Source organism: Ruditapes philippinarum, unplaced genomic scaffold (genome assembly GCF_026571515.1).
Source record: "Ruditapes philippinarum isolate M1 unplaced genomic scaffold, ASM2657151v2 ctg4512_1_1_1_1, whole genome shotgun sequence".
Classification (NCBI taxonomy): domain Eukaryota; kingdom Metazoa; phylum Mollusca; class Bivalvia; order Venerida; family Veneridae; genus Ruditapes; species Ruditapes philippinarum.
Genome location: NW_026856155.1, coordinates 37,017 through 109,105, shown reverse-complemented (window position 1 = coordinate 109,105; position 72,089 = coordinate 37,017). Strand labels below are relative to the sequence as shown.

At 31.1% G+C, this 72,089-nt stretch overlaps 2 protein-coding genes and 4 long non-coding RNA genes across 6 annotated transcripts in view; 1 reads left to right on the top strand and 5 right to left on the bottom strand.

The window, feature by feature from the left end:
- Nucleotides 1-12,508, top strand: part of LOC132745612 (uncharacterized) — a 14,504-nt gene extending 1,996 nt beyond the window's left edge. The window contains exons 3-6 of the mRNA XM_060734564.1: nt 389-694; nt 11,005-11,145; nt 11,491-11,566; nt 11,817-12,508. Of these exons, the coding sequence (XP_060590547.1) occupies nt 389-694; nt 11,005-11,145; nt 11,491-11,566; nt 11,817-12,369 (1,076 nt within the window). The 3' untranslated portion in view covers nt 12,370-12,508. The remainder of the gene's footprint in view (nt 1-388; nt 695-11,004; nt 11,146-11,490; nt 11,567-11,816) is intronic.
- A 7,312-nt stretch (nt 12,509-19,820) lies between these two features.
- Nucleotides 19,821-26,840, bottom strand: LOC132745615 (uncharacterized). Its single transcript, XR_009627875.1, has 3 exons — nt 26,758-26,840; nt 26,397-26,609; nt 19,821-20,290 (listed from the first exon to the last, which is right to left on the bottom strand). It is a non-coding gene; the product is annotated as an uncharacterized LOC132745615 (long non-coding RNA).
- Nucleotides 26,841-27,203: 363 nt separating this feature from the next.
- LOC132745614 (uncharacterized) lies at nt 27,204-30,032 on the bottom strand. Its single transcript, XM_060734566.1, has 3 exons — nt 29,907-30,032; nt 28,457-28,498; nt 27,204-27,993 (listed from the first exon to the last, which is right to left on the bottom strand). The coding sequence occupies exons 1-3, from the start codon at nt 29,995-29,997 to the stop codon at nt 27,653-27,655; spliced, it is 474 nt and encodes a 157-aa protein (XP_060590549.1). The 5' UTR covers nt 29,998-30,032; the 3' UTR covers nt 27,204-27,652.
- A 1,315-nt stretch (nt 30,033-31,347) lies between these two features.
- Nucleotides 31,348-38,616, bottom strand: LOC132745610 (uncharacterized). The gene is made up of 2 exons (XR_009627873.1): nt 38,587-38,616; nt 31,348-33,045 (listed from the first exon to the last, which is right to left on the bottom strand). It is a non-coding gene; the product is annotated as an uncharacterized LOC132745610 (long non-coding RNA).
- A 2,744-nt stretch (nt 38,617-41,360) lies between these two features.
- On the bottom strand, nt 41,361-45,000 carry LOC132745607 (uncharacterized). The gene is made up of 3 exons (XR_009627870.1): nt 44,871-45,000; nt 44,543-44,587; nt 41,361-41,530 (listed from the first exon to the last, which is right to left on the bottom strand). It is a non-coding gene; the product is annotated as an uncharacterized LOC132745607 (long non-coding RNA).
- A 14,091-nt stretch (nt 45,001-59,091) lies between these two features.
- Nucleotides 59,092-64,166, bottom strand: LOC132745606 (uncharacterized). Its single transcript, XR_009627869.1, has 4 exons — nt 63,778-64,166; nt 63,123-63,200; nt 60,648-60,689; nt 59,092-59,256 (listed from the first exon to the last, which is right to left on the bottom strand). It is a non-coding gene; the product is annotated as an uncharacterized LOC132745606 (long non-coding RNA).
- Between the last annotated feature and the right edge of the window lie 7,923 nt (nt 64,167-72,089).

The window sequence follows — 72,089 nt, the reverse complement described above, 5'->3', positions numbered from 1 at the left end:
TTATGTAAACTGTATAAAAGGGATAACTTTTTTGTCAGTAACAATAACATTCCCAATGTAGGGTAATCTACCAAATATCATAGTCCTGAGGCCAGCAGATTAGGCTAAACACCATAAACGTTTGATCGTTGTTGTTTATGATTATTATAATTGGTGTTTTAAAAATATATTAGGATTCGTGTTAAGTCTTTGGGAACTTTTTGATCCTGAAATATCTTTAATAATATATTTAGAGTTATAGAATGACATCTTAATATAGCAGAGAAACAATAATTAGATTGACAACTAGAATAAAAACTCTTCTTTTTTGACATTTATCGTAACACTTTCTCCTAACAACAACAATCGATTATAATTTCTTAAACGCTTCTTGTTTTGTTACGTCTAGTTGTAAAAATATGCAGCAACGACAATTTGACGTCAAATGAACTTGCCTACATAACAACAACAAGAGTTCCGACGTTTCAGCAGACACTTTGTGAGTGTTCTATAACTTCAAGCACTTCAGAGGTCGATATTTTATTCTCTTTTGTTGATGATATGGTTCCTCAAAGCTTAAGCTTTAAAGTCAACAATAATGAAATAGAGTCAGGAGGGGAACATACATTCACAACAAAGGATCGAAGTTTTATGCTTTCTGTCCATACAAATGATAATTACACATATGAAGGTGCTTGCTTAATGGTTTCCTCAGGTATGATGATAACGTCAGGTAATTTCTACATATATTTTAACTATATAAACCAGTTGTGTGCGAGCCTGGTGTATGAATGATTTACTGACGATTGAAAGTCTTTACACGACAAAATCATTCCTATCAGGATCCTTTCTGTCTGATTGCATTATGTGAACCATTCCATATTTTTACCAGTTTTTGTATTCATGTCAACTCATGTTTACTTACGTCACATATTAAAACCTGACTGAAGAATAATAATAATCTATTAATGACAAGTGATATTAATAAAACATTTAGTTTTCTTAATTTTCTTAATCGTAGGATTAATCAAAAATAATTCTGATTAGGAAAGACTTAATAAGTCACTGAGAAGATTAGATTTACTTACATTCCTATGTGTTATAAATTGTTTCAACTTAAAGTGTATCGCCTTCCAGAAGTAAAAACCAGGGACAAAACTTAAATTTAAATGAAATTAGGTCATTTTGTTTCATTAAATGAAAGAAATGAAAGCTCGAATGTCGAGGGATCACTTTGTTTCATATTTTTATACTTCACAACAGCAGGTGTCAAGTGCTGTGTGGCAGCTGTAAAATGTTGCCCCGTAGTTCACTTCAGTGTTGTTATATTTTTCTGGTCCTTTCGGGCTCATTGATGCCAGCACTATTCAGTATTGAGAATTGAGTACCGCTCATTATGCTTCATGTACAGACTCAATCAGACCGAGTGTTCAATTCTCTTGTATTTTTGTTGTGATTAATGCTTCCGATGGATCACATTGTTACCAGAAATGCACATGTATCGGTTGAACAAAATAACTTTAGCGTCGTGGTAAATGATAGAATGCAACCTTAATTACAATTACAATGCCAAATCTTACAACATACTCACAGAATATAAAGTAAAAAATAACTTACATTTATCATGTCAACAAGCACGCAGAAAAAAATGCAATGGTTCGTGTGATGTTGTGGTTAGCATACTGAACCGACAATCCAAGGACTGCGTGGTTCGAGTCATTGTTGCAATTTTTCGTGTTTTTTTTTCTGTTTATATATTATAACTAACATTTAAAATACCTATTTCAGATACATATTTCAATGTTCTATGTGACCGTACATTGCCTCATACTACAACAGCAATGACATCATCATCGTTAGATCCTGACTCAAGTTCAAGTGTGAGTACAAACAAGTATAAGGAAAAATCAACAGACGAGGACAACAACCATATACTAAGTGTGTATTAAGATAATAATAAAAGAAACGTGAGATTAATAAACAAATTAATAAATTGTAGCACATATTTTTTCTATAAAAGATAAAAAAAATATCTTAAACTTAAAACATGTTTTAAAAGAATTTCTTTTTGTTGTTCATATTTTCATATTTTCTGTAATAAAAAAAACCCCTACAAATATATAAAATGAACAAGATACAATACGTGTCTGATAATTTTGTTTTAAACAGTATTAAAAAAAATAATAAATTTTTAACAATTTGTTGTTGCATTGCTTCTATATTTAAATTATGTTTATAAGAATCGACTTATTATTGCACTGTAGCCCTGATTGTGTTACCGGTACTTGGTGGCAGTGTCATTGTCATCTTGGTAATCATTTTCGTGATTTGTATGAAAAGGTTCGTTTTAATTTTTTTTTCTTTGTGCCTTTTTGTTCTGCGATAAATGACTGAGATACCTAACTATTTGAAACACATAGTGTGATTTGCGAAATAATGTTCAAAACGACATGTGCCTTGCAGTATTGCTTGGTAGCAACAGTAGCTTATTCTAGTGATTAATAGTACTGCATATTTGTTGCTGATCATAGCATTGTTTTAGCACTGTTATTGTTTTACAAACTATTTGTAGTTACATTTATTTTGCAAACTTGTTAATTATACAGTTATTTGTATAAACGTACTATGAGTAGTAACAGTATCAAATGTGTTTCTGATTAAGATGTTTTTTAAAAATACATGTTAGTATATAAATAACACATGGGTTTGTGGGCAACAGTAAAAATATCATCCCGAGGAAAATACTGTTACCCGAGGCGTAGCCGAGGGTAACAGTATTTTTACGAGGGATGATATTTTTACTGTTACTCCCAAACCCAGTGTGTTATTTTATTTTATTACCCGGAACAAAAATACTGTGATGATCTGAAAGTGTCAACTAAATCTAACTTAACAAAATAAACCAAGAGTAACAATAACTAAACTGTCCTTACCTTTTAAGTTTTAAGTGTACTTTAGGCCTACTTGAGAAGTTTTCTTTTTTCTTTTATTCTTTAAGCAAGTGATGATATCTACAAATCATAAAACATACAATAAGCTAGGTTTTATTTAGAAAACAAAACATTAACCCATTTAACGGTAATGATCTGTTGAAATCTGATCCTTTTTGTTTCCAGAATACTCTTAACATGGTTTTGACAAAAACAGCGATGATATCCTATGTCTGTCCACCATATCTGTAACGTTTCACTGATTAAAAATTGTTAAATAATCCTTTGTTGCAATGCTTAAAAACGTCTGCATGTTCCAGTTTGACACAAAAATTATTTACATTGCAATTACTTCGTTGAAAACGGATGTTCAATTTTTGACTATTCAACAAAAAGATATTTTATACGCGAAAAGCACACCAGGTGCGAACAACTAAAATTTTATGAGAGTCATAGTTACTCCAGAGAAGAAATTGATGTCCTATCGGGATTTAACGTCGAAAATAAGAATGAATCGAGAAAAAAATGGCGGCCATTTTATTTTATTTTATTTAGAAAATAGACCACGTGACCAGATTTTATACTGTTAAAAAAATACTGTTACCTATGTAACAGTACAAAATTCTTAGTCACGTGTGTACACTTGCATTAACAGTAAAAAATAACTCCCAGAGGCCTACGGGAAATTAGCATTAATGAAAAAAGTGAGGGTAAAATAAACAATTTGTACATGTGTTGCTAATAATAAAGTTACATGGCATCCATAACAATACATTATTTTTATTCATGATTTCCTATTAAAATAAGAGTTGCAAAGATGGTATCCATTGTCTGGTATATTTCAGGCATCGGGCGATTGAAAAGACAAGAGACCAAGCAATCAATCAAATAAAGTCACAATGTCGGGTTTAGTACCAAACATAGAGCAACGTGAATGTTGATACTAACACTTACGAAATACCTGACCAAAATGTTTATTGAGGTCTCGACAGACAAGGAAATGAATTACCGGCTGACACGTACCAACATCTTTATACAGAAACAAACAATTCACATGGCAAAAGGTAAGTACACAAAATTTTAAATAGCAATAACAAATTTGCAATGTCGAATGTCATAAATAAATAATAAGTAATTATCAATATAATAAATTTTGAATAAAGAATAAAATACATAATCGATGCACACAATGCAGTTTTATTTATGTCTTCCAAGCTTAATATATTAAGTGTTATATTTTCTGTCCCTTGACATACTATGATTAATTAGACTCGATATAGATTTATAACGGATTAAATAGTTAATCAAGAATTGAATATCATTTTGATAAAATGTTTTGAAAACTCTCAAAATGGTTAACATTTAGTGATAAATGTAATTGTTGCCTTATCTACGGGGAAAACAATTAATGTCATTTGCAACACCATTCTTATAAAACTAAAGTATGTGTCTGCAATATACAATGTAAATCGCACATATAACGTACGTTCAATACAACACGAAGGTGGTTATTATTACAATTCATTTCCATAATTTATTTTACTTCTTTTTAGTCAATATCTAAACCTTAATAACCAACAGTCGGACACAAACAATTTGGAAAACGAGTTTGAGAATACGTCTGGAAAAGGTAGTTTTAGTGACGGCATACACAATAAGAATTCGTCACATGAATATGAAAGATATAAAGCTAACGCAACTGATCAGATGTACGAAACACTACAAACAGACGAATGAACTTGGTCTAGACTAACTTTGCCGAATGATTAAGGAACACACACGAGTGACGTTAAGGGCATTAGCTCCCTTTAACCATGAAATTGAGGTTACATGTGACTTAAATGAATGATTTAACTTGCGAAGCTTATATAAATATGTTTTAGGATTAATAGAGTGTATTTTACGTGTACATATATTTAGAGTTTTGTTAGATAATTTCACCACATGCACACCTGTAATAATATGATAAATTCAAATCTGACCAATATTAAATTGTTTGGATTAGGTAAGAGTTCTTTTTTAAAAAAACAAATATTCAGATAAAAAGCATAACAATGTAAAACTATTGAGTTGTAAATAAAAAGAGGATACAGGAAAATAGTTGATGAAGACATCCTCTGATTTCCAAGTTAGCAGAAACACAACTATATGAACTAACATTTAAGACTGTGGACATACTAAATAAATCTTAGTCCTAACTATATACAGGTGTTCTGACTGTGTATACACAGTTAATTTCAAAGTATTTTAAGGATAAGCAATTTATGTTTTAATGCTTAGTGTAATTATATACCATTGCCAATTCATATTGATGGTGTAATTCAAAGAACCATTGAAACACAGTTTAATAGTAACCATGGTAACGTGATAATATATAAAACTGTTTTGACCATTTTCAAGCATTGTTGTTCATTTAAATATTTAAAATGGAACAAATTTTGATTAACTATGAACAAATTTTAAATAAAATCATAAAGAAAGCTATTATTCACAGAAATTACACCGTCAGCATGCAACTGATATTTATAAATATATAATGAAAAACTTGAAAATGTTTATTCTTGTGAATTGTGTGTTTATACTTTTGACTGACATAAAACTATAATATGTTTGTATCTGATTTTAAAAGATTTTAACGTTTTTGCACGTTAGACATAGTGCTCTCATACATATATATGTTTGAGCTAATTCTGAGACAGAGGCAAATTTGACCATTAGTGAACCTAGCCCTTTATATTTTACCTTCATTTAGAATATACGTATTTAGATATTGTAAAATGTCATGCTGCTAAATCTAGCATCAAGATTACTATTATTGTAATGGACATAAAATTGTGATATTTTATGTCATATTTAGCCCAAGAGATGTTGTACATTATATAATGTATATATGTTTCATTATCTATGTGTGTCTTTGAAATAAAATGAAAAGAAGCAACAAGATTTTTGCTATTTTTAAAGCCGATCCCTGCTAGAGATTGTTCTGATTTTGTTGTCTACTTTACCTTGCTAAGACATTAGTTGACTGATCTTGTATTTTCACATGGCTAGAACGATAGTTTGTCTATTATCTTTTCTCCATAATTATGTATCTTTAAATTGAAATTTTATATAAAAAAAAAAATCTATGAAAGGTAATGAGATTATTAGACTATGTTTGTTAAATGGGCCCATTTACATATTCTCTTATTTTACTCCTTGTTTGTTATTGCTCTATTGGAATCGTTTTTCACCGCTTAACTTAGAGAGATTTTTTTTCTCTTTTCTTCTTTCCTCTCCATCACCCTCCATACTGAATCTTTACCATGTTTCCTTATGTCAAATGGCCTATCATGTTATATTTCACTTATATATTCCAGGACTTTGTTTTATAGTTTATGTCACACTTTCTATGAAGAATGTGGACTTTGTTCGTGCAACTGAATACCACACTTTGTTTTTGATACGCTGTTTGTTATTTTATCCAACTTTATGTCACACTTTCTTTTACAATTATGTTTAACGATACTTTCGATAACCGTTAATTTAACTTTTAAAAGCTGTCAGACATATTAAGTCCTTAAAATGTGTTGTTTTCACTGCAACATAAATAAACTGCATACCCATGGAAGAGCAAATCGAAAAAATATATCCTTAATATTAATCTTTTGCCATTATTTTATTACACAAAAGGCTTATTTAAGATACATGTAGAAATTAATAAAAGATGGTTGTTAATTTAATTTTGCCATGTTAGATAAAATCTTGATTTCATCTTAGTTGTTTCCTTTAAAACACAGACCCTAATTAGAAAAAATAATATTGAGTCAATTATTTTAAAACTGCTATGCTTGTATAAGCACACCAGTGAGACACATAAATTTGCGCTGATAGGAGCACTTGTAGAATCAAAACGACATTCAGATAAATTAAATATTCTGGGAAAGAAAGAATACTCGGTAGCAATAAAATGAAAAATCTAGTTTGATTTAAACCTTATTTGTTCATGATGAAACATGTACTTTTGCTTAACTTATATTTTATCAATAAAAATTTATGCTTAGTCAAGCTGGGTGGGGTGAGAGGTAAACTTAACGATTTTTCTTTTTACCTATATAATAAGTGGCATTTCTATGTATGATGCATAAATATTTTTTGACTACGTGTAGTTATACGTACAACGGCTAACTCGAATGTTAGGCATCGGTATTTTTTTTATATTTTTACGGGAATTATTGATTTGTTATCGAGGAAAGTCGGTAAGACGAACTCGGCATAAAAATACAAACAATAATTAACGAACACGATATATATCAATAGAATATAAAATTATTGACACATTCAGTATTGCAGTTACCCGATGTAAATGTAAAAATAGAAATAAACACATTACATGAAAAGGTAGGATGTGGTTATATACAAAAATCGCTCAACCATATAACTATTTAAACGTCGATTCAATTTGTTTTATGTATGTCGTATTGGACACAAATTTATGTGAGGTATTTTGAAATGGTTAACTAGTTGTTTAAGAAAAAAGCTATATTATTTGTTGAAACAAGGATATCAATGATGATTTTATTCTTTTTCCTCCTTATGATATGTTGTATAGATGGTAAGTAAACTCAGGTTATTTATGTCATAGGCGAATTAAACAATAAAAATGGGTAATTTATAAAGCTAATCGATTCAAACCTTCACTGATTAATGTTAAGATGAACTATTTTGGGAAATCTTTTTACAACATTGCATCATACTGACTTGTTTTCTCATAATACTAAAACATGAAATTGCAGTTAAGTAACTGATATTGAATATGGTAATACTATCTATGTTAAAAGCTAATGGAACTATTATTACACTAAGATATTTATTTCAGATTCAAACGGTCTATCACGACTTTGTGGCAATGAATATAAACCAGGTACGTTCGCGATAAATGCCCATTCATATAAACATTAAGATATATACATATATATTCATAAGCTAATATTTACTTTTCTTTGAAAATAATGAGCTACCATGTACTATCTCTTAAATCTCGTAGTAAATCGAGTGTGTTTCAAGTTTTGTAAGCAGTACGTTATTAAAAGACGCATACGTGTATGTTAAGATACATAGGGCCCGATATCGAGATAATGCACCCGTTTACGCTTGCTTTATAATACTTTAAAGATGTACACACTTCTAATGCATCAATTACGACAGATATAAAACAAGATAACAACTTGAAAAATGTGCTTTTTTTCTCGAAAAGTCCGTCATAAATATATAAATGTAACGCGAATATTGGATATCGACAGTATTAGCTATAGATAGCAGAGAGATAATGTATTAAAGTGTGCATGTGTTATCAATACATGTCCCCTCCCAATCCACACGTTTGGATTCTTTGTATTAAGATCAATGTTGCACTTCAAATTTTGTGTCTGTTGAATATCTTTTGAACCTTCGACAAAAATGTTAATAATAATGAGCAATGCCATTCAAAAGGATTTTGAAGTGTATACTAAGGTGAGAATACTATGTTAATCATTGTTTATGACTTGTAAATTATAGAAAGTGATAATATTCTGTCAGTACCTATATTACAATTCCATACTATGCATATTAATCTACCATATATCACAGACCTGAGGCAGCAGATCATGCCCAACACAGAGAAAGTATTGTTTGTTGTTGTTTATGATCATTGGTGTCAAAATGTTTGTTTCCTTTCGCGGAATAAAACAACAATTGCAACACGGAAATAAATAAATAAAAATGCAAAATAAATACACTACTAATTTCTATTAGAAATACGTATACTGCTGGATAAATTTACATTCAAAAGTATGATATCTAATCTAATATTTCTTATACGTGTCTTATTTTGTTACATCTAGCTGTAGAAATATGCACCAATGGCAATTTGATGTCACAAAAACTTGTCTACATAACAACTAGAGTTCCGAAATTTCAGCAGACACTTTGTAAGTGTTCGATTACTTCAACTTCTTCAGACGTCGATATTTCATTCTCTTTCGTTGATGGCATTGTTCCTCAAAGCTTAAGCTTTGGAGTCAACGATAATGTCTTAAAGTCAGGACAGCAACACACGTTCACAATGGAGGATCGAAGTTTAACGCTTTCTGTCCTTACAAATGATAATTACACATATGAAGGTGCTTGCTTAATCGTTTTCTCAGGTATGAAGATAACGTCAGGTAACTTCTACATAGTATTTAACTGTATAAATAAGTTATGTGTTGCACAAGGTGTCTGGTTTATAAATGATTTTGAATGAAATTGGAATCCCATTATTAAAAATAAATGTACGAGTCCTAATAATGCTCTTTTTTTACCTAAAACATGTCATTAAGTCAGTATTATCTGCAATCATATTAATCATTTCAGCGCATTTTAGTTGCAAACTTTTATGTTGCAAACTTATGCGTCAATATTGTTACTTATGAAGGCGTCCTCAGAACTAGCACATGATAAAATAATTATTCCTAATATTTAAAATTTTATAAAATGTTGCATTTTACTGTTTCCGTGGGGTAGCAGCAAACGCTTTTTATCTTAGAAGCTCTTAGTTTTTCGTTTTCATTTCGTTACTACTGTATGCTATACTTCTTGCAACTTCAGTTAAGCTATGTTGATAACTTCCCGTTATTATATTTCATAATGTTTTTTTTTATTAATTAATGAACACGTACTTTATAAACAAAGATCAGATGCATAGCGACATTCAGATAATGCAACACCCCGCCCCCTTCCCCCTATAAATCCAGTTTAGTTTAATAATATTTTATTGCATATTTTGTACATGATTAATTCACACAATCTAACATCAATATCTTAAGCATGAATATAATGTACATACAAAAGGGTTGGACCAAAAGTTATACCAACATTATCTAGGGTCCTCCCCTGAAGGTCTATCTTGTTGGCTTAATGGTAACATAGTAAGTAAATGTGGTTTTTAGAAATTCTGAGATATTTGTTTATATGATAAGCGATATTAATTTCATGTATTTTAACTGGTAGAAAAGAATCGCTTAACCTGAAAACAAAGAAAATTACAAAATGACTTAGTGAGGTAAAATGGAAAAAAAAATATATGCCATTAACTAAATCCAGTCACACTGGACTATCGCAAAGACACTTATTGGGTCACCGAACAAAAAGCAGGAGAGGACACAAAGGCCGTGACATGGAGTGGTCAAGCCAATAAAAGGATAACAATTGACAACAAGATAAAGAAACCCTTAAAAATGTCAAAGTCATAAACAATAATAAAGGCAAGAGAAATAGCAAAATTGTATAAAATTGCCAAGGAAATATCTGTGACTAATAAATATGAGTGAGCATCTTCGAATCTTTTTGCAGTTTTGACTAAAAAAATATAAATAAGTTTGCAAAGTACAAGTTTGCAACTAAAATGCGCTTGAACATATTAAAACTTTATTGGAACATGCAAATTAAATTTTTTACACAGTTTTGACAGAAAAATATTTGTTCTTGTTCTGTGACTTTCAAAACTTAAAGATGTGAATAAATTAGCAGAATATCCGACTAGAATCGTCACCTATCGAATCGCAAAATTTGTACATGACCAGATTTTTTTTTCAATAACTTCGTCAAATCAGAAACTAGGAAGCTGAAACCTTAAACTAAATGTGTCATAAACATTTTTTCAAAATAACATACAATATGATAAACAAGATCAACAAGGAAAGGCGGCGTTCAATGAACCCAACCCCCAAACGACCTAGCAACAAGAACCAGTGGCAAGGAACCCAGACGGACCCCAAACAAAAACGGGACAGGGCACAAGGCAGAGCACGGACAGGCTAATCACTAAAATGATAAATATTATAACCCACCTCCCTTGAGAAAATACGTCCGAGTGTTGTAAATATTCATGTCTCGGTAGCCATTTTGTCAAGTTTGCAACCATTTTTCTCGCTTGATCTAAGTGTGCAACCACTTCACATCCTGCCCCTTGACATTATATCTTTACTATGTACTCTATTTTCCTCATCAAGAACACAAGAGTTATTATGAAATGTGTTTTTTCCCTGATACCATATTTCTTACACAATGCCAATATCCAAAACTATATTTTCAGATACTCTTTTCAACGTTATATGCGAACCAACGCAAAATAAATCATCAACGTCAATAACAACGTCAACGTCATACCCTAATTCAAGTGTTGGAAAGGACAAATATATCAATTCAACTGACAAAGACAAAGATAACATCATTAGTATGTATTCAGCGATAAGAGAGAAGATTAGCATTCAAAGTGTCTGGTTTATTTGCTTATTCATATTTTACTAACACGCATAATCCTGTAAACAGCAATATTGCTGAAAGTATATCGATACAACTATTAATGATGATACAACATTCTTTGCGATCGCGTATTAACAAAGGCACGTTCACTGACTGCAATAGCATCAATAAACATTTATATATTTTGAACTCGAATACATTATTCTCTTTAATGTAATAAAGAAACTTTCAGATTTCATCAGCACCAATGAAGTTACCACTGCTTTATCTTAACGTACATGCAATATTATCATAAAAGCAATGATTTGTATTTCAGTACCAGTTGTGGCGGCCTCTATTGCTGCTTTAGTCTGCAGGGCAGTTGTTATACTTATTGTTATAATTTGCAGAAGGTTAGTTCGATACTTGTTCATATAATTTTCATATATTGTATTCCTCATATAGCTATGATATTCACATTTTGTGGAACAAAATAAGATTGAATTTTTTAGAGATGATCAGAAGTTATGGAGGCCGTTTTGTGATATAGTTTTCATTTCATTGTATCTGTTGAATAAGGTAACTCGAGTGTGTGAAAAAAGTGTTAAATTCTTACGATAAAGTTGTTGTTTTTTTTCAAGATTTAAAATTCCTCTTTTCCAGAAGATCTACTAAAAGAAATAAACTGCCAAAAATAGCCAACCAAGGTGTCACAAAGAAACATAATGACGATGAAGATGACGATTATTACATGACAGAAAATCCAATGTACCAAACAGCAGATACAAAAAGGAATATAGATAATTCAGATAATGAGTATCATTATGCAGAATCTGCTAAACATAAAAAACAGATAAATACTGCCGATTTAAAATGTAACTCTGATTTAAAACAGTTTATCAACAAAGGAAACAATCACGACCATTCAACACGTGTGTCATCTGGCCAGAAAAGAAATCCAACTGTAAAAGCCAAACCAGCGGACGCTAGGCAAAACAATAATAATTCAGCAGTCAATGACAACACGTATGATACAACTAATGCGGCTACTGTTCAACCATTCCAAGGATTTAATGAATATCATCATTTAAGTAACGCAGGAACAGTTAAAGTAGCGGTTGTTGATGTATACAGTACAATTGGTAATGCAAGCAAGTTTCCTGGTCACGAAGTCGAGGAAGACGTTTCCCATTATCATGTCGCAAATGCGCGATAATACTGACATATTCTTTTTACAATCCGACATATTTGTTTTTAATATATTTGTATATTTAGTAAAGATTATTTAGAGCTCTGTCTCTTATCTACATTCCCACTTTAATGTTTACTGAATTTTAAAACATATATGTAGATATTAAAAACGCAAATTATACCCTTTATCTACATGAAACTTGAAAATTCGATTACGCGCTTACCTCTACGTATGTTCAATGGTGTTTTACAATATCTAAAAGGCATTAGTATTAGTAAATAAAATTACTCACCATTATACATTAACATCATGTAATGAAAGGTATAAAAACAATATATTTATTTACCATTCAGTAATTATATACAAAATCTCCTATCCACAGTTCAAAATGCTACAGTTTATAGATCACAGTATATATCTGACAATAAAAAAGGAAAAGAAGAACTTAAATACGTACGTTTCAATGTTTCTTAAACATTTGTACAGATTTGATTTGTCTTTGGTCTCTAGGTAGTTTATTTCACAATTTGGCCTATTATCTGAAAAAGTCTTATTTCTATTAAATGGCAATACATAACATCCAACAGTTGACTGCGAGGTTCTTAAACAGCCTTCTGTGGTTTGGGGTGTCAGCAGATTGGGTAAGTTGGTACATTTCCTACAGAGCAATTGTTCATATTCCCTAGGATATTGTTATTTACGAATTCTAATGAGAAGCCAGTGTAAATCGAAAAAGTGCTTGTTTGGAGCTATCAAATTTTGATATTGATTACTCTTTTTTTAATAATTTTATTTCATTTGTAAAATTCTGCAATGTATTCTATTTTTAAATGTGGTGTCATTTTCCTTCCTGTTTTCAAATAATTGTCTATGCCCACTGACACTGGCGCTGACAGAATTAAACGATAGAAAATGATATGTTTTAATTTGTATCAAAATCCGCAGATGTATTCCTAAGATAGTGATCATAAAACATTAACTTGCCATTCAATGTCAATAGCATAATTACGGTTCAAAATTGTAAAAAATGAAAAATTAAACTGTCTTAGGTAACCTTATCTGTTATCATAAATATACGATATAGAATTAATTGACGGTATTACAGTAAGTTTTAAACATCATTCCTTTGATTGTAAAGACCACTGACAACATCGACGTTTCCGATTTCAGTGTACTCACTGTCAGTAGCGTCTCAAAACATTTCAGTCAACTATATTATTTTCGCCAGTTTGCTGGAACACCAAATGTTGGGTAAAATCATTTGGTAAGTCTGGATTATCATTATATGCTTCCATACTTTGCTGTTCATCATTCGGTGCACGTTTTTGTACCAGCGAATATAGAGGGGACTCATTTTTGTCCATTATGGGTTCAGTCATGTTATACAAAGGATTCTCTGTCATATAGTAATCATTATCACCTCCGTCGTTTCTTGCAGATGCTTCATTCTCTCCCTGTGATAGTTTTGGTGTCCTCACTTTTTTCGTCTGTTTATTGGCTCCCCTGTATATAATAAATGATAAATTCAAATACCTAGTCGACATTACAATGAAATTTCAACTTTTTTTAAAGATCTACTACGCACATTTATCCGGTAAAATGCCTTCATTACAGATATTTGTTGGTATATTGGCATTTCATTTTACTGAATTAGTCTATTTTGAATAAGAGATTGAACAAACCATGTTTAGGAAGCGGCTTTCCCTATAACTGGACCAGTAAATTAAGTACTTTATTTTTTCTTTAACATGTCATTTATTTTTATAATACTATACATGTATGTATTCGGTTTAAATATATTTATTTAAGCCCGATTGCAAAACAAGTTCTTGCAACTTATACGTATTTCTCACTTTTAAGTCCGCTTCCTGGATCCAACCAGTACCGCTGTCATATGAAGAAACATGGTCGTGACCCGATTATGGCTCGAAACCATGATCTCTGAGTTTAGAGGCAGATACTAATCATATTGAGTTTATCTGGAGTTTGTATAAATTAACACGTAATGTATAATCTCTTGTGTTTACAAAAAAATATGTTTATTTTACCTTAAAAAGATATTATGTAGCATTTTTCAGTATTTTCAAATATCAAATTAAGCATCATACATCTTTAAATAAAGACAGTTTTTCTTCCTGATTAAAGTTTAAAGGATTTTTTTCTGGTTCTTCGGGATCACTGATGCCAACATTATTAAGTGTTGAGATTTCAGCACCGCTCAAGCCGGTGCTAGGGAGTGAGGGATGTTGCACTTTTCTTTATCCCTCATGTACAGTCTCAGTCAAACCGAGTCTGCAATTTTCATGTAATTTTGTTGTGATTTATGCTCCAGAGGGATCACTTTGTTTCCAGATTTTTTTACTAAAATGCATGACATAGAAAAAGTATATTCTGAACAAAATAGCATCATAAATCATCTTATTTGATGTAAAATTAATTTTTTTTTCTTTGTCATATTGTTTTGCATTCTTTTGAACAATTGTGCATTCTTTGTGCACCTCTAAAACTTTCAAACACGGATATTAGTATATATCAAAACAGGGACAACAAACTCTTGAAATAAACAAAATCAACCTTTTGTAGCAAATTATAAGAATTGCAACAAGTTCCACAATAACACAAACAATCCCGCCAGTAGCGATACCTAAAATATATTGAAATATTAGTTATATCAATGTGTTTCCAAAACCAGCTCATTTTCTTCAGTAAGGGTTGAGTTAGCACTTTCTGTTTTGTTTAAGATGATGTCTTGAAATTTGAAATAAACGTTTTTACTTTCCCACGAATATCTCAAGTAAAAAAGTGAAACGTTGCTATTCAATAATGCTGGTGTTACATTGCATTTACATTTATTTCTCTGACGTGGCGGTACATCGGAAGTTTCTATGAAAACTTGAGTAACCATAGTTACTTCCGAGTGTTTGCAGATACGAACAGCTGAAATAATATGCATGGTATAATGAGACACACGATTAAAAGAAATAGAAAATATACAAAAGTAAAAAGATAAAGAAAACAAACAACGACTTATGTGTGTTCATGCTTCAAGTATAATTTGTTCAAATTTGGAACAAACATTAATTCTAAAATAAATCACTAAGCTCTAGTACATTTGATTATTCCCTCATCCTTAGTACAATTGTAATTTTATAACTAAATGATGATGAAGATGTTAAAATGTATTTTATGTCATAACATGATTAGAATTATGTAAAGTTAAGTCGCGTTACGTGTTCCCCTTCATGCATTTCATTGAATGTTCATGTTGAATTTATATAAGAAAAAGTCAGCGGATCTGTCTTGTAATTTTACAGGTCAGAATATTTTTTTTTTTAATTAGTAAATATTTAATATGGGGCCGTAGAATAAAATTTAATTCTTGTTGAATACATTACCTGGAGTTCTTCTACCGCATTGACTCACGTCACCATTTGTTTCTGTTTGATAGATAATACAATCATATATCATGAACGAACAGTTGCCACGTGATTTAAGCTAGGGACATAAATCTTAATCACCAAAATTGAGATAACTTGCTAATCTATGTAGATTCCAAAATAAGAAAATGATTGTTCTTGTGACCAACGTAAAAACTTCATATCAGGAAATAAACTTTTGTTTTTAGTTGTCAACAGTTACTAATACAGAATGGGGAAAAAAGAGATAAGTGGATGCTTTCTTAAAAATAAGGAAGTTCATGCATAAGGTTTTATCAAGGAGGATAAAATGTTAGATATAAAATTTTACCAGATGGTCAGCTCATAGAATAATGCATCAAGAATAAGGAAATTAAAATATGAACATGTTTTATATCATTGCACCCTCGTATGTGTTCATTTAAATATTGTAGAAAATAAAGTGATCAACATTGATTCTGATAATAAGATATTTTATAAAAATTAAATAAAAATAAACATATTTTTTAGTTTATTTTTCTATTGTTGTTTAGTTAATTCGTTAGTTAGTTAGTTATTTCATTAGTTAGTTAGTCAGTTTGTTAGTTAGTTAGTTAGTTAGTTTGTTTGTTTGTTTGTTATGTTTTAAAAAGACTTGTCCAGCTTCCGTTTTTGGAACTGTCCAAGTAAAGGGATATCAAGATACAGGTTAATCACTTTTGATTTCAGCAGAGTAAGGGTTAGCTCGTTTTTGGAACACTATGTTATGCTCTTCAAATATTGGAGGAAATAAAAGAATATACATATTGCAGTCAGAGCGATTCTGCCTATTTATGTCATCATATCTTCACACGTTAAAGCTTGGCGTTATAAACTGATGTCACCAACGTGGCAATTAATACAACAATTGTGAAAAGAAATAAAAATTGAGAGAGATAACTTGCTCATAACTTTACATTGGCAAAAGTGCCAAATGAATTCGAACATTACTATAAAAATTGTAAGAAAATTGCATTATTTTAGACAGAAAAGATAATAAAAGTGGAGGAAATAAAAATGCCTAAAATAATTAGGGGTGTAGTAGCCAACCTCATACACTTGTAACAAATACTACAGATAGATTCACTGCCGTTAAAAACATTCAAGGATCAAATACTATCTTATCAAATTAGAGATACAATTGATAATTTTGAGAAAGGTGCGGTAATAAAAAAATTACAATACTTCAATAATAGAAATATCTGGTAAAATAAACAAACATTGAAAAAGGTAAACCACTATTTGAAACCAATACACCAGCGTTTTTGTCACTTGCATGTTTAAACGTTTCTGTTTTACAATAATCACACATCTACTGCTCATTGCATTAACATTAACAATTTTAAACTTGTACAGTGTGATAATGTAATAACTATTTCATCCAATCATGTAAACAATTCATGTTAATTGCGTAAAAGTTCAAAAGATGATACATAAAACTTCTTTGTAAGCTGGGTAAAGTATATCATAGGAGACTAACAGAAAAAGAACAAGCAACATTATTGTCATATTATACTTGCTAGTATGAAAAATATTCTTAAAACTTTATTGCCTTAGTATAAGATTATTTTTCTATAGATAACAAAGTCGGGCGTTATCATAAGCGCTAGAATATTAATGCGGATTAAAGTGAAACTTGATGTTAAGCAAGACTGTTTTTAGAAGGTTAGCACGACTACTTATACCATCACTAACTCACTTGAAAATCGTTTTTATCCTTGTATGAAATAGCTATGACGCCGGTGTCAGGAATTATAGTAACACCTTAACATAATGACCTGCGATCATTATTTTTAAGAATGGTGATTTCCTGGACATAATATTATGACTTAAGTTTAATAAGGGATGTAGGTCACGCGAAATATATTTTATTTCAAATATGAAATAAAAGTTGTCACTGTATCATCTTTATTAATAAATGGGGATTATTTTTATTTCTTATTTAGCGGAAGTTCTATTTCATAACATGTGTCATTATTAAATAGAATGGAATCATTTCCCAAAAGAGTTATGACCGGGGTTAATATTTACATGTTTCTGTGAGGGACTCATTATTTTTCAACAACACTTAGTATTTATTAGGAAATGGATAACTTTTTCACAGTATAATGACCGGCATGTATGTTTTAAAAAAGTTCAGTTTTGACTATATGATTAAAAATTCACATGTGGGTCTGATTCCCGGGCCGGCCAACTTAAATTAATAATCAGTCTTTCGGACGACACTTTTAATCGAAATCCCGTGTATAAGTGCTCAAACACTTGGGATGTTAAAAAAACAGGAGAAACTTGTATCTTGCAGTATCCTCAAAATCTAAAATGACTAATACTCTTATGCAGGACTAGAGATAAATAAACTCAAATAAACACACACATTTATGGGCAGTAAAATTTAATTGATTTCCCTGAACTGGAGTAGCTATGTATGGACAAGAAAACGATATACATAGAATATATACAAGATCTTTTCTAAGTATTTATAAAATGTCTTTTCAACATTTTCATTAGAAATACTTGATTGAAAATTCATGGATTATACATGCATATCAAAACATAACAGTTTTGAGTCGGTAAAATAATCTCTTTTTGATATTTCTTGCAAGAGAAAATTACTGTTTTTTACCTGATTTTTATGGCATTTTGAAGAAACATTTGAACACTTGTTTTACTTTTCATTCTGTCAACAGAATTACTAAAAGCATTTGGTGTTTCTAATTATTAAATATATCACCTTGTCACTTGAGTGATTATTTTTTATGTACAAATGTTTAATACAATATTATACCAATGATGGTTTAATCTTTCTATAACTTATTCAAATAAAATTCCTGAAACTATGTTGATGCCATCGTTTGGTCTATCCAGCTAGCTTACGGAACGTTGGCGGTTCTACTCAGGTGCCCGTTTGTGCCTGAAATAATGTACTGAGAGGCATCTGAGATCCTTTTTCACCAATAAAGCTGGAAAGTCGCGATATGATCTCTACATTGAGACTTTATTTGATTGATTGTTTGGTCTCTGTTCTTCAACCGCCCGATGCCTGAAATATACAAGATACTTGATCCATCATTACAACTCTTATTTTAATAGGAAATCATGATAAAATTAATGCATTGTAATGTTATGGATGGGATGTAACTTTATTATAAGCAACACATGTGCAATTGTGAACATATTCTAGAGCATCAAAAATATTTACAAGTTTCGAATTGGCCGCATTCTTTTTCAGTCTTTTCTTTTGTCAAAAATAGATCGGGTACATAAAATAGAAGATATATGATGATCTTAGTCAGTTCCTCTTGTAGATAATATGAATGTTTCAAAACTTTATCATTGAAATGTTACATTACATGGTCATCCGCTTTTTGAAAAATCGCAAAACTGAAAATTTTGTATCTTCTAATCGTTTAGGGATGATAGCTTGACACCAAGAACACATTGATTTATGAAGAACTGTTATAAATCTTAGATATCACAATCGCATTCTTATAAATCTAACAACTCGTACTGCAAAAACTGTGAATTCAATAACACTGTTTAAGTAATTTAATTTAATAATTTACGCATTATCGATCATAAAGAATTTGTACTGAAACCTTTACCTCATACTTATTATCCAAATGATTCTTATTCGTATTTTAAGCATTGGTCTGGAATTAAACAATTTTTGACCTTATTATCTTTCATAACCAGCCGTAAAAGTTGTTTTCTTATACATGATGATAACTGAAACCACTTTAAATTCTAAGCTATTCATGATGAAAATTTTATTATAATAAGTTAATTTATAAATACTATGATTAAAAAGAGTGTCAGTCGGTTGAATGAATGAAAATATCTTAGCTCTACATTACAAAAATACATAGAATTTTTGTTTGAACGAAATAAAAACTTTAAAATTTTGTATAGATCTACAAGTACTTTTCTTTGTCATAAATTATTTGTATTTTTCTTTGTCATTGTTTAATCATTAGGCCGTAATGAAAAAAAAGTATACATGTTTCCTTTTGGTGTATGTAATTTTCTCTAGATAAGGATATTATCATTATAAATCCAACTTCATCATATCAATTTATTATAGATGTTTCATAGGTGTTCATGGAATCTATCAGATTATTTAAGGTGTTGCTAAATACTTCTTACAAAACTCTTGATAACACCTTTTAAAACACATTTAGCTTACACATATGTATCTTAGCCCTATTGTTTCACAAGTTCTAGCGTTCATTTAAGTCACGCGTAATTCCGATGTCTGGTTTAAAGATTGCTTATGTCGATATGAAAAAAATAACTCATGTTCCTAAATCTTAGGTAACGCCGTTCTTAATATGTGTCAGTTGTCTTTTTGTAGCGTTTCGTGCATCTGATCAGTTGCGTTAGTTTTATAACTTTCATATTCATTTGACGAGTTTTCACGAGACAAGCCGTCACAAATACTATCAGGCGTATTGTTATGCTCTTTTTCCAAACTGTTTGTGTCCGACTGTCGGTGACTAAAGTTTTGAGTTTTTCTGTAAAGAAATAAAAAGAATTACCGAAATAATTATAATAAACACCATAAGGACCCGTCACCTATTTTTAAGACGGAACGTTATTCTTGCGATATACTTTGAATATGACATACCTATACCGTAACACATAATTGATTTAACCATAGGAGAAAAAGCAATATTTGAATTTACCATTAAGATAATGGTGTTGTTACAAAAAAATAAGCATTGGGGAATTTTCAAAATAGCTGCTTACATTTGATCAGAATAAAATACAAATTGAAACGAAGAAAAATTATTCCATTGTTGATTCATTTGTTACTCCGCTGTGTTATAATTAATTGTTTTTTGCTAAAATTACAGGAGAAATCTCACGTGCCTTTTGGCACAGCCAAAGTACATTCACGTGATTCAGGGGACGGAAAATATACCACTTTGTAATCTCTATTGTATGCAACGATTATGTTTTATTCTTTCTTAAGGATTACGGACCCTAATGGGCACTTTCAAGAATAACAAAGAAACATTTCTTTTTCAAATATATAATATTTAAGCATGTTATTGCAGGATTTTTAACATCTTTTACCATCTACAACTCTAGATATTTGTGTTTCAATATGGTCACCCTCAATTTCGGAAAGTGGAGAAAATAAATGAAGACCTAACAGTAAAATAACAAGGTCTAATTTTTCAAAGCTATAATTTTTTAGACTATCTAATATGTGTTTTACTAGTGTACTTCCATCATTCTATGAAATAATAATACAGAAAACTAAAATATCTTTCATATTTTTTTTTTTCAGTATCAAAATGGTTTCAAAACGGTGCTCGGACATGCATTTTTGTTTAAAAATTTAATCCAAATACCAATTTTTAACATTTTTTTAAAAAAATTTATTTATATTCAAAAAAATAGAATAGATTAATAATTATCTACATTTATTTTAGGAAACAAATCACCAATTTTTAAGAGATTTTACCACTGGCTAATTTCATTGTTTTATAGCTATTCGAACAAAACATGTGTCAATTTTCAAATAGTCCGAAATTGTCGAAATATTCATATCTGATACAAAAAATGTACATTTATAATTTCAAACTTTCTTTTGAAGTAAGAACTTACATAACAAGTTACCTGATAGTTGTCAGAACTATCAGTTAAATTAAAACACCGTTAGAATAGATTTTAATATGTGTTATTCATATTTATAAAAGGTAGTTCTCAACCTCAGCAACAGGGAAAATAAAGATAAGACCTAAGCCACAAAAAGAGGTCTTCTACCATTCTCGACTATTTTCACTCAAAGACAATCAAAATATGAGTTTTCCTTGTGTTTTATGGAGTGATACATTAACAATATGAATAAATAATGTTAAAACTAAAAGTGTGTTTATATTTTAACTACTTCTCAGCTAATCATGCACACTTCGATCAGTGCAACGGAAATTGCATTTTCCATAAAAATTGAACACGCATTTTGTAATTTTTTCCATTCTTAAAAATCTGTTAAAAGTTCAATCTCACATAGAAAAAACATTGAGTCATCTTTACGCATTTTGAAGAAATTAATCAATAATTACTAGAGACTTTTTCTACTATGGCAATTTCATTTAATAGCTTACTCAAACAAAATAGATTTAGGTTTTTAATTTTTTTTTTTTAAATATTCATCCCTGAAAGAATCTTCTGTATCATAGATTTTGAACTACTTTTTGCAGAAAGAAATTTAGCAAGATTTTCTGTTAAGAGTTTTCTGTAACTATTAATGAACATGTAAAAACACAATGACACCGGCTTAATCCAGGAATATATAAAAAAATGACATTTGGTTACCGATTTTCCATAATGCCAAATAAAAACCAAAAATTATCAATGTCTGTTATCATGACCAAAATGCTAGAAACAAATGAAAGTTACAAATATCACTGAATATAAAATGTTACAATAGAAAAATAGAATAAGTACATAAAATTACTATTTTATGATATATGACTGGTTATATGACCTTAATTGTTGGTACATTAAATACTAACCAAAGCTGCTTCAAGTTATATTAGCAACTTTTCAAAAGTTTTTACAACAAAATTGTAATAATGAAGAATATTGTTTTTATGTGTCAAAAATTATATTCATTACAAATCTTTTGATAATGATTTTTAAAACAACAGTACAATAATTAACAAAATACTGTATTACAGAATTACTCACCTCATTATTTCCTTAAAATGTTCAACAAGTTTTGGTATAACACTTTAAGACTCTTTTAGTGTAGTTACACGTGGCTGGCCTTCAGAGTTCTTACATGTAAGTTATATGCAATCCTGTCCTAAGATATATTTTCTCAACTATTCAAATTTAGACCTACTGGCATATTTTCAGCTGTGGCCAATTTACAAATGCCACAAGCAACAATACCTTGTAAAATGTACCAGATTTTTTTGCCTTTTCTTGGGCTGATAAAAAGGTTAAAGTAAACAGCCCTTGGAGCAAAAGTCAATTTCCATAGGTCTTGTACAGATATCAATGAGCAGCTTGAGAAAGTATTTTAAACAAAGCTGTACATCATTTTGCGGCATTATGTGCTTATATGCTATATTGTAATAGTCACGAGCAAGGTAAATTCCTGCTTATATGAAGGTCTTCCCTGGGTTGGCATAAGGCTGAAATAAGGCACAGGAGTCAAAAACCTTCTACATGTGGGGGCAGTTACAATAACATTACTGTATTTTATCAAGCACTGTATAAGACAGTCCAAGCACCATTGATGTCAACTTAATCAACAACAGTCCCGTTATGTCAATAAAATGTCACATTGACTGTTTATTCCTGTCGCTTGCTGGGCACTGTTGAATGGCATCTTGGGCTGTAATATAACAGAATGTTTGTCCTATGCCACTGTTCAACCTTGGGCAGCAATCTGCGTTATGTGGGGCATTTGGCCAACACGACTGAAATTTAATTACTTCAATTTAACTGAACAGGATATTCTATTTACACATCTAATTCCTTTTTTCTTTTCATATACAATTCGCTCATACTTTGAAATCAAAATGAAAATAAATAAGAGCAAAAATTATTTAACACTTATTATTACATGTGCTAAAGAATTCTACTTCACGTAACTTCCTGTAGTCTCTTAAATCAGTGCATATCATGTTGATCGGGTCTGATAGAGGTGCTATGGGTTTTCAAAGTCACCAGTGGAACAGCATCAGGTATCCCTCTCTACATCAATTCTCCTCCTTTCTTTCAATACCTGAAATCATTATATTAATTTTTACAATTATGATTTATAATTACAATACTCAATTAACATCATGATCTAACTTTTTTTTTAAACATTTAATAGTTTATCTGCATATGTATGTCATGAACTAAAAGTCTTTTAGTACCTGACTGATAGATGGCGCCTCTAGTTGCTTATAGCACTTTCATCGGAGGTTTTGACGTCTTAAAATCTAAGAAACGACCATTTTTACTGATTGTTGATAAAATCTCCACAAGATCCAATTTTTCACATGGGATTTACAGCTATGCATAAATTAAATCTACCTTGAAATCACTTCCTAGCTACCTATAAGATCCTGATATATTCAAACTCCATAAAATTCATAAGCACAGCATGTTTGAAGTGCTTACACACATGTTTATACTGTGCACTGGATGCGTGACATAGCAATTGCAAATTGACGTGCTAAAATAGTTTACACAACTTGATCAGAATTTACAAACTGAGGCTGTCATAATTAATTTTAAGTAGATTGTATGGAGGTTCTAACTGTACCTCTTTACCCTAGAGCAATTATATGTTATTAAATATACTATGATATGAAATTAGGAAGATCATTTAATAATAACTATTTATTCATTAACGAATCAACAAACCAGCATTAATGGCTTTCATGGAAATTGATTACTCACATTCATCAGAGCTTTTACTTTCGCCATTCAACTGAATCTTCAAATACATGTTTGAGAACAGACGCTATTTATTTTGAAAATTAATCATTTATATTTATATTCAATATTACCAGTATGTAACATTGTAATTAAATCCAAGTTACATTTTATTATTAGTTTTTACCTTACCAGTAAACATATTACAAACCTCTAATCATAAATTATTTTTTAGCAAGTTTGGTAATTAACTATGGGCCATTAGATTTAAATTTTGTACTTTTGTTTATCATTTCAGTGATTTTATTTTGCTTTAGACTGTTTTCTTTTGTAGCTGATACTTGAGACTGAAAGCAGAGTTATTTATTTCAGCATTTTGGAAACTGACTCATCCCAGGAATTATTGATTAATGAATACAAAGAATCACTGTCTTTTTATGGCTAAACTTTAAGCACCATAACAGTGAAGAAAGCCCTTGATTCAAAGATTTTAGATTGTTTTATATTATACAGATTTTTTATTGCAACTTTCAATTTGGGAATGTTAATTTTTTCATGTGAGAAGACAGGCATGGTCATATTATATATTACAGCTTTATGCAGTTCAATAGAGACTGTTCAACTTGATGTTGTTACAAAAACATACAATTGGTACAAGCATGTTGTGAAATTATAACTGTATATTGTATTAATAACACTTAACTCACTGTATTTCTATACTGAAGAATTATGAAGCAGCTGTTTTAAGTTGATTTAAGATGCCACACACTCGGATAGCTCTCCATGCCCTGCGTTCCATTTTTTTCGCTTTTAGTGGACAATGTTGGGTAAGCTGAGGGTGGACAGCATATTGTTAACCTTATGTTGGACCTCCAATACTGTCTATCATAGCTGAAAATGAGTGAAACTTATCATTTTTTTCTATAATATATTAACATTCTTTCAAGACGTGACCCAAAACAACTAAATTCAACATAGAAAAGCTATTTGATAGGGGTCACATATTTTACAATGTACATGTAAGAATAATGTAAGCTCCTGGATTCAACTGTACGCATTGGTCAACATGGCAAAAACTTTGTGGTTTACTAAAATGAATATGATAATATTCAAACTTTCATCATTTAAACTTATAATTATCCCACACAAGTCAGACTCATATAACATGGAACAGATATGTGGAATAGATAATTATTATAAATATAGATCTACATGTATATAATATATATTCCAATATTAACACAAATAAAAAAGGTAAAGAGGGCCTAGTTGACCAAAGCAGAGTTTATACAAGGCTGATATGATTTGAGGACTAGTTAATTTTAGGTCCAAGCTGACCTGATTGAGCACTTTAACAATACACCCGACACAGTTTCTGCCTGCAAAAGATGCAAGCTATCTAGGTTAATACATTTTCTCCTTTATATAATAATAAAATAAACATTGAACATTTGATAAAATTGACTTTAAATGCATAAAATGTTCTTATAAGACAACTATGTTTATGATCACATGAAACAAAATATGTGTAAGCTTTATACCTGTACCAAGCTTGGTATTTACTGCAAAACAAGGCATGCCTGATTTTCCTGATTTTCCCCTGTGCCTGTGGGTTTTCCCATACGGAACAAAGTTAATAAAACCGCAATTTAAATTTTCGCACTGCACATACAGATATCCACCAAGTCCCTTCTTAATTTCCTTTTGTACACTGTATAACGTCAGTGGAACCGGTCCTAACCTGCACGATTTGCAAAACTTCAAATAAATTTTTTCAACAAGAACACCTAGTTCAATGATTCGCCGCCCGATTTTCCACTGTTGCGTAAGATTCTGGTCACTAAACACTTCAGCAGAATTACCACTTTGCACAGAATTGTCCGTTACATAATTATGTTTAATTAAAATCCTTTCAAACTTCTTAATTTTAACGTTATTTGTTTTTTGACGTACCGGCCACGATAGTTTCGCAAGGGAGCGGCCATATTGCTTCCTGTGAAAACTGACGTCACAGTCGCTTAAAATAGGTTATACGATAAGTGGCGACAAAAGGCGAGGGTAGCTTCGGGCCTTCTACGACGTTTCACGATTTTACCCGATATTTACCGATTTATTAGGGTCCGTAATCCTTAATTCAAAAGAAATTATATCAATATTTATCGATGTGTTATATATATGACACTCAACATTTACAAAACATTTATTGCTATCAAATGAGAGTGTTTTTACCTTTAGCAATCTGGATTATTGGTTTCTGTATACAGATGTTGGTACATTTCACTCGATGGAGCATTGCCTTGCCTATCTAGACCTTCATAAACGTTTTGGTCAGGTATTTCGTAAGTATTAGTATCACACTCGCTTTTTTCTGTGTTAGGTTCTAAGTCAGACATTGCGACTTCATTTGATTGATTCTTTCTTTTTTCTTTCACAGACCGATGCCTGAAATATATCAAACACTAGATTCAGATCCATTAATATAACATATAACCCATACAGTTGACTAGGTTACTGAATGAACAAACAAACGTTATATACACATGTATATTATATACTTGTATATCACATTTTCAGTAATAGAAGTTCTAACCTTTTTAAGAAAAAAATCACAATACTCAGGACTACCATGACAATAGCTATGACACCAGCAAGGGCCAAGCCAATGGTCACTCCTGAAAGAAAGAAAAAAACATATTTTGACTAACTTGAAAGGTATGGTTACAATCATCGATAAAATTTTGAAATCAACGAACGAAACTTTTTTTTTTAAAAATCTTAAGGGTATTCATGTAGCACAAATTGTGACATATATAAACTTATCAGACTATAGTTTTCAAAATATTTTATAATGAATATTTTGTAGTTTATTTTCATACTTTTCCCATCATATTTTTATCAAATCATCTACGCATATAAAATTCATTTTAAACTTTATACTATTCTATCCTTTAGTAAGAATTTAAATTCATCCGCCGTTGTTGACAAGATTTATTAATAAGGCCTAATAAGGTTTCTCTCCATACCTGGATGTATATCAATGTATGTCAGATCTTTACAGGACACAGAACCCATTCAAAGTTTGTCAAAATCTTACTAAAATAATTCATGCTTTTCTTTATGCCTACCAACTATGTTAGTGTCCGAATCTGTACCGTAAGATGTTGATGTTGGATAATCAGAAGATATATTGAATCTTCTTTCTTCTTCGTCTGTATGATAATATGAAAGATGAAATAAATATTTTGTGTAGTTAGTAATATGATGCCTAATTTCACGCTTAACAAAAGCTGTCAATAAATCCTAGAATTGTAATTATTTCAATACATCTAGAAGTAAACATTCATAAAATTTTGTGCTTAGGAGATATTCTATAGGTTTACAACCAGAGTGTTAAATTCGATAGGCAACTTTCTAGAGAGAAATGCAGGTCTGTGGTATAACAAAAGTGCACACCGTTTAATATTAATATGTTGTTGGTTTTTTTTTCATATGACACGACTGAGCCGAAACAGTTTACCTGTAGATATAATAAGACAAACACCCTTCATGTTAAAATCAGATCCTGTTTCAAAAACCAGCTCATTTTCTTTAGTAAAAGTTGAGTTAGCACGTTCTTCTGTTTTGTTCAACACGATGTCGTGTAATTTGAAATAAATTTTTTCAATTTCCGGCGAATATTTACGGAACTTTAATGAAACGCTGCTGTTCAAAAATGCTGGTATTACATTACATTTACATATATTTCTCTGACGTGGCGGTACATCGGCAGTTTCTATGAAAACATGAGTAACCATAGTTACTTCCGAGTGTTTGCAGATACGAACAGCTGAAATAATACATGTAATATGCATGGTATTATGAGACACACGATTAAAAGAAATAGAAAATATACAAAAGTAAAATGATTAAGAAAAGAAACGACGACTTATGTGTGTCCATGCTTCAAATATAATTTGTTCAAATTTGGAACAAACATTATTCTAAAATAAATTACTAAGCTGTAGTTCATTTGATTATTCCCTTATCCTTAGTACGATTGTAATTTTATAACTTATAATGATGAAGATGTTAAAATGTATTTTATGTAATAACATGATAAATATTATGTAAAGTTAAATTGCGTAACGTGTTCTCCTTCGTGTATTGCATTGAATGTCATTGTTGAATTTATATAAGAAAAAGTCAGCGGATCTGTCTTGCAATTTTACATGTTAGATTGTCATTTTTAAATTAGTAAATATTTAATATGGGGCCGTAGAAGAAAAATTAATTCTTGTTGAATACATTACCTGGAGTTCTTTCACCACATTGACCCATGTCACCATTTGTTTCTGTTTGATAGATAATACAACCATATATAATAAACGAAAAGTTGCCACGTGATTAAAGCTAGGGATATCAATCTTAATCACGAAAAATTAGATAATTTGCTATTCTATGTGAATTCCAAAAAAGGAAAATGATTGTTCTTGTGACCAACGTACAAACTTCATATAAAATATCACTGTTTACTTTCCAAGGAATAAACTTTTTTTTCACTTGTCAACTAATACAGAATGGGGAAAAAGAGATAAGTGGATGCTATCTTAAAAGTAAGGAAGTGCATGCATGAGGTTTTATCAAGAAGGATAAAATGTTGGAATATAATTTTACCAGATAGTCAGCTCATAGATTAATGCACCACCAATAAGGAAATTAAAATATGAACATGCTTTTTATTATTGCACCCTCGCATGTGTTCATTTAAATATTGTAGAAAATTAAGTGATCAACATTGATTCTAATAATAGGATATTTTATACCAAATAAATAAAAAATAAATATATTTTTTTGTTTATTTTTCTTTTGTTTTTTTTTTAATTAGTTAGTTAGTTAGTTTGTTTGTTTGTTATGTTTTAAAAAGACTTGTCCAGATCCCGTTTTTGGAACTGTCCAATTAAAGGGATATCAAGGTACAGGATAATCACTTTCTTTCGATTTCAGCAGAATAAGGGTTAGCTTGTTTTTGGAACACTATATATCAATTACATTTTAATCAAATGAACGGAACTGCCTACTGATATCATAAACGCCATTACCAACATGTCTGAATATATAATTCCTCGACAGAAAGCTTCAGGCAGACACCTTATCTACTACAAAAAAGACATGACAGGACAGTTTTAGTACCTATTAAATATATATCATTACCTTATAACTGAAAGTCAGCAAAATTGTCTGCAAAACATATTAGGAGATGATTTAAAAATTAAGTAAACGGGGGACAAAAACTCTTAGTTTGAACCACATGGCTATTTTTTAAACTTACCTTACTTAAAGAAATGAAAATGCAAAATTTTCTTTTAGAACTGTATGAAATAAAAAAGCATTTATCACTGTGCACATACAGATAAAATGAATTTTAAAAATTATCGGAATAGTGAATCCGAACATTACTGTTTATGATTGTAAGAAAATTGCATAATTTTAGACAGAACAGATAATGAAAGTTGAGGAAATAAAAATTCCTAAAATAATTAGGGGTGTAGTAGCCAACCTAGGTTTATTTGGTCATCTCATACACTTGTAACAAATACTACAGATAGATTCACTGCCGTTAAAAACATTCAAGGATCAAATATGATCTTATAAATATGATCTTATTAAATTACGAGATATAATTGATAACTTGGAGACAGGTTAGGTAATAAAAAAATTACAATACTTCAATAATATAAATATCTGGTAAAATAAACATACCTTGAAAAAGGTAAACCACTATATGAAACAAATACACCAGCGTTTTAGTCACTTGCATATTTATCCGTTTCTGTTTTACAATATCACACATCTACTGCTCATTGCATTAACATTAACAATTATAAACTTGAACAGTGTGATAATTTAATAACTATTTCATCCAATCATGTTAACAATTCATGTTAATTGCGTAAAGGTTCAAAAGATGAAACAAAACTTCCTGGTAAGCAGGGTAAAGTATATCATAGGAGACATACAGAAAAAAACAAGCATCATTAGTCATATTATTCTTGTTAGTATGAAAAATATCCTTTTAACTTTATTGCCCTGCCAGGGGCCGTATTCACAACTGATCTTAAGTTATTTTTTAAGTTAAAACATAAGTTGAAAAAAAAATCTTAGCTAAGAAATTATTTTATCTTAAGCTTAAGTCATGTTCAGAAACTTACTTAAGTAAAACTTAGCCAAGATTTTTCTTAAGTTTAAGAAATATCTTAAGCAGTAAATATTTCACTTAAAAAAAATCTTAAGTTGGTTGCTAATGAAAGAGGGGTTTTCCGTTACTAAAAATAGTCACGGAAGTGCTCTTCAATGTCTAAAATTAGAACCGGGTGTTTATACGCTGTCAAATCCAGCTGAAAACATGTACCATAAAAACTAAAAGATGTAGATAATGTGGAAGGGATGGCAACACGAATTATAAAATGAAAATCTATATCTAAGTATAAAACTGTTTTAAGTTTTATAGCCTAAAATGGGAATCAATTTGGGGGAAATATATACTCCATTTATGTTACTTGTCAAGGCCATGGCCTATGTATTGGCAAAACTCAATAGCACATATGAGCCCATTCACAACAAAACCAACATAATGGGTTTGCGACCATTATGTCTCCAGACCAGCCTGCGCATCCATGCAGTCTGATCTGGATCCGTGCTGTTCACTTACAAGCCCTGTTACAAGTAGAGAAACTGGTAGCGAACAGCATGGATCCTGATCAGACTGTGCGGATGCGCAGGCTGGTCTGGATCCATGCTGGTCGCAAACGCATAACGTTGGTTTTGTCGTGATGCGGCTCATATCAGATCACTGAACTTGATGGGGTAGGCTTGCCATTACATCACTTGAATCTTAAAGGATAAAAAATTAAATAATAGGGGGGGGGGGGGGGGGGGCAGAAGAGGCCTTAGTGAAGTGATTTGCTTAAATTTGTATAAATAAGTGTATGAAGCCCATGGTAAAGGTAGAACTTATTTATGCATGGAAAGTTTAACCTAGTACAGACAGATGGCTTAAATTTCATTTTTTTCATTGAAATGTTGCGATAAAAGTTCTTTTAAAATAATACAAAAAGAAGGCATTTAAATTACATGTCATGCTTTTCAGCTGTTCTGCTTCTAAATGATAAATCACCTAGTGTGTAAACAAGTCACAGGTTGTTTTTTTAATTATTTATTCCCTTTTAATTGCATTATCAAATGTAAAACTTTACATGAACAGTTTTTTTTGACATCACACATACATGTTAGAAGAAAATACATATTTCAGAAGCTGTGACCAAGTATATAGCCAATGCTTTCTATTTTTGACATTATGATAGTGCTTGCACTGCAGATTAATGTTTTTAGACATACTGAAAGCTGCCGGCATAGTAGTTTAGAACATTAAGAGGTATGCAAGCTTATATGAGCCGTGTCATGACAAAACCAACATAATGGGTTTGCGACAAGCATGGATCCAGACCAGCCTGCGCATCAGACTGCGCGGATGCAAACCCATTATGTTGGTTTTGTCATGATGCGGCTCATATCTCCAGTTCTGCAGTTTTGACTGTTCTAATTATACAGAAAATTTCATTCAAATGCTCACAAATTCCAAACAATTTTCATGAATAGTTCAAGGATAGCAAAAAAAACAACAAGTAAGATTGAGCTGTCAGAAGAGCAGTGCATTCCAGTTTTCTCAGTGCTTATCTGGATAGTAAACTTCATATTTTCTACAAAAATAGATAATTTGAATAAAATCACATCAACCTTGACTTTGACTAAGCTGGCTGTGCCCACATTTCATAACTGTGTTCTTGACCTTAAAAATCTTATTAAAAATATCAACACAGGTCATTGTGAACCATCACCATGACCTTTTGACCCAAAATGAGTATCATGGCAGGTACAACTCATCATGGTTAAATCTGGTACATACAATTTGTCAAAGTCTGATGTTCCTCAGTTAATGACTATTAAATGGCTAGTTTTATGTTTGGTTACCACAAGTCCCAGTGACTTTGACCCTTTGACCTGAAAATGAGGGGTCCAGGTTGAACTTATCACCCTGGATTCCACATATAAAGTTTTGATGTAATAGATTTGTAAGTATTGTATAATGAAAATCAACAACACCAACAGGTCAGTCATACCGAATGAATATAACATTCATTTTTTCTTCTATAAAAAGTGGAGCTGATAATCTTACTGAAAACAATTACTAGGAAATGTTAATTCTGATCTTAATTCACACAGTTCTTTTTCCATGAATGAAATTTTCTTTCATAGTTATCCTTTTGATAGTCTTCAAGTTTCTCACAAGTTAGAATGTTCATGTGTTTTTCGATGAAAACATTGGACCAATTCCTCTTGCACATTATGAACACAATCGGCAGTGATAGATTTTACATTTTATCACACAAGAAATTTGATAATGACATGTCCTGCATAAAAGTTAGTAACAATAAGGCTCCTTGATGATGTACCCAGGTATGAATCTTTTGGATTACTAGTGGTCTTCTAGAGTTTGATTCCACTGATGTGTTCCAGTGTTTATGAACACAGTAACTGTTAAGTCTTCATTGTTCCTATGTGTTTTTCATGTATTTAGTGTCCATGATTTAAGGTTGCAACAGGTGGTATTTGATGTTATATGCCATGAGCTGTCAGATAGAAAATCTGATACATTATGGTAGTATATAGTCACTACACATTAATCCCGATTCATTCTCCATGTATTTGGTCAATGAAGTAATGCTATGTTCAGCAGCATTACAAGTTATGTAACATGTTGCTACTATGTTGATATCTTTATTCTCCATACTCCAGTCTGGATGACTACAAAATCCGAGGTTCATGAATAGTGTGATATAATCTGAAAATATAAAAAAAAAAATAAAAAAAATATAGGTACATAAATCAACAAAAGCTGCCAAAGGCGACAGCGAAGCTCGACTAATGAAATACTAGACACAGTACGGAACACAAAACTATGAAAAAAATCAATTATGAATAATTATTATTATGTATTAAGAAAAAATTAAGTTATAGTAAAAAAATAACATTTGTTAACATAAATTCCATGTTCAAGGGGGAATAATTGTGGAAATAGTCATGCTAGAGTTATGAAACTTGTCACACAACACGTGTGTAATGATAATAAATATATATTTGAAGTTTAAAGTAGATACCTTAAAAGTAAAGAAGTATTTCTGAAGGTAACTAGAGATAAATCTGTCTATAGTTATGAACCTTGTAACATAAGATGTAATTGATGATAATGAATAAGTATTTGAAGTTTGAGGTAGATATCTTTTAAACTGAAGAAGTTATAGAAAAAACTACATTTTTCAAGTAAAAAAATCTAAGTTATGGGGAGATTGTTCTTGCAATATTGGTGCTAGAGTTATGAACCTTGTCATATAACATGTGGTTAATGATAAGGAACATATATTTGAAGTATGAACTTGATCCCTTAAGAAATAAATAAGTAACAGTAAAAATTAGTATTTTTTAAGGAAAATTCTAAGTTCAAGGGGAGATACATCTGAAAATATTGTGCTAGAGTTATGAACCTTGCCACATAAGATGTGGTTGATGAAAAGTAACATGTATTTGAAGTTTGAAGTTGATACCTTAAGAAAATGAAAAAGTTATAGTGAAAAATAGTTTACTAAACCAAAACTTTAACCTGAAATCTGGAGGCTGACGCCGTGGCAAGTAGGACAGCTCTTCATATTGCAGTTTTAGTTTTAACTGAATATCATTCAAACAAACAAATTGAGCATAATTATGTTGTCACTTATTGAGGTAAATATAAAATATCAACAAATTTCTATATCATTTACCCCATAACAACAAACTCCACTTTAAATGAGATTTCGCACCACAGATTCAACATGATATTAAAAATGTTATTAACAGAAAAATAGTTTTATGATTGGTTAAGTGTCTAACTATGAGTAACACTGAACAACACAACTTAGTGTTCAATTTATAACCTTGAACAGCAAATATGATAATAATAGTATGTGTCTATATTTGGCAGTGTTTTGAACTACATGTATATCTCCTTTATGAAAATTGGGGCTAATTCTGCAATAATCCATGCTAGAGTAAAGTTATGGACCTTGGATGGTGATCTCCAATTTTAATCCTGAATATTAAGTATTAAGTGAATACCTCAGTAGTTTTGAAGATTGATGTAGCATCAGGAACTTCTAGTTCAACAAGAAACATGGCAACGCCATGAAACCAGGTTTTCAATTATCACCATTGTAGATAAATATGTTGTATTTGAAATACAAATACAAGCAACAAACAATGTAACTATGTGCAATGTAAAACATGAATAATGTAGGAGGAATTGCCACAGAAGAAGTGTTCACTATATATTCTGTATAAGGAAAAAAACAAAGGCCATAATTAGGTCAAAAATTATCCAATCACAAAATCCCGACAATATGTGCCAGGGCACTTGATGACAAAGCTTCTGTGAAAGTTTGAGCAAAATCCGTTGAGAAATGTAAGACGAGTTCAGCACAGAAGAAATTGTTCACTATATTCTGTATAAGGAAAAAAACAAAGGGCCATAATTAGATCAAATATATTCCAATCACAAAACCCCGACAATATTCGCCAGGGCACTTGATAACAAAGCTTCTGTGAAATTTTGGTCCAAATCCGTTGAGAAATGTAGGAGAAGTTCAGCACAGAAGAAATTGTTCACTATATATAAAAGGAAAAAAAACAAAGGGCCATAATTTAGGTCAAATATTATCCAATCCCAAAACCCTGACAATATGCCCCAGGGCACTTGATGACAAAGCTTCTGTGAAAGTTTGGTCAAAATCCGTTGAGAAATGTAGGAGGAGTTCCGCACAGAAGAAATTGTTCACTATATATTCTATATAAGGAAAAATAACAATGGGTCATAATTAGGTCAAATATTATCCAATCGCAAAACCCCGACAATATGCCCAAGGGCACTTGATAACAAAGCTTCTGTGAAATTTTGGTCCAAATCCGTTGAGAAATATAGGAGGAGTTGCGCACAGAAGAAATTGTTCACTATATATTCTATATAAGGAAAAATAACAAAGGGTCATAATTAGGTCAAATATTATCCAATCGCAAAACCCTGACAATATGCCCCAGGGCACTTAATGACAAAGCTTCTGTGAAAGTTTGGTTAAAATATGTTAAGAAATATAGGAGGAGTTGCGCACAGAAGAAATTGTTTACGCCCGCCCGCCCGCCCATCCGCCCCGCGACATACGTCAATCTAATAACCATTTTTCCTTCGGAAAACCTGGTTAAAAAGGGTTATAGTTCTGACAAAATCCATGCTAGAGTTATGAGCCTTGGATAATAATCACCAATTATGATCCAAAAAATGTGTGTTAAGTTTCAATTGAATAATTTAATGTTGATGTTGCATGGAAAACTTTAACAGGGTGTCTGTTAGACCCTTCAAATTTCCAAAAGGCCTGATTTGACCCTCAGGTTTTATACTGGAGGGTCAAATTTTGTTAAAATCATAGGGATTTGACCCTGTAGTCTGTAAAACTTGTTCAAAATGACCCTCAGGATTTCATGGCTAGTGGGCTAGCGAACACCCTGCAAAGTTAATACAAACTGATGGCTGATACCCTAGTGTCAGTAAGCTTACAATGTCTAATTTTTTTCAAACCTTTCTTTAGATAGACTATTGAGATTTGACCAACATAATAATACTCATTGAGCTGTTTCATTCCATCATAAATCCATTTTTTTTATTTTTCTTTGAATTCCTTGCGCTAGATTGGGCTGCTTTTGTTTTCTTGCTTTTTATGACTGTCAACCTGCTTCCTATTCTATGTATTTAAGCAACAAGAACCTTTTAGTAAAAGATGGGTTAAAAAAAACAAAACATTTCTATGCATTGTTTTCATTTGACAGCAGCATACATGTCTATCAAAATTTAAGCTTTTGTGCACACAAGTTGATATAATCCAGGGCGCTTCTAGTGAAAAATAAACAGCTCCTGAATGAATCTTTGAGATTGGATTGGGTGTGTGATAAGAATTAAGAGTAATGCCTAAAAATGAGGCAGGAGTATTTGAAGGGGTGGTTTTGAAGATTCATGAAAACAATTCATTTTATTGTTGTTTGATCTCAGAGATACTAAGAAAAGATAACTATTTGAAGTAAAAATACTTAAAAAATTATATAACATAGATTGCACAAAGCATCTTTTATAAATCAAACCCTGGCGCACAATATGTTAGGCTATAATGAGTGACTAAATTTGAAACTCACTGGCTGATGAATGCAAATGCTCGACATTCATGGATTTTATTTTATAGAAAAATCAACATGTTGTGAATGTAGTTGTTTACATAGGCCACTTCCAACAGCCTTGCTGTTGGGTTAACCCTTTAGCTCCTTGTTATCAAAAAGTTTGGGGTTTAAATCCCAGAGAGTGCCTATGTATTTTGGTAACGATTTTCCCCACTTTAGCGACGATTTGTCCAAGCCTTAATATATTTAATAAACATTTTTTAATTCATTTTGACGGAAAAAAGATTATGGTTGTGGTATTTTCTGCATTTATTTGGCATAGATAACATTTTATATAGACTAAGAGATAGAATAAAAAAATATCTGTTTAATGGAACTTACAATTACTAATACCATTTGTATATTTTTATCAAACTTTCAGAGTTAAAATTAATAAATTAAACAAGAAATGTCGAATAACACATATGGCCCCCTTTCTAGCCCTTGACACATTGTTGGTTATTTTGTTATAGAAACTTGCCATAAATGGGTACATGGAAGTGTTCAGTTAATTGGAAAAAAGAAAAGTAATGAAGACTTTGTGATAAATAATTTTCAAGATAATGAGCAGACAGTATTCAATTTCTGACATTTAAGGCCTTTGTGATCTTGACCTTTGAACTAGTGACCCAAAATCAATAGGGGTCATCTAATAGTTATGACTAATCAATATTAGAAATATGAAGACTTTGTGATAAGTAGCTTTCAAGATAATGAACCCATACCAACAAAATGAAGTGAAAAAACTGAAACAATATTATATCATTTGCATGGAACATATTTATAATACATTTGTAATAAAATTTTATCTCTAACACTTTTAGCGGGCATTGAAAATGACAAGAAGGTTCTTTGCTCACCAATACAAGATAAAACGCAACTGTTTTTCATGATTGCACAATTACGCTACTGTATAATTGACATTAAAGTCTGTGGGTCAATATCCAGCAGTAGTTAGATCATGACAAAGTATTTTTAATAATTAAAACTTGTAAATAACATGTACAGAATTAAAGGTGAATTTATTTCTGATAGATCACAGTCTTTGTTTTCTTTATATAACTACTAACCGAAAAAGGTACTGTTCCCAATGGAAAAAAGACATGAAAATTCCAAATTTCTAATGTGAAAATTCTCAAAATGACTGTTCAAAATTCCCACAAGTTCATGAGATTTCTCTCAAATCATTATGTTTATATTCTTATTTGTAGCTGAAAATATGCTTAATAAAATTTGAGTCAAAATAATGCATGTTTCCCCAATCAGTCATGTACCGGCACCAATAACCAAAGTAGAGAGAGAAAAAAACGCTGGATCTATCCGATATCTTGCCATAATGATAATATAAATGGCCGAGCATCATCGGTAATTTTTGTACGGCTACAGTAGCCACAACAGTGTGTATAGGCTAGAGGTATATGACTCACTTACAGTTAGAACTTTTGGCACCCAGTACGGGCCCGTGGGGTTACCCATTCATATGCTAAATACAAAGAATATTTTATTTCAAAAATAAACGGTTACCAAATGAAACATTTTATCTTTTCATTTCTTTATTTTGATAGCCTAAAGGACGATTAAAATGATTATTCTAAAGTGGGACGAATCGTCACTAATCTAAGCGAATAATCAATAAAGTGGGGCCGAAACGTTAATATTGGGGGCTATATCCTGGATTAAACCCCGGGGTCTAAACCATGAGTATATATAAGGTTCATTCCGTTTTCTCTAGTGTATTATATACAAATTTTACTCCTGAAAAATACATAGGGGTCTAAACTAGGAGATTGCCATATTGGGCGGCAAATCATTATCAATTCAGCATTTTTCAGGTTTTCAATAAACACAACGGTAATACGGAACATTATCAATTTGTACATGTAAATTATTCAATTAAAAAATCCGCTAAGCATTGCAAGTTGTAGTTAATCCGCAATTTTCAGTGATAAGAGTCATTAGTGATTCTCGCGAAAACCAGTGACATTCCAAATAAACACTCGTAAGCGTTTAGCGGTTATGTTTTTCTCTAAGAACAACACACAAACCTACATTTTACATTTTTCTTTGCACAAATATTTTCTTTACAAGTACTTACCAGCAAGAAACTGACGATCATTCAGTGATTCATTCTCCGGTTTGTGAAATCAGCGTCTCCTTTGCGTCTTCAATTTTTGCCGATTTAACTCCCTTGTTTTACTCACATATATCGTGTGTATAAATTTCTTTGAACGAAATCATTATTGCTGTAATTATTGGCGTTGATTACCTCCATGAAATATCTTATATCAGTTAAAAACGAAAGTTTTCAATCGAATCGACGATTTACTGTCCGCCATTTTTAAGATAATTTACTGCCAAGTTAAGAAATTTCTTAACTTTAAGATAGGGTAGTAGCTGACTTATATTTAAGACAAAAATTGTCCATCTTAAGACAAAACTTAAGATAAAAACAGTTGTGAATACTACTTAAGTAAATTGTGGCTTCTTATCTTAAATCTAAGAAAATTTCTCAAAATATAAGAAAAATCTTATATTTAAGTCAAAAAATTAACTTAAGATCAGTTGTGAATACGGCCCCTGGTATAAGAGTATTTTCCTATTGATAACAAAGTCGGGCGTTATCATAAACGTTAGAATATTAATGCGGATTAAAGAGAAACTAAATGTAAAGCATGAGTTTTTTTTAAGAAGCTTAGCACGACTAATTATACCATCACTAACAGGGACATAATATTATGACTTCCTTGTCATAGAATTTAAGTTTAATACATGTAATAAGGGATGTAGGTCACGTGAAATATATCCTATTTCAAATATGAAAGGTAAAAGTTGTCAATGTGTGATCTTTATAAACAAATGGTGACTTTTTTTCTAATAAAATAAAATATTTCTAATTAAGCTGATGTTAAATATTCCTTAACATTTGTCATTATTGAAAAGAATGGCGTCATTTTTCAATTGGACGGGATTTTTCATAGAGCCAGCATAGCTCAATCGGTTAGAGCGCGTAACTTGTAATCTCGACATTGTGGGTTCGATTCCCGGGCTGACAAATAAAAATTACTAATCGGATACTTTCGGGTGAGAATTTAAATCGAAATGTACGAGTACTTAATTAAACACTTGGCATGCTAAAGAACCAATAGAAGCTTTACCATCCTCCAACATATGAAATGACTAATAACTCTTACGAAGGACTCGAGTATGAATACACTCAAATAAACATATACATCTAGAATTACAATGTATTTATTGAATGTCTATTCAACATTTTCCTAAGAAATACTTGATGAAAATTACATGGTTTATACATGCATATTAAAACATAACAGTTTTAAGTCGCCAAAACATAATCTATTTAGATATTTCTTTCAATGTTTGAGAAAATTACAGTTTGTATCATGTCTCGCATTTATATGTCAACCCTAATAAAAGAAACTGTTTATTTGTAATTCCGAAAGAAAAAACAAACTATTTGTGCACCCGTGAAAAATCCAGATATTATATTTTGAAAGAATTCAGGCACATTGTCGTCATTCATAGGAAGTTCTTTTGACATCTCCTGAAGGGTAAGGCTTCATACAGTAGCACGGTTCGAGTGGGTATAGACAAACGTGTCCAAAACGATTCCGACATTGGCCCTCGCAACATTGATGTGGTCCGGGGATACACGACTCCCCAGTGTACAGACACTGGAATGAAAGAATAAAACAATAACCATTGCCCAAGTTCACTTCAATAAAGCTACAAACGGTATACAAATGGTATAAAATGAAATGAAAATAAAAGGGAAAAGGCCGAGAGACAGAAGCGTAAACGTTATAAGCGGTACCTCGTTAAATATGTAGAGTACGATCCATTAGTAAAGTTTGATATAGATAAAAAGATAAATTCGAATGTAAGTTGTTTTAGAAAAAAACAGATTGGTAGATGTTCACTAAAATTTTTAAAAGGCAGAAGATAATGCCAATGCAATGAACATTGTATATTAATTAACAGGTAATTGCTATATAGTTGTTTTATTTTTATACATAAAACAAAACAAACTAAATATAAATAATCTAATAAAAATATATAAACGGGTAGGAACATAGTGTAGACCATAATAAATAAATAAGTAAATAAATAAATAAAATATCATAAAATCAGTAAAAGTAAAACTCACCGCGTCTTGAATTTGTTTTTGTCGCTCCTGTCTCAGATATCTATATAAGTAATTATTATCATCCATTGTTTCATAGCCAGAACAGCCCAAAACTAACAGATTAAATATACATACGACAATAATTGAATACATTCTGTTACAATTTCACTTTCTGCAATGGCAATAAGTGAAGCTTTTGATGCTGCCTGTAATAGAATAAGCACGGACTTATCCAAAATCTGTCTGTTGACTGGTTTTAATATCAATAATTGGACGGAAAGGTTATTTATGATCATCTTTTTAATCCAATAAAACACCTCTGATGCATGATTACTATAATTAATCAAAAGATACAAATGTAGTTACAAGTGGATGTCCAGCAGACATGTGACAAAGGGATTCATGAACATCATGTTGTCACATATCATCAAATAATTGAATAAGAACTACACCATAAAGAAATTGATTAACAGCAATAATAGTTTTATGAATGAAAGAGGAATAATTTCCCCCTGATTTTTATGGCATTTTGAAGAAACATTTGAACACTTGTTTTACTTTTCATTCTGTCAACAGAATTACTAAAAGCATTTGGTGTTTCTAATTGTTAAATATTTCACCTTGTCACTTGAGTGATTATTGTTTATGTACAAATTTTTAATACGCTATTATACCAATGCTTGTTTAATCTTTCTATAACTTATTCAAATAAAATTTCCTGAAACTATGTTGATGCTAGCTTACGAAACGTTGGCGGTGGTCGTGCCTGAAATAATGTACTGAGAGGCATCCGAGATCCTTTTTCACCAGTAAAGCTGGATAGTCGCGATATGATCTCTACATTGAGACTTTATTTGATTGATTGTTTGGTCTCTGTTCTTCAACCGCCCGATGCCTGAAATATACAAGATACTTGATCCATCATTACAACTCTTATTTTAATAGGAAATCATGATAAAATTAATGCATTGTAATGTTATGGATGGGATGTAACTTTATTATAAGCAACACATGTGCAATTGTTATTACCATGTACTTTTGAAAATAACATCTTAATCACAAACACATTTGAAACTGCTACTGCTCATAGAACATTTATACAAATACCTGTAGAATTAACACATTTGCAAAATTAATGTAACTACAAATAGTTAGTAAACAATAACAGTACAATGTGCAATACTGTTAATCACTGGAATTAGCTACTGTTGCTACCAAGTAATACCTGACGCACATGTCGTTTTGAACATTATTTCGCAAATCATACGTCGTGTTTCAAATAGTTTATTTTCTCAGTAATTTATCGCAGAACAAAAAGGCACACAAAAAATGAAATAAAAAAATGAATAAAATGAAACTTTATACATATCATGATATCATGTGCGATATTGTATATTTTGTAGAAATAGAGATATAGAAGACGAATATCACTTTGTCATGGTATGTCCAGTATACGCTAATATAAGGAAAGAATTCATTAAAGCATATTTTTAAAGAAGGCCAAATGTAATGAAGTTTAAAGAGCTTTTGAATAGAATAGAGCTTTAGAAATGTGATAATTGTGTTACTGTTGTAAATCTGGGAAAATTCTTATATAACGCATTTAATTTAAGAAATACTTTACTGTTTATTAATAATTTAAAACAACAAAGCTGTCTTATTAACTAGAAAATGTGCGTTGCTGGTTCATCCTCCTTGAAATATCTGTATTTATTTTTGTGATAAAAATTGTAATAATATTGTTTAACTTTATGTGATCACTTGACAAATATATGTTTGTGAATATATGTAAAATGTATGACAAAAAACTGTACTGTTAACATCAATAAAATTTCCTGACTTCTGTCTTTCTGTCACGGAAATGATTACCAAGATGACAATGACACTGCAACTAAGTGCCGGTTACACAATCAGGGATACATTGAAAGAATAAGTCGATTCATGAAAACCTAATTAAAAAACAAAAGCAATGCAGTAACAAGTTGTTCAAGCATATTTTGTTTTGTTTTTGTAATACTGTTAAAAACAAAATTATCAGACACTTAATGTATCTTGTTCATGCAATATATTTGTAGGTTTTATTTATTACAGAAAATATGAAAATAAATAACAACAAGTAAGAAATTCTTTGAAAACATATTTTAAGTTTATGAATAAACTTGTTTTATCTTATAAAGAAAAAATATATGTGCTACAATTAATTAATTGATTTATTACTCTCACGTTTCTGTTATTTTTATCTTAATACACACTCAGTATATGGTTTTATCCGACTGTTGTTTTTTCAAAATACTTGTTTGTACTCACTCTTGAACTTGTGTCAGGATGTAACGATGATGATGTCATTGCTATTGTTGTATGAGGCAATGTACGGTAGCATAGAACATGTCAAATGTTAGTTATAATATATAAAAAGAAAAGAAAACACACGAAAACTTGCAATAAGGACTCGAACCAAGCAGTCCTTGGAATGTCGGTTCAGTATGCTAACCACTACACCACAGGAACCATTGCATTTTTTTCTGCGTGCTTGTTGACATGATAAATGTAAGTTATTTTTTACTTTATATTCTGTGAGTATGTTGTAAGATTTGGCATTGTAATTGTAATTAAGGTTGCATTATATCATTTACTACGACGCTATAGTTATTTTGTTCTACCGATACATGTGTATTTATATATGTCATGCGAGCATTCATTAAATAAATTTTAGTTTCGTCCCTGGTTTTCACTTCTGGAAGGCGTGCAAGACACTTTTAGTTGAAACAATTTATAACACATAGGAATGTAAGTAAATCTCATCTTGTCAGTGACATATTAAGTCTATTCTTATCAGAATTGTTTTTGATTTACAAAACGATTAAGACGATTAAGAAAACTAAATGTTTTTTATAATTATCACTTTTCATTAATAGATTATGAATATTCTTCGGTCAGTTTTTATAATATGTGGCGTAAGTTAACATCAGTTAACATGAATACAAAAACTGGTAAAAATATTGAATGGTTCACATAATGCGATCAGACAAAAAGGATCATGATAGGACTGATTTTGTTATGTAACAACTGGTTTATATATTTTAAATATATGTAGAAATAACATGACGTATCATCACACCTGAATAAACCATCAAGCAAGCGCCTTCATATGTGTAATTATCAATAGTTAGGACAGAAAGCGTGAGACTTCGATCCTCTGTTGTGAATGTATCTTGCTCTCCTGTCTTAATTTCATTGTCGTTGACTCTAAAGCTTCAACTTTGAGGAAACATGCCATTAGCAAAAGAGAATGTAATATTGACATCCTAAGTTTTTGCAGTTATCAAACACTCACAAAATGTCTGTTGAAATTTCGGAACTCCTGTTGTTATATAGACAAGTTTAAGTGCCATCAAGGTGTTTTTACAAATTTCTACAACTAGATGTATCAAAACAAGAAACGCTTAAATTATCATAATCGATATCATACTTTTGAATGTAAATTTATCCGACAGAATACGTATTCCTAATAGAAATATCAATGGCGTTTTCCTCAAGAAAAGAAATAAAATTAATCGTCTTCATTCTGCAATTATATGCATATTTAAAAACACCGATTAAAATATCTTAAACAACAACAAATAAAACTTTAATAGTGTTTGGCCTGATCTGATAGCCTTAGGACTGTAATATTTGGCGGAATTGTAAACTGAATACTGAAAGAATATCCCTTTTGCATAAGGAATAACATAGGACATTGTATTCTCACTTCGCTATATACTTAAAACTCCTTTTGAATGACATTGTCTCATTATGATTAACATTTTTGCCAAAAGTTCAAAAGATCAAAGAAAAGTAGATATCATCTTATGTATGAACATGTATATATCTTTATTCTGATAAAAAGGGGTATTTATGACAAACGTACCTGGTTTATATTCATTGTCACAAAGTCGTGATTGACCGTTTAAATCTGAAATACATATCGTAGTATTATTACACTTATTACAAACGACGATTAGCTTTTCACATATTAAGTATTACCATATTCTTGCTTTTAGTTCCTTAATGACAATTTCCATTTTTACTTATATAATTAGCCATTATGATGCAATGATGTAGAAAGATAAAAAAAATCATGGAATATTTTGTAGCAAACATTACACAGTGAAGTTTTGATTCGATTAACTTTATAAATTACCCATTTCTATTGTTTATAGATTTGCCTATGACATAAATAACATGAAGTTACTTACCATGTATACAACATATGAGAAGGAAGATCAAGAATAAAATCATCATTGATATCCTTGTTTCAACAAATAATATAACTTGTTTGCTTAAACAACTAATTTACCATTTAAAAACACCTAACATAAATTGTTTACAATATGAAAAACAAATTGACTCGACTTTTAAGATGAATGTTTAAATAGTTGGTTGGTTGAGCGATTTTGTTTATACCTATATTCTTCCTTTTCATTCAATGTGTATATATATTTTTACATTTACTTCGGGTAAATGTAATATTGAATTTGTAAACATCTGTGCATTTCAGTGGAAAAGGAAAAACGTTAAAGTTTATATATCATGTTACACAGCTAGACTTAGCATTTTCATATATTCATCAAAAAATAGATAAACAAATAAAGTTAAATAAATTAGTTGTTTCATCATAAACAGACGAATTTTAATCCAGCTAGATTTTTCGTTTTGTTGCTACCGATTCATCTCCCTTTTTCAGAATATATATATGAATTTCGTTTTGATTCAACAAGTGTTCCTATCAGTGCAACTTTCAAAATTGTACCTTACATGGCTGGCAATATTAAATTAATTATCATCTTATATTTTCTTTCATTGTATCTTGAATAAGCCGTTTGTGTATTAAAATAATTAGAAAGGGTGAATTTTCAGGAAATTTATTTTAAATTTGCTCTTCCCTGAGGATGCATCACGGAGAAAACCAAAACATTGTAAGGACTGAACATGGCTGACAGCTACCCGATATCAGAAGTTTTATTTTCTGTTGTCAAAGGTATAAATAACGTATCAAAAGAAAGCTTGACATAAAGTTTCACAAACAAAAAACAACGTTCCAAACAAAAGTGTGACTTAAAGTTGGACGAACATAGTCCAAATCATTCATAGCAAATGTGATATAAATATCACATGCTATTCTCCTATCAAACAGATAGGGCAAACAAGTGCATTTGAAAAGAATGCGTACACGTCATATGGCGTCAGATATGACATCTATAAACCAAATGAGGTCAAGAAAATTACTTCTACGCTTAATATAGTTCAACATATTTTTATCAATTCTCTTTTTAATTATCATGTTAGAATGGAAAATAGATATTCATTTTGTGTGCATTATACTATAACTATGCGTGTTTATTATATTTTTTAAATCAAAATTGATATTAATTGTCACGGAAAATATAAGCAAACTGTATATGATATGTCTTTTAACATGGAGAAACATAATTAAGATTCGGTATGAGCCGTGTATGACATGACTTGTCACAATACAAGGGTGACGAGGAGGAACGTAAAAAAAGAGACATTTTAATCATTTCTTTAAATTAGCGATTTTTGTGTAGTATTGAAAACAGATTGGAATGCATTCAACCTTATGATTGGGGAGTAAAGTAAATAAAAAGGTGAAAAGGGGCCCATCTATTAAATTTAAACTCATTTATATCTTTATATTCTATAAATTGTTGTTTTATCTATTTTTTTTATTTTTCCATAGTAACATCCTAGCAGTGTAAAAATGCAAGTCCAGTCAACTGATGTCAGAGCAAGGTATTGTCTTTAACAGCAGCATCAAAACAATCTCTAGCAGGGATAGTTAACTTGGCAATTAAAAAATATTTAAAAAAACTTGATTATTCTTCTGATTTTATTTCAAAAACAAATCTGGATAATAAAACATACACATTTTGTACAACATCTCTTAAGCTAAATATAACATAACATATCATTACTTTTACAACAAGAAACATGATGCTAGATTTAGCAAACATTTGCAATATCTGAATATGCAGTATAATTATGCTAAATGAAGGTAAAATAGAAATTCATTCGTGCTATCAATGTGCATGTACATCAGTTATTTCAAAGCACAAAATTAATAAATTCTAACATGTTCTAGAACATCAAACACATTTACAAATTTCGAATTGGCCGCTTTCTTTTTCATTCTTTTTTTTCAAAAATAGATCGGTAACATAATGTAGAAGAGATATGATGATCTTATTCAGTTCCTCTTGTAGATCATATGAGCATTTCATAACTTTATCATTGAAATGTTACATTTCATGGTCATCCGCTGATTGAAAACTCACAAAACTGTTACTTAATTTGTATCTTCTCATCGTTTATGGACGAATGCTTGACACCAAGAACACTTGATATATGGAAGAACTGTTAAAAATCTTAGATATCACAATCGCATCCTTATAAATCTAACAACTTGTACACAGTTATCACTGCAAAAACTGTGAATTAAATAACACTGTCTAAGTAATATACAATTCAATAATAAAAAAACCCTAAAACTACTTAATAGTTTTGCATAGATATGCTGATTATCTTAATATAATGTGCTTATTATATTTCGATGGAATGTGAAGATTAGTTCTTTTACACTAGAAATAATACTTAACCGACCAATACGTTCACCAAATTAAATCTTTCTCAATTTTAGGGTATAATATCACACTACAATTATGGTGTATAAATCTTATAACTATCTTTCTATATGTAGTGAAATTGTAAGTTTCTCACAATGAATGAAATACACAATTTATGCTTAGTCGTTTATAATGAATTTTTACTGAAAACTTTACCTCATACTTATTATTCAAATGATTCCTTTTCTTATCTAAAGCATTGGTCTGGAACAACTACCTTTTACTATTCAGCAATATTTAACATTATAATCTTTTAATACCAGCTGTAAAGTTGTTTTTTTTTTCTTATTCTAAAATTAGACACATGATGATAACTGAAACCACTTTTAATTGTAAGCTATTTATGATGATAATTTTATTATAATGAGTTAATCTATAAATAATATGATTAATACGAGTGTCAGTCGGTTGAATGAATAAAAATATCTTAGCTCTACATTAAAATGATATATAGAATTTTCTTTGTTATAAATCATTTGCTCTTTTTTATTGGTATTGTTAAATCATAAGGCCGTATTGAAAATAAGTATACATGTTCCCGTTTTGTGTATCTGTTACTCTTATAAATCAAAATTCATCATATCAATTTATTATAGATGCTTCATATGTATGCATGGAATCTATCATATAATTGAAGTTTTTTTCTCAACACAAATCTTACAATTTTTGCAACACATTTAGCTTCAATATATGTATCTTAACTCTATTGTTTCGCAAGTTTTAGCGTCCATTTAGGTCACGCGTTATTCCGATGTCTGGTTTAAAGAGAGCTTATGCCTATAAGAAAAGACAAACTCGTGTTCCTTAATTATAAGTATTGTCGTTCTAAATATGTGTCATTTGTCTTTTTGTAGTGTTTGGTACATATGATCAGTTGCGTTAGTTTTATAAAATTCATATTCATTTGACGATATCTCACGATGTATGCTGTCACAAATACTATCTTTATCCGGCATATTGTTATGCCCTTTTCAAACTGTGTCCGACTGTCGGTGACTTAGGTTTTGAGTTTTGCTGTAAAGATATTACAATGAATTATCGAAATAAATTATAATAAACACCATAATGACCCGTAACTTATTTTTAAGACGGTACGTTATTTTTGCGATATACTTTGAATATGACATACATATGCTGTAATTTATTAGAATGATGATGCAAATGTACATTAATTGATTTAACCATAGGAGAAAATGCAATATTTGAATTTACCATTAAATGGTGTTGTTCCCAATAAACCATATGGGGAATTTTCAAAATAACTGTTAACATTTCATCAAACAAAAATACAAATTGAAATGAAGTAAAATTATTCCATTGTTAATTCATTTGTTACTCCTTTATGTTTTGTATTAATTGTCTGGCTAACATTACAGGAGAAATCTCACGTGCCTTTAGGCACAGTACTAGTCAAATTACAGTCACGCGATTCAAAGGACGGAAAATATACCACTTTGTATATCAAGCTTGGTAGATAGTGAATGCAACCTCTATTGTATGCAGCGAGTATGTTTTATTCTTTCTTTATTCAAAAGAAATTATATCAACAAGAGCCATGACAACGTAGCCATCCCCCGCCGAATATCTTTGCTCATTGGAAGAATGTATATGTCGTAGATCGGAATAATTCAATTTTAAGAGGTGTTTTGGTGGCTAAAGTGATTACAGATTTGAAACCTATGTGAATACTGATGGCTGAAAAAAACAAAGGGCAATTACTGAAAAATAATGCAGGGTAAGTTATCATTCTTGTGTGCTGCACTCAATGAGATCTATCAGCTTATGAAGTTCCAAGTTAGTTCCTCTAACACTTTTGAGATAAGGTTCGGACAAAAGTATGAAAAATAACGAAGGGCAATAACTCAAAAGCATTCCTCCTCAATAAGATTAATCCACGGATAAATTTTCATGTTGATATCGCAAACACGTTTATAGTTATGCTTCTCTCAGGTGAAAAATGAAGTATGAAAAATAACAAAGGGCAATAACTTAAAAATTATGAAGGGTAGAGTTATCACTCTTGTGCACTGCAAACTTCCTGAGTGAGATATATCCACCTATAAAGTTTGATACTGATATCTCAAAGGCTTTTTGAGTTATTATCGGGACAAAAATTATGTTTGAAATAATATAACTGAAAAATTATGCAGGGTGGAGATATCTTTCTTGTGCACTGCACTCCCCCTCCACCTATGAAATATCAAGTTGATACCACAAATACTTTAAGAGATATGCTCCAGACAAAAATGTCAGACGGAAGGACGGACAGACTGATTGACAGAAGGACAGATAGACGAAGAGAGACTTAGTTATATTTTGAGTTTCAAGTGAATATCGTATATAGTAAATACTTAATAACTTACTGTCTGGACAAAAAATAAGCATGAAAAATAACAAAAGGCAATAACTGAAAAATTATGGACGGTAGCGTTATCATTCTTGTGCGCTGCACTCCTCCTCAATAAAATCTATCTACCTATGAAGTTTCAAGTTCATACCTCAAATACCTTTTTTGAGATAAGCTCCGGACAAAATAGTATGAAAAAGAACAAAGTGCAATAACTCAAAAATTATCATTCTTGCGCACAGCATTCCTCCTCAATAAGATATATCCAACTATGACATTTCATGTTGACATCTCAAACACTTTTGAGTTATGCTCTACTCAAATGAAAAATTATATATGAAAAATAACTAAGATCAATAACTCAAACATTATAAAGGGTAGATTTATCATTCTTGTGCACTTCACTCCTCCTGAATGAGGTATATCCACCTATGAAGTTTTAAGTTGATACCTCAAATACTTTTGAGATATGCTCCGGACAAAGAAAATGTCGGACGGAAGGACGGACGAACGGAGACTATTTCTATATAATAATTACTGATGTATTATATATGACACTCAACAAAACTTTTATTTTTATCGAATTATTGTGTATTTACCTTTCGCAATATGAATTCTTGGTTTCTGTATACAGATGCTGGTACATTTTACCCGATGGAGCATTTCTGGCCTATCTAGACCTTCAATTTCACCATGTGACAGGCACTATGGTCAGTTTACAAATACATTATGATAACTAAATTCAAATAACTTTCAGGTTTTTTTTTTTTTTAAATTTTGCCTGACGTAAGTGGTTATTGTCTGTATGACTTACGATTCGAGAGCAGTTCGGCATTATAAATACTTTAAACTACGGACGGCTGTTAATGGGGCAGGACGTGAAATGGCTGCACACTCGGTTCAAGGGAGTGAAATGCTTGCAAACTTGACAAAATGTCTATCGAGTCATGAACATTTATATATTACGTTTTTTCTCCAGGTTGGTGTTTTTGTATGTTATTTTGATTTTTTTTCATACGGACATGCATTAAGGCAATATTTATGACACACTCGATTTTAGAATTCAGCTTCCTAGCTTCTGATTTCATGAACTAATTGAAGATATATACTGGTAATGTACATATTGTGAGATTTGAAATGCGACTTTTTAGGTCTGTTTTGAAGTTTACCAAACAAAACAATATATGTTTCTGTCAATGCTATATAAACGTGTTAATTTTCATGTCCCATATTATAATGTTTTAATACACAACAATATCACAATCTACGTCATGTCCCTTAATATTTTTGACTATTATTATAAGTAGTTAACATGGATTTTCAAAGATTTAAATATCTGAATTTTATTTTAATTCTATGATTAACTGTTAATTAAGTTTCGGTTCAGATTCAGTGTTGTGGAGACTTAAACGCCATCAACTTGTGCCGTTCGATCGTTGTGGTGAATGGCATTTCCCTTCAGGATATTCATTGTGTAGTTCTTCTATAATTTGTAAATGTAACCCATGCTGCTGTGCATGTGTCATGCAAGGAAAGAAACACTTTTGTACCACTGCGAGACTAGTGTGTACGGGTTTTCATTGGTTTTAGGCGACAACATTATGTTAAAATAAATTATTCTAACATGCTTGACACTATTCCCTATCAAACAGGCATGGAAATCGAGTGCCTTATTTCACGATATATATGCAGAGCATTAAAGAAAATGCTTACACGTCATACAACGTCAGATATGAAGTCAATAAACCAAATGACGCCAGGAAAATGTACTCCTACGCTCAATATAGGTCAACATATTTTCTTTTATTCTATTTTTCATTAGCATGATAGAATAAAAGCATTTATCTATTTTTATTGCAAATTAGTATACAAATGCACGGTTTATCATTGAAATGCTTTGTAATTAAGCGCTGAGGCCTATCGGCCTTTGTGATAATATTCTTACGTATTTGAACCAAAACCGTGCATTATTCTGCAACAATGCGTTCAAAAGTGATATCTATTTTCTAAACAATGTACACACGGATAATCAATTTATACATTTTCTCGAAGCGTAACATTTCATTAACGAATTTTAGACATTACCCTAATTTTTTTCTTGCTTTCACTAATTAACACAAATTTCTTTATTTAAGCACAAAACCAAACAAAGCTTCACTTGTAAAGCTTTATTAAATAGAATAATAAGGGACGTGAATACTTCTTGTACGAGTGTCTTTTATGTTTTATGGACTAAAATAATACAAAAATTTGATTTAGATCTACACTGAAATCATTTATTTCATGATTAACTAACATTTTAGAAATGGTGCTAAGATGGAACATTTAAAATTTTTCGACCACTAATTTTGGATTAAAAACTAGAAATGTGTCCATAGGACACGGATGCCCCAACACGCCACTGTTCTGTCAATCTTATGACTCTAGGTCAAATATTTTTTGGACTACATGTGTAACAAGTTGAAAACTAAAAATCAACAAAGGGCCATAATTCTGTTAAATTTGGTCAAAGCAAAAATTCCTTCCTTAACTACCATCTACACATTAAGGTTGTTAATACCTGAACGTTTAAGCAAAATCTGCCATCCGGTTAAAGGAGTTGCGTTCACAATATTTCTACATAGTATATAATGAAAAAAATTAACAAAGGGCCATAATTCTGTTAAATTTAGTTGCAGCAAAAAATCCTTCCTTTTACTGTCAATCTACACATTAAGGTTGTTCATCCCTGGAAGTTTAAGCAAAAAATCTGCCCATCCGGTTTAAGAGGAGTTGCATTCACAATATTTCTACATAGTATATAGTGAAAAAATCAACAAAGGGCCATAATTCTGTAAAAAAATTGGTCGCAGCAAAAATTCTTTCCTTTACTGCCATCTACACATTAAGGTTGTTCAATCCCTGTAAGTTTAAGCAAAATCTGCCATCTGGTTTTAAGAGGAGTTGCGTTCACAAAATTTCTACATAGTATATAGTGAAAAAATCAACAAAGGGCCATTATTCTCTTAAATTTGGTCACAGCAAAAATTCCTTCCTTTACTACCATCTACACATTAAGGTTGTTTATCCCTGTAAGTTTAAGCAAAATCTGCCATCCGGTTTAAGAGGATTTGCGTTCACAAAATTTCTACATGTATCTAGTGAAAAAATCAAAAAAGGGCTATAATTCTGTTAAATTTGTTCGCAGCGAAAATTCCTTCCTTTACTACCATCTACACGTTTAAGGTTGTTCATCCCTGGTACGTTTAAGCAAAATCTGCCATCCGTTTAAGAGGAAAGTTGCGTTTTCACAAGATTTCGGGACGTTACGGACGGACTGACGGGAGGGATCTGACGGAAAACAAACGGACGGACAAGTGCAAACGCTATATGCTCCCACATTGTAAGGGGCATAAAAAATTACGAAAACATGTGTTTCTTCAGCGTTCAGTGGCAGGAAGTTTTATTCTGCAATAAAGATAAGTTTTAGGAATTGAAAAATTCCAAAACTTAACAATAAATTCAACTATAAGGAACTACATGTAAATATACTTTTCAACATCTGTAACGCAATAGTTAAGAAAGTGAGAGGAACCATAACCGGGTCATAGGCTTTTAAAATTTATATAATATACTTTTAGAAGATAAACAAATAGCCAAATATTCATAGCTATTTTTGAATACCTGCAACCAATCATGGCTATTCCTGGTTTGCCAAAACAATTAACATTTCAAATGCCGTTTAACCATTAACAACATCAAGTTGTTGATAAATCTCAGCAACTATACAATTTTCATTATCATACATGTTTAATGTTCATATGTTTGAAAGATGTGATAGCAACATTTTCTTCTTGACTTGGGACTTGATTCTGGATCTGGTAGTGTCTCAATTACTGGGATAGCTGCAGCGTATGAGTAGGTTTGTCCGATTGGTGATGGATTACAATTTGACGTCTTATCTGAATCCATATTTATGTTAGTCAAAACTTTTACAAATTATTTGTTTTATTAAAAGGAAATTTCGTTTCTTCAATTTGCATTTTATAAGTTTTGAAAACAAAATTATAATTTTATAAATACAAATTTTCATCAAACTTATTGTAAACTTTAATCTAAAGATAACGTCGACTTTCAACGGCTATTTAAAGGATTATAAACCGCAGTCGATTTAACAAAAAACGTGGTATAAAATTGTGCTTACCCTTTCTTAATGTTAAAAACGAGGAAGACATAATATAATCACTTAGCAGGCACAGGGCACAAAATCACACTTAGTTATAAAAAAGGCTAAGAAAGTGGGGGAAAAAGGAATTATTTAAAAAAAACAAATAAACAATTTTTGGATGTTATTTTGTGAAATTTTTATACTTAATACTGTAAGGTTTCATTACATTAAGGCAATTATAAATTACAAATTGTTTAATTTTGTGTCTATTTAAAAAAAATAAAAATACAATATTAAAACAAACGTGAAAATTTGAGCATTTAATGTTTCGGTCAAGAGTTTAAATAATAACAACAATGTTTATAATAGCCGTATGTTTCCAATAAAGAATCTTGAAATAACATTTTTTAGGGTTTTCTGGTAAATCTAACACTTATCAAATTAATTACATTAGAATTTTTTTGAAAGAATTGGTAAATTTAACTTTTATTTTGGGTTGGGCAAAGAATATTTAAACTTTATAACATTTGGTTTCTCCCAGCAATTTTATTGCTGTGAAGGGAAACCCATTATTTATGATTTGGGCTCTTAAAGTTATCTCTGTAAATTTCAACTCCCTCGGGTAACCCGTTACCGGATTTTGTGGCCCTTCGTACAAGAAATGTTGAATCCAGTTTCCATTCTTCTTATAATATATTTTGTTGTTCAATCACGATTTTATACTGCTTCTTAAATTAGGATGTGCCACAAAGTTATGTCCCAGGAGACGTTTTGATTATTAACGTTAAAATAGTTACCTCGAATTTTTGGAAATAAATATTAAACAATGTGAAAATAGTGAAATTCTTTAACATGACCCCATTTTTTCCCATTGAATTTATGTAAAGGATTAAAACTATTAAAAAAATCGCGACGCGCTATTTTTTTACAGAACATCATGCCACAATTTTAGTTTGATAAAATCAGGTAGGCAGCATTTAAATTTGTTGATGCCGTGTTAAAGAAATAAAAAAACAACATATTTTAGAGGCAGTGGATTTTTTATCGCTTTAAAAATCACTGTTTTGGATTCGGATACTGGAAATTATATTACAAGGGGACTTGTGTAGGCCGATGATATAATGTTGCGGCAACTCTGAACGACAAAAAGAATCTTTTTTAGCAAAAATTTCACTTGGTTTTGGATTTAAATTTATTTTCTGAAATAAATTTTGAACATTTTGTTACATTCCATACTAAAAGTTTTCAATCGAAAGAAAATCGTCCAAATTAAAAAAATACAGGCTTAAAGGAACTAATGAGATTTCAAATAAGGGCAAATAAATGCTTTCCTTTTGTTATGAATTTATTGCAATTTATTTAATGAATTTTGTTGTTGTGTCTTCTATCAGTATGTTTAATGTGAAATTAAAATAACAAATTGTCAATTACATATAATAGTTTGCAGTCAGTATAAGTTTAACTGAATATTTATCAATTATAAAAAAGTTTTAAAATGATATGATATATGTTAATTTGTTTTGTTTTCTTAATCGAAACACAACTTACAAACATTAGAAATGAAAATGTAAATAACATTTGCATGTTACTATGAAACAGTAAAGAAAACACATACCTTGATAAACAAACAAGCAGACTCAGTTGGATCTATAAAAACCATTTGTTAAAAAAATGAATTTTTGTAGATTCTTACAATAAAATAATTAACACATTTCCACTGTCTAGCAATTGGAGATATCCGTGCCATTTCATCGGTAACTGCATTACACTGTACTGAACAGCATCAATACATAAATATGACTTTTCTCCCCAAATGGCTGCGCCATATGCAATAACCGGCCATACCACATTATCATATAACTTAGAAAATACATTATGTGGCATGCCATCCAATGTTAAAAATCTAACAATAAGTAAACATAGTGCCCTACTAGCAGACTGTGCAACAACCTTTGCAGTTACTCCATAGTCTTAGCATTCGGTTAAGGTAAGACCCAAATAAACATATCTATCTACTATACTGACAGCATTACAACCACAATGAAAACTGAATTTACTGCATGATATACCATTTACCCTGAAGTGGACAACTTTACTTTTAGTTTCATTTACAGACATATTATAAGTGTTGGACCATCTGCGTAGGACATCAAGCAATAACTGCAAATCTATTTTACTTTCTGCAATAAGACAATATCGTCTGCATATAACAATATACATAATACATAATTATCATCTCCACCTATATCTATTCCAACATCTCTTCCAACTTAATTTTCTCGACTAAGTCATTAATATACAATTAAACAAAATTGGAGATAGACCACAGCCTTGACGTATGCATGTTTTTACACTGAGCCACTCACTGTTTACACCATTTAGTCTAACACATGACTTTACTGAACTATACAGTGATCTTAATACATTTAACTTTTTTTCCTTTTATCCCATAATCAAATTTTTTTTACCAAAGCTGATTTCTTACAAATAATATCATAAGCCTTCCTATAGTCTATATATGCACAAAATGTTGACAGATTTTTTCTTAATTCGACTATCACCATTAGACAAGGATGATAAATGATCTATTGAGCTCATATTTTTCCTAAAACCTCAGCTAAAATATTATTTTCTTCAACCCATTTAGACAATCTTTTATTTAAAACTGCATAATATAAATTACCATGCTTGGGACAACAGTTATACACATATATTTCAACGGATCACTAGGATATGTAGTATTTGCTTTTGGTATTAGATTAATAATGCCTTCACCCCAATCCGAAGGAATGGTACCAGTATTAAAACGTGTATTAAAAGGAATATGTAAAAAGGAAATTGCATTATCATTTTTCTAAACTTCCATAGGTATATTATCAAAACCACCAGCTTTATTGTTTTTAGCATCTACGACAGCTTTTCTTGCTTCATATTTTGAAAACATTTCTTCAAAAAAAATATTTTCAGTACTATTATTTCTATTATATTCTGGAGTACAATTATTTGCATTTTACAAAGTACTAAAACAGTCTTTCCATTTATGTAAAACAACATTTACATCTTTAGAAATTACGTTTTCGTTTGTCTTTACTTCAAATGGTATAAGTTTATTATAATGTATGCTAACCCTACCTATACTCTTCCAGAACTCATTACTATTGCTATTTGCTTTTTCTAAAATATCATTCTGGGTTTTAAACCAAAATTACCTTTTAGCTTTTTGTACCTCATGATCAGAAATCTTTCTATTATTTACATACAAAACTTTTAAAACAGATTTTTCATGACCATGTTTACTTTTAAGCCATTGTTTCTCATGTATGCACATGTCATTCCATGCTTGTGTCAATTCATCATTCCACCAGGGTTTCACCATTTTCCTCTTTTTATTATTACAACCAGTTAACATTTTAACATTTCTATGTGGTAAGTGCTTGTAAATATTTTCATTTATAATAATTTCACATATATTCTGAGTATTATCAATGTCAACTTTAGAATTTTTGCTTCTTTCTGATTTAAAAATAGCATTGAAGGTCTTGTATACTTTAATTATCGATCAACTATCTGCTATCAACATTCTTAACATCAAATTTATGGTATGAAAAATGTGTAGTAGTAGATTTTAATTCTTCATTTTCATAACCTCTGTCTAAATATTATTTGAGGATAAAATAGAATGATCAGGATATGATGTGGCAAAACATGAGAACATGTCAAATTTATTTGACTTATCAGAGACTTTACTCTTATGTACATAGAAATAAGTAAAAAATATCAAGTTGACTATAGGGTACAAAATAATGACCCACCACGGAACAACCATTTTTTTTTTAAATACACGTGTTATCATTTGAAATTGAGTTGCGACCATTTAAAATGCAAAAATTAGCACTCATTAAAAATCAATCTGTAAATGACCATATTTATTTACACTATAGTCTACCACATGTTTTTCTTGAATTTGATTAATACCCTCAATAAAGACTGACAGATCTCCACATCAACTATTCATATCGCCAAAAAAAAACATTGTATCATTTAGTGATTGAAATTCATAAATATCTGTCAATAGATGATCATAGAATTATCATAGATAGATCTGCACATTAATTTGTCTTGAAAAATTATCAGGTGGCAAGTAACAAGTACATATGATAAGTTTCAAGCGAGCAAATTTATGTTCTAACGATATCCATAAAATATCATCGAAAGTATCTCTAAGAACTATAGGATTAAAATTATCTAGAATGTTCCAAAAACTAATCCATAGTCCTTATTTCATCGCCTCTTGTTTAAAATCTGGTAGTTTTGAGAATTCGCACGTATTGACCTGTTTATTTCTTATATTTATCCTTGCCATACAAAATTACAATTTCATAATAATAATGCAAAGTTTTTGTGATAACTTTGAAGTTGTCCTAGATTTCTTCTGATAACTATTGTTACTGGCGCTAAATCACCTGTTTATCCTTTGCAGACACTCAAGTCCAACATTACATTCACACTTTTGTGCAAAGAATGAACTTACTATATTTCATAATGATTTACAACCTTATTGAATAATAAAAAAAACACGCAAAATCGTGTTTTAACGCAGAAAAAAATAATTAAACTGTAGGCCTATGTTTATTGCTATCATAGAATAATTTTAAACTTAGAGTGAAATCACAGGGGAGGAACTGCTACACGAGGGACTCTGTTCTTATGATAACTTGTCAGGAGTTCTTGTGATAACTGGCACGTAATTCGTCGAAAAACTGTTGTATCTACTACAAAACACTCGTCAAAATAGTAATTTTCATCTTTGAAAAAAGAGTTGAAGGTGCTAAATTAAACTTTAATGATTAAGCTTGTCTTACATCTTGTATAAATTGTCTAAAACTAATTCATAGTCCATTTTCCATAACCTCTTGTTTAAAATCTGGTAGTTTTGAGTATTTTTCAAAATTATTAGCCAATTTGCACGTTTTATTTTAATTAATTAAAGTTTGTCTCAGAAATTGTTTTTATTATTGACTTTGCATTATATCAATTTGTTAAGGATAGTAAAAACTACGGAGCGAGATTCATCATTAGTGTCCTGTGAACTATTGAGAGTAAAATTATTAAATATGTTATGAATGTTATCATAAAAATATGTTACCTGCTGTTATTAATAGGCAAACTTCCTCACTATTGTAAAACACCGGATTTGTGTTCAGTACCAATTCATTTCTTTCTGGTTGTAACTGTGTGATATGTGTCAAATACATAATTGTTGATTTTGAGATTGATATTCGCAGTAGATCGTGTGAGTTCCCGGTATCTAAAGTGAATCTTAACATTTCGAGATGTCGGTGATAAAGAGCATGTACACGTTCGTTTATTCTGCCCAGCAGAATTTAAAATGTAGACGAAGGCCTTTGGCGTGTTGGCTATTTCCGAAAATTGACATATGTTTGCAACTGAAATAAAAATAGTAAAAACAATACGCCCGCATAAAATTACTGTTATCTATAATTTCCGAGCTTGTACAGGTACTATCACATAATGACAAAACAGATTATTACTACAGGACTTCATTGTAATATGACCTTGATGAGGAGTGTTATCAAACTTGCTGCAATCGAACAAGTAAGATGGAAAATGAACAAAATGGAGAATATTTGATTACAAATCTGAACGATAGTATCACATGCTCTGTCGTTATTGTGAAAAGTTTAGCAAACTCTGATCTTTCTAAATAAGTGTCTTTCGGAACAGCCTCGGCTATTATCTATAATAACCTCGGAAACAATACGGATTGAACGTAGTTCTACCACGTACTTTCAGATGTAAACAGAAACAGATAAAATGTAAAACGAATGTATATATTTGACATCTAATGTCTGTTCCTGTAACATTTGCTTGAAAATATGTCTGACAATAATTTGTAATTTAAATATGCCCACTGATGTTCAATTTTAAACAAATCCAACTAAATGTCAACACGTTGGTTTTTTGTTCTTTCGGTTTCTAAAACCATAATAATACATATAGAAATAATGTATTGTATGAATTCACTTATTTTAGGTGGACTTTTACTACATATACTAGAAATAAACTTGTAAACAACTCCCAGCATTAAATTACTATTTGTTTACATGTTTAGTTTCTTAGCGTAGGTTAGACCGAAATACTGCATCTGTTCTGTGTATTCATACTATTGTGTTCGAGGTCGTTATCCCAAGACTGAGGAAAGGGCCGAGTAGTAGCGATTGAATAAGTATTTCGAATGAAAATTTTACACGAAACGTTATTTATATTTTATCAATTTTTCCCACAACCAGTTTTCATAATATGCCCTGGACATGTCCATTTAATTATTAACAATGTACATAAAGTCACAGAGAAAAATACCAATTGGAGGATATGATAGTCTGTAATCAAATATTCACAGTTTTGACAAGTTTTCAGCAAGTTAAATTTTCATCCATTCCTGTCAAGTGTCGAACAACACTGACTTGGCGGGCGGACCACATAATGTATCTACCGTGCATGAAAGTTTTGACACCTTTTTTAAAAACAGGGCATGAAAATTTATAAACTGTTAAACCAGAGGTGTTTTGAATAATCAAACTGAAATTATAACTATATCATGATAATCAAAATTAATGTACAGTTTCCATAACTAACCATGCGTGGCACAATCATGTGTGAGGCATATTTGGTTTATCTTAATGCATCGCTTTAAATATTTTATTAATTAGTTGTTGATATTGTACAATCAAGCACGCGAAACTGTATGATTATATAAGGATCAAATTTAGTAATAATTTGACAAGCTTTAAACATAAGAAATAAAAGTAATCATTACCTTGTGCTGTCTGGCCGCAGCGAGTATTTGAATCAAAATTTCCTGTTTATAAAAAATAAAAAATAAAAATATTGCGAATGACAAAATAGCGAGAGGATTTGGGAAAGTTAATGAATAAACGTATAATAGACGATGTACGGGACGTGAATAAACATGATACACGATAATGTCTAGATTTTGTTTCAACTCTTTCTGTAGATTAAATGCATTTCACATCTTATGATAGTATTAGGTCACGTGGAAATTAATATTCCAGAGAGAAAATATGAAGTTTAAATGGCTTTTGATTTTTTTCCAAACTACACAACACTTTCGTCTGTAAGTACTACAATTACAGAATAAATACATAAAAAGTTCACGTAATTAAAGTTAGTACAAATATATCCGACACTAAGCTAAGTTTATATTTTCTTTCCATCTTGACAGGACGATTTCTATCAATACTTAAAGGCACATAATGCCTCAGAAATCAATATTTTTTAATTCTTTATAAATGACAAACATGAGTTTAATTATGTTTTAATAATATTTCTAGAGCATATAAGATGTTTTACATCTAAAAAAATGTAGTGCTGGGTGTAAAATAATTTCCTACAAAAGTAGCAAAATTTAAACAAAGTAGTATTTTGACCTGTTCAAAAATCTGAATCCGCTTTAACTGTACTAATTACCAAACAGTCACACAAGTATAAGATGGTTTATGTAATTGGTCAGTAAATTATAACAGGACACATACAATAAAGCATTTCTGAAGTATAATGGGCCTTTAATGTTATGTTTTGTTAATTGCAAACGTGTTCGTTTTAATGTTTCAACAAAAATGTTACCAAATTGTGTTTAATTAAATTTCATGATTAGAAAATTGTTTCATTGTCAAACAGGGCGGAAGCATAATTATGAATAACAGATATTTAGTCTATATATATATTTCTCTCTTTATCAACATTGACAAGCGCTATCTGATATAAATGACGGTGCATTGATAATTATGATAAAAGTAGCATATTGAGTAACTGCATGTATACTCATTTGCAAAAGATAGCATTCGGTTATTTGGAAAGTATGTATACGTGTATGTACTTGTGCAAAAAGTAGCAAATTTGGTATCAAAATTTGCAGAAATATATGGTCTACACAATTGTTTACTTTGTATTGAAATTTGAAAATTATCAGAATTATGGTTTCGTTTAAATACCGGAAGGGTAAAAGAAAAAGTTGCAGAACTTTTAACGTTTTTTTTAACGCTTTTTTGTTCAGTTATGTGAGGATTGATCAGAATCTGTTGTGTAAATCTTGTCTGCGATCACCGAATTTAGCCTTCGGTTTATGTGAGTGGGGTAAAGCGATAAATATCCATATCACAGGACCAACAAAAACGCATTGTGGCTTAAGAGTTTTCTTTCTGACGGTCCATATGAGGGTTAAACAACAACATCAGTAGCACAAAATTCCACCCCCTCATCGCTCTGGGCTCGAATCCCACCAGGGACTTGGACTTTTTATTTGAGGAAGTTATTAGGCTAGCTAACGGAACGTCGATGAATCTCATCGGGTCCCCGTTCGTGCCTATAATAATACTTGGAGAGGCACCGAGGTTTTTTTGTTTCATTTTTCATCTTTTCCGAACAGTATTTCAGTCATATAGGCGGGTGGTTTCCTAACCATCGTTTCTGGAGAGTAACACCAGTACTAGACTACCTTCCTTCGCGCTAAACTACTAAAGCATCTCCCGGGGATCGAACCCACGCCAGAGAGGTTACTGGATAAGAAGTCATCGAGTCTTACCCCTTGACCACGGAGGCGGTTCACCCGAGGTTTTCCTCCACCAGTTAAGCTGGAAAGTCGCCATATTGTTGCGACATAAAAACACAACCAAAGAAATAAACTGCGATTGAAAAGTGCTGTAGGTTTCTGGTAGTTCATGTTATGGTAAAACATCCATATTCAGGACGTTATATCAAGAAATTGGTATGTTTTCTGACTTAAATTCAAAATTATTTTTGTTCGAGTAATACCGAATAAATTTTGAGACAAATCGAACTGCTATTCGTCTCATACTTATTTGTTCCCACTCCTCTTATCGAAGGTCCCGGTTCGACGTTAAGTAGATGTTAAAAAGTAGCTCGAAATAGGCTTAAAAACTGACAAGTTATAATTTCCCAACAATTCACTCCGCAAATGGATGTTGAACCCACATATGCACAACCGGACATATGTCATGCATCAATTTACATTTTAGACAAGTTTCTATCAAATCACCTACACCCTTAACATTTATTTAAAACTTTATAAAATTCTATCCTTTAGTAAGAATTTAAATTCATCCGCCTTCGTTGGTAAGAAGAAATAATTAGGCCTGATAAGGTTTCTCACCATACCTGGATGTATATCAATGTATATCAGATCTGTACAGGAAACAGAAACATTCAAAGTTTGTCAAAATCTTACTAGAATAATTCATGTTTTTATACCTACCAACTATGTTAGTGTCCGAATCTGTAGCGTCTGACTTTGGATACTCACAAGATATATTGAATCTTCTATCTTCTTCGACTGTATGATAATATGAAAGTTGAAATAAATATTTTGTGTTGTAATATGTACATACGTAATTTCACGCTAAACAAAAGCTGTCAAAAATCTGTCAAAAAATTTCAAAAGTTATACATCTATAATTGTAATCATGTCAATACATCTAAAGGTAAACATTCATCAACAATAAATCATAAATTTTGTGCGGAGAATATATTCTTTAATTTTACAACCAGATTGTTAAATTTGGTAGGAAATTTTCGAGAGAGAAATGCAGGTCTGTGGTATGATTAAACTGCACACATATTTGATTTATGCAACTTTCGTTTTTAAAGGGATACTAAGGCAATGATATTATGTACTCAAATCATGCTAAAATGACATTTTTTTTAAAAATCCCAATATGAATTTCTGTATAAATTATTTATATGTATATTTATGAAATTCTGCCACAGAAATGTATTTTATTTTTAAATTTGGAAAGTAAGATAAAATTACGGAGCGAAATTTAGCAATAGCGTCCTGTGGAATATTGAGAGTAAAATGATGGAATATTGAGAGAAAAATGAAAATATTTGTAATGAAAAAAATATGTTACCTGCAGTTATTAATAGGCAAACTTCCTCACTTTTATTTAACACCGGATTCGTGTTCAGTACCAATTCATTTCTTTCTGATAAGACTGTGGTTGTAACTGTGTGATTTGTATCAAATACAATATCGTTGATTTTGAGATTGATATTCTCAGTTGATCGTGTGAGTTCCCGGTATCTAAGTTCAATCCTAACATTTGAAGATGTCGGTGATAAAGAGCATGTGCACGTTCGTTTATTCTGTCCAGGAGAATTTAAAATGTAGACGAAGGCCTTTGACGTATTGGCTATCTCCGAAAATTGACATATGTTTGCAACTGAAATAAAAATAGTAAAAAAAAATATTCCCGGTTAAGATAATATGATGAGTGTTATCAAACTTGCTGAAAGAAAGATGGAAAATGAACAAAATTGAGAATATTTGATAACAAATTTGAACAATGGTATCACGTGCGCTTCCGGAAAATTTTGCAATATAGTTATTTGTGTAAACAAAACTGAAATTCTTACTACATCATAATTGCCCAATTTACAGTTTCCATAACTAACCATGTGCGACACAAAACTGTGTGGGACATACATTTGGTTTCCCTTAATGCATTACTTTAAAGATTTTTTTGAATAGTTGTAAATATATTGTACATCCATGCATGCTTATGTAAGGATACAGCAATAATTTGACAAGCTTTAAAGCTGCATGCCTCCAGATGAGCGAAAACTTTTCGGAAACGATTCAAATAATAATATACGTACATGTTATGTGCGATTAACGACTGATTTTTCAGTATGATATAGAGGATGTTTGTTAAGTTCAGTGTAAGATCGGAATATATTTCACCGAGTGAGCACCAAAAGGTATATTTCACGAGTTGCGCAGCCACGAGTGAAATGTAAACTTTTGGTGTTCACATTTTTATTCCATGCAATCAAACGTTAAAAAGGACAATTTTACCTAATAATAAATGAATAGCTCGCCAAATAATTATACAACGTGACGTTATTTACGACGTCACGTTATTAAGTTGGTTTCTAGTTCTGTGTACCCTGATATTTCACTGAATTTTAAATTCAAAACAGTGAAATTATCAAATTTATAATTTCACTGTTTCACACAGTGAAAGTATCAGTTTTAATTCACTGATATATTTCTATAAACCATCGAAAAGCATGTAATAAAACAAAGTTTGTACTGCGTTACTAACGCAGTAAGGGCTATTTTTGATATTTTCTGTCCCCTTTTTACTAATTGGGTTGTAAGTGCCACTGATAACGTGCAAATTGCTTCCTTTTGGTTATTTCACTAAATAATACTTTTAAACACATTTTCAAAGTTTTCATGAAAAACAGCATGATTATGGAGGCGTGCTGCTTTAAACATAAAAAATACAAGTAATCATTACCTGTTTTTTTCTTGACGCATGGAGTATTTGAATCCAAATTTCCTGTTCATAAAAAAATTAAATACACTTATTATGCATGACGAAATAACTAGAGGATTTGGAAAGAATAAAGTTATTAGTAAAAAAAATAGACGTATAATACACGATATTCAGGACATGAATAAACATGATACATGTCTAGATTTTGTTTCAACCTTAACTGTAGATGAAATGTATTTCATATCTTTAGATAGAAATCGGTCACATGGAAATAAATTTCCAGAGAGAATTTATGAATTTGTAATGTTTTTCGATTTTTTTCTAAACTTCAAAATATTTATCTCCCACTTATGTTATTTGGTTAACTCAATTTTAAATTGTAAGTCAGATGAATTGTAATAGACAACAAAAGTAGTATATTATACTATTAATACATGTACTAAAAAACACTTTGTCATTAAACTGCAGTATACTTGACTTTCGTCTGTAAGTACTACAAATACAGATTAAATGCCTTAAATGTTTACGTAATTATAGTAAGTACAAATGTGACCGTTTAGTGATGACAACACTTAACTAAGTTTATATTTTCTTTCAGTCTTGACAGGACGATTTCTATCAATACTTAAAGACATTATGCCTCAAAAATCAATATTTGTTTAATTCTATAGAAATGACACACATGTGTTCAATTATATTTTAATAATAGATATAGAGTATTTAGCATCTGAAAAAGTAGTGCTGAGTATAAAATTATTTGCTATAAAGGTAGCAAAATGTAAACAAAGTAGTACATGTATTTTGACATCTGTGCATAATAGAAGAAGTTTCTGAGACTTCCGCTTGAGTTTTGAAAGTAGTTTTTTCTGCATTGTTAGTCAACTTAAAGTTGTTTTTTTTGTCTGTGCATTTATGAATAGATCTTTTTTCAGACAATTAAAGTTACATTTATAAAAAAGAAATAGCGACATTTCATTAATAAATTTGGTTTCATATCGACTCCAGATCTTACTTTGGTGTTCAGACAACCAAAATGAGTTTAATGAGTATACAAATGTGCAACCTCATTGTGGCGAATTCGGATATACAATTTCTGTTTGTATGAGTAACTCCGCCTTCAGATCATCCGTACATCAATGTTAAATCAACAAACATGATTATAAATAGCTGTCCTAATTTAACGGTATATTTCCGCATTGTAACGGATGTTTTCATACAAATTTTATCTTTTTATGAGATTATCATTTTTTCTGAACCTAGTGCACCGTGAAGTTTAAACGGTTAAAGCGTATTTGCACAAGAAAATCATATATTTGCTGTGTTCCGGATAGCAACTATAACAACGTGACGTAGTGCATACACGAGCTGATTACATGTATAGTCTTCATTTGCATGTTAAAATTCGTATACGAACTTTAGTGTTACCGTGGAGTTTTCCATTTAAAATCCTTATTTATAAACAATGTTTGAAGAAATGTACAACGATACTGTTAAAAAGTTAATGAAACTGTAGAATGCTTGGTTTTTAGGCCGACGGCAAAAATATTTTTACATATTTATTTAATGTAGCTTTAAAGTAAAAGTTATCATTTGAAATAACGACTTTATGGTTTAAACTAAGACTTGCTGACGGATTTGTTTGCATTTTAAGCTTAATTACACTAAGCTTTTTAACACAAATCAAACTTTTAAAAATTACACTACTCAAATTGTTGTTTGGACTTTGTCATGTCATATGTGTTTTGCTGACATTTTGAAAGTTAGGATTTATTATTAATTGCTCCCCGCCTATTTGTGTTTACTACTTTTTGTCCATGGGCTTGGATTTTATCAATAAATCACTTCGATTTACAGCTAAAAATAAATTCGGATTCAATAAAACCTTCCGATTATTAAATTGGTTCCCCCTTTGGTGATTCGCAGCATGTCATATTAATAAATACGAACCGGAAAGCAGTTCTGCTGTACAGGAATATTTGAAAGCTATAAATAGCTATAAATGTTCTGATTTTGACACTTTTATTGACAATTTGTAATTTCCCTTTTCAGTAGTACATGAAATTATAATTTGTTAAATTTTGAATTACATTTACACACAGCATATCATCAAGAATACTATTAGAGATTAAATTTGTCAATATAAAGAAGATTTCAGGCATAAGACTTTAATAATTTGCTTTTGATAATTATTCCTAATTTATATTTATGACTCTAAATGTTTAATAATAATATGTTGATATATTGGTTGTTTTGAAATAATGATAACGTTAGTATATAAGGTTACATTTCATTGACATCATTGGTAATGCACGGATGTAAATTATCAACACGTTGTGCTTGGTGACATGTCCGGGATCTGTACTGACAACGAAAGCTACATAAAGTGCCCGTACGGGCGGATGGACCCTCATTAAATATAGGCTATAGATAGATAGATAGAACGCATCATTGGTAACAACAGAAACATTGATCTGCAGTTTGAACATGAGGTGTATTGTTTTTTTATGAATTGTTTTAAGGCAATCCAGCAAATAATTATATTTATCTCCCAATAAATCAATTAACAATAGCTGTTTATATATCACCAATGTCAAGTAACTTTTATATCTTTGACTCGCTCGAACATGATGTTAGTGAACTTCCTCATACCTGCCTAAAATTCAGGTAACAGTCTTCTACCAGTATTGAAAGAAACCATTTTTTTCAATTTGACATGAAAAAAATGCATGAAATGTTACTATATTATAAAATTAGCCCCTTTTGTTACTATTTGTATATTTGTTACAATTATAATAATAAAAAAAAACATACTTTGATATTTTTATCATCTTATGTATCTGAAAACAGTAGTGACACAAACAGAACACAGTACAGTCATGTCGTATAACATTTACAAAATATGATAAACAAGATCAACAAGGAAAGGCGGCGTTCAATGAACGCAACCTTGTAAGTCTTGTTTGTATTCAATGGAATTACTTTCCTTACCAGGTAGGCATCAGTGAAAGCATTTTTTCCAAATTAAATATCTCGCCTATCTTTTAAATTATGGACTGTTCATAAGATAAGTATAATTATGCAAAAATTGGTTTACAAAACATTCGGAAAAAATCTTCAATAGAACTTTATCTGAATATAACATGACCTGTGTTCGTAGAAATAATTTGGCAAGGTATCTGTAATGAGCGTGCTTCTCAATTGCCTCATTGCAGCAACATTTGTACTTGAATTATATATTAAGATAAATACTGATAAAATAAAAAATAAGGTTTAAATTTACTAAATCTTATTCTTTAGGGATTCTTTGTTTCTCTTTATTTTTTCTTATAATATAAATAGTTTAAGTAAAGGTATATGTAAGTACTCTTAAGTTAGGAACTTGCGAATAAGCTAAGCCACATCCGAGCCACACTCCCACCGTTTGTGTCCAGAAATAACTTGAGTAGAGACCTCTAAGAGGAATTCAGCAAAGAAATACTAAAGCCGGCAAGAGCATAACACTTTCTTTCTTGGTGCACAGCGGTGAAATTCTACCTAACAGTACTGACGGAATTTAGAGATTCGAACACAAGTCTTAAAGAAATCTGGAAACAAAGCGATCCATCGTAAGCATCAATAACAACAAAATTACAAGGGAATTGCAGACTCGGTTTGATTGAGTCTGTACATGAGGGATAATGAATAAATGCAACATCCCTGAAGCCCCCTAACACCGGCTTGAGCGGTACTCAATTCTCAACACTTAATAGTGCTGGCATCAATTATCCAGAAGGACCAGAAAAATATAACAACACTGAAGTGAAGTAGGGGGCAACATTTTACATCTGCCACACAGCACTTGACACCTGCTGTTGTGAGGTATAAAAATCTGGAACTCTACCATGGACACTTTATCTCAAGCAGACGATAAGGGGGTTGTTTTTTTCAATACGTCTGAAGGAGCCAAAGTTAAAAACACACAAACAAATAGAAGATTTGAGACATATCAGAACTTTAAAATAGTTGTGTGATGTCAGTTTGTTCCAAATCTTCATACAGATTACCAACCACCTCAAATTTAGCAGTGAGCACAGCTGATAAGCATAGTCAAGATAGAAATTGTGTGCATAATATAACATTTTGGTAATTATGACAATTGTGCTCAAAGATGTGGTGACAGAGTTAAAAAAAAAACTTTTAAGAAGCGCAGGTTTCGTGTTGATAGCCAAGAGGTTTCAATGAACTAGACACACATACAGCATTTTTTCGAGTAGGCAAGATAACAAGAGACAAACGCTATAAAGTGAAAAGTACAGACAGAAAGTCCCAAAAATTATAAAGATGGGTTATTTTACAGGCCGTTACAAAGTCGTTCTGTTTCAGGCGGGCAAAATAGAAACTAAAATCATCATGACAGATAATATGACGCATATGGGCAACGTTATGGTTCTAGTGAGATTTGCAATATTTCAAATAGAGGACCATATTTCAATTCAGCTGTACAGTACAGAAATAATGACAACCTGCGTATATCATCTTTTTGTTGAAAAGAGGATTTGGCAGTATGAATTGCTCGTTTCGAAGCAATAGCTCGTCGTTTAAATGGGATGATGAAGATAAGTTTAACCAACTACTTCCAAAGATTGAAGAAAAGGCGGCACAATTTATGTTTTCACAACTCCAGCCTCATGTTTTGTACAATTATAGAGAATTGGTGCGTGAAATGAATATCAGATTCATGGTCATCGAAACTTATAGGGAGTTTGCATTAAAATTTAGAAGGCGGTCTCAAAATGTAGGAAAAACAGTGAAAGGTTTTTCGGCTGATCTAAAATGCTGTATGACAAGGCACGTGGATACAGGGATTAACATATCAGAGAAGATTTCTGGATGGATTGAGAGATGCTGAGGCGCGTTTTGAGGTTTAGTATCACAAATAACCAGTAACAATAGACAAAACTTTTATGCAGTAAATTTCATTTAGACTCGAGCTTCTTTTGGTCACGACAGAAAATTTAGTAAATTTTGCAAGATGAGCAATAGAAAATTCTATTGAAAATGATGATTAAAGTGGAGAGAGGCTGTTTTAAGTTCAGATAGAAAGAATAGAATGACATCGGAGAAAACAACCCGCAATGAAATGACTGCCACTGACGAGTAATAGGCAAGAACAGATGTTGCAAAAATTAATGGAAAGATTAGAGAAATCACCAGGGGGAAACAAGTTAGATACCAACAGACGAAGATTTAGCCAAAGTAATACAGTTTTGTGTTTTAATTGTCATCAACAAGGCCATTTTGCATGAGACTGTTCAGAATTAACAACACTGAAATCCAAACAAATACTGAGTCTTTGAACTACCAAGGGCCAACCTTTGTCACCAAGGGGGTCCGCTTGAAGAGTAAGGGCCATTCTAAAAAGAATACAGAAGAAGATGATGTTGATAGAGCAAGAAGCCTGTGTGATGGTGTCTATGTGAAGGGAGTCGTAGAGAATGTTCGACTGATGTTCACGGCATTTTACAGTGGCTTCGAAGACAATTGTTTTTTTTTCCAAGATATAAGAAAGGATTGATTAATCTTAAAGGTTACCTCTTCAAAAGTATGTGTGTTTAGGGGCAATTGGGTCATCAATAATTGAGAGAGGTAAAGCTGATTTTAAGTTAGAGTAAGAACAATATGACATCATCAGTGAAGCTGTGGTCGCTGAAATAGAGGATGATGTTCTGTTGGGTTTTGATGTTTAAATGGGAAGCAAGAAAGGACCTACAGATAAACTACAAATTGAAAATAAGGTAATTTTGGATGGAATTGAGATTCAAACTATCCAGATTGGTAAACACAAAGAGAGTAGGCAAGTAGTGGTAGCAAAAGATGTTAACATTGCGGGTCAATCGGAAGCAGTTATTGATCATTTGATGAGAGGATAGAAACAGACGATAATGAAGATCAAGTAGACTATTCGGTAGAACCTACTGATTCATTTAAAGAAAGTTAAATTTATTGATGGTATCAACCTTGATAGATATTAATTAAGGCCTTACGTGTAATGTGCGATTACTAAATCCTTTTTCGTGCAAGGAATCTTTGACACAGGATAGGGTTGTTAGCATTATAGCAAATGAAGAAAATAGGCATGAAGTTGAAAACAATAACAGTGTAAGAAAGATCAACAACCAAAACAAAAAGCAAAGGTGGAAAGTAAATTTACAGTTCCTACAGAAAAGAGGTACCTGAGCATCTTCAAAGAACTGTAAAAGAAATCTGCAGAGGGAAAGTTAGAGCATGAAAAACACATTCTGGCAGGGTTGCTTGTAAAGTTTGGGATACCTTCTTTAGAAATGAATGGGATATTGGATTGACCAGTTTAACAGAGCACTCAATTATCACAGGAAATGCAACACCAGTAAAAAAGAAGCCTAGGAAAGTACCATAAGCTTATGCGGCAGAACTAATGGCAGCAAACGAAGACCTTCTAAAAGAGTTATTTAAAAAGTGACATCTCCATGGCAAAGTCTTATAATATTTGTACGGAAGAAATCGGGAGCCATTCTTCCATGTATCGATTTAAAAAGGGTGCATACATTAGTAAAGCCAGATGGTCTTCCTTCCCCTAGTGTGGAAGATTTTTCCATGCAGTAGCAGGTTCTTCTTTATTTAGCAATTTAGATCTTACAAGTGGTTATTTCCAGATTCCACTTAAAAAAGAAGACATTCCAAAAAGTGCTTTTTCATGTTAATTCGGTCAATATGGGATAGCTAGAATGCCTTTCGGTTTTAACAATGCAGCAAGTACGTTTCAAAGAAAGTGGAGTTAGGGCACACGCATTTTTTTTACTTGGGACCATATGCCGCTATTCATGGAATGGCACTTACGTGTCACATTGAAAGCTCCATAAAGAACACATCAGTAGAGTGGAGGACATTCTAAGACGACTTAGATAGGTTGGTCTAAAACT

Bases quoted from the DNA above. Each gene is read 5' to 3' on its own strand.
- LOC132745614 (XM_060734566.1), bottom strand. From the start codon at position 29,997: ATGTGTGATATTGTAAAACAGAAACGGATAAATATGCAAGTGACTAAA. The intron at 28,499-29,906 runs GTATGTTTATTT...TCTATCAAACAG, and splicing joins AGTGGTTTACCTTTTTCAAG to AAACAAATGGTGACATGGGT. The intron at 27,994-28,456 runs GTAATGTATTCA...GTATTATTTCAG, and splicing joins ATGTGGTGAAAGAACTCCAG to CTGTTCGTATCTGCAAACAC.